Source organism: Cebus imitator, unplaced genomic scaffold (assembly GCF_001604975.1).
Source record: "Cebus imitator isolate Cc_AM_T3 unplaced genomic scaffold, Cebus_imitator-1.0 Scaffold23, whole genome shotgun sequence".
NCBI lineage: Eukaryota > Metazoa > Chordata > Mammalia > Primates > Cebidae > Cebus > Cebus imitator.
The window spans coordinates 4755115-4827203 of NW_016107338.1; the positions used below are offsets into that span (position 1 = coordinate 4755115).

The 72089-nt window shown below is 40.3% G+C and overlaps 3 protein-coding genes across 5 annotated transcripts in view; 1 reads left to right on the forward strand and 2 right to left on the reverse strand.

Moving 5' to 3' along the window:
- The window catches only part of ANTXR1 (ANTXR cell adhesion molecule 1), a 270413-nt gene extending 266507 nt beyond the window's left edge, over positions 1 to 3906 (reverse strand). For all 3 annotated transcript variants that reach the window (XM_017522085.2, XM_017522087.2, XM_037736156.1), the window contains exon 1: positions 3325 to 3906. In XM_017522085.2, coding sequence (XP_017377574.1) covers positions 3325 to 3482 — 158 coding nt within the window. In that variant the 5' untranslated portion in view covers positions 3483 to 3906. The remainder of the gene's footprint in view (positions 1 to 3324) is intronic.
- A 32927-nt stretch (positions 3907 to 36833) lies between these two features.
- Positions 36834 to 43447, reverse strand: GKN1 (gastrokine 1). The gene is made up of 6 exons (XM_017522089.2): positions 43333 to 43447; positions 40681 to 40734; positions 40455 to 40592; positions 38823 to 38933; positions 37744 to 37891; positions 36834 to 37080 (listed from the first exon to the last, which is right to left on the reverse strand). Exons 1-6 carry the CDS (start codon positions 43342 to 43344, stop codon positions 36986 to 36988), a joined length of 558 nt encoding a protein of 185 aa, XP_017377578.1. The 5' UTR covers positions 43345 to 43447; the 3' UTR covers positions 36834 to 36985.
- Positions 43448 to 51344: 7897 nt separating this feature from the next.
- On the forward strand, positions 51345 to 58624 carry GKN2 (gastrokine 2). The gene is made up of 6 exons (XM_017521929.2): positions 51345 to 51465; positions 53466 to 53519; positions 53967 to 54104; positions 56623 to 56733; positions 57412 to 57568; positions 58407 to 58624. Exons 1-6 carry the CDS (start codon positions 51454 to 51456, stop codon positions 58487 to 58489), a joined length of 555 nt encoding a protein of 184 aa, XP_017377418.1. The 5' UTR covers positions 51345 to 51453; the 3' UTR covers positions 58490 to 58624.
- Positions 58625 to 72089: the final 13465 nt, after the last annotated feature.

A 72089-nucleotide genomic window follows, 5' to 3' on the forward strand; every position in this document is an offset into this window, starting at 1 on the left:
ATCCACCTGAATGTCTGTGACGGTCTCTCCACCATTTTTTCCCTGGAGCATTTTTGAGTCCCCAGTGTGCTTCAGAGAATTCTATGGTGCATTTAGAAATTTACTCCAGGATTAAATATAAAAGCAGCAGCATCCCTTATAATAGCAAGGGGCTTGGAAGTCAGCACGCTGGTTAGAGACTCACTTGACATGATTTTTTAAAAATTCAAAATAACTTAGTTTTGTTGAATATAAAAGTAATAAATGTTCATTACAGAAAAGTTTGAAAATTAAGAAAAACATAAACAGAATTTAAAATTCTACCTGCTAGAGACAAATACTACTACCATATTGGTAAATAGAGACATACACGTGTGTGTTTAACTTTTTAAAACAGGTAGAATCATAATGCAGGTGACATTTGGTAATTGCATTTTCATCTAAAAGTATATAGTAAGAATTACATATTTCTCTTAAAATAGCTTACAAGCACATATAGCATGCAATGTATGTTCAATACTATATATATATCATACCTTAGTAAATCCCCTGTTGTTAGACACATATAATCCACAGCTTTTTATTATAAACATCACCTCCATAAACATATAGGTAAGTACTTCTTTGTGACTATTTGGATTTTTTCTTTAGGAAATGAAATTGCTGGATGGAAAGGGAGACCCCTCATTTTTTAAAGGCATTTGATATACATGTGGCCAAATTATCTTCTTGTCTGCACTATCCAGTACAGTAGCCACATGTGGCTATTAAAGTTCAAGTTAGTTAAAGAAAATTAAAAATTAACGTCCTTAATGGGACTAGCTACATTTCAAGGGCTAAAGTTACATACGGCTAGTAGCTACTGTACTGAACTGCACAGACATAGAATTTCACCATCCTAGAAAGTTCTACTGGACAGCGCAAGTCTAGAAAGACTGCACCAATTAACATTTTCCCTAGTAAGAGATGACAGTGCCTACCTCCCGCAAATTGGCCAATACTGATTATTGTAATTCTTTAAAAGTTTTTGTCAACCTAATAAAAATTATATTGTTTGATTTTTTTCATTTTTTTGATTAATAATGACCTTTTTAGTTCATTTATGGACTTTCATATTTTTTCTCTTGTGAATTATGCATTTAGGCTATTTCCTATCAGGAGTTTTCTTTCACTACTTTTTATATATGGAAATCAATCTTTAGAGAGTAATTCATGTGGCAAAATTTACTGTAACTTCTTATATTTTTCATTGCTTATTTTTCATTTATACAAGCGTAAAATTGTAGTATATTCAAATCTCTCTTTATTTTCATTTATGGTTTCTGCCTTGTTATGCTTTAAAAGCTCTAAATCTAAGGTTACAGTAATATTCATCTAAATTGTCTTCTAGTTCTTTCATCATTTCATTTTAAATATTTAGATTTTCAATCTTTCCGAAATTTATTTTTGTGTATGGTGTGTAAAGTATAAATCTAATTTTTTCTTTTCCCATGTTATCCATCACTTGTCCAAGAACCATTTTTTTTTTAAAATGAATCATTATATACTGATTTGAAATTCCACTAAATGTTTACATGTACTTGGATCTACATGTACTTGTCTTTTTAGATTTTCTACTCTATCCACCTATTTGGTCTTTACCATCCTGTTTTTATTAATTTACACAGTAATACATTTTAATATTTGGAGAGATGGAGAGAATGTCTTCATTATTCTTTTCCAAAAATGTTTCAGCCCTTTTTACTTTTTTTTTTTTTGCTAAGATAAGCCTAGAATCATGTTGTAAAATTCTTATCATCAAAACAAACTCTTCCAGAACTTTGATTGAAAAGTTGAATTCAATTTCTAAATTAATTTGGGAAAAACTGGCTATCTCTACAGTATCCATAACTCTATAGTACATGGTGATTCTGTCCATATATATATATATATATATATATATTTTCCTGAATATCATTCTGAATTGCTTTTTAAAAAAGCACAAATGAGGAGCACCTCCGACTGTTTTCAGGCACTGTCTCCGAGTCTGTGAGCTGGCGCTCCTAGCTACTAGAAGTAACAAAAGAAATTCCATTCCTTAGCTCTGGAGCATATTTTCAGTATCCACCTTCTCATAAATCTGCAGAAAAGAAATCTCACTTTTCATCCAAAGAATCTGGAGTTCAAAACAGCCTTTACGGAAAAATCAAACTCCAGGGGCAACTGCAAAGCACATTTGGTGTCTAGCTAGCCAGCTTATTTTGCAGGACTCTTTTTTCCAACTCCTAAATACTTTCCAGTCTGTGAAATCCATCTCCCCACCACTGCAACAGCAAAGCGCCTCTCCTGGCACTGGAGAGCTCACTCAGTTTTAATGAGCACGGATCTTCTATGAGGGGCTTTTATTGTTGAAGTTGGTTTTCAGCAGATAGCATGAAGCTTCCTTGGGTGACTGTGGGTTGGCAAACCTATGGGGATTTGGGAAATGCTTCATTGGTCAGAATTCAGCTCTCCCTTGAACAGATCCTAAAGCCTAACCATCATCCATTTTTTTTTTGCGAGGAAACCAGGGCTCCTGCACCTCCCTGGTAGCCCACCAGTCAAACGGCCAAAACCTTGAATTCACCTACATCTGGGGTTCTCAAGTCGAGGGGGAGGGACATTTGGCAGTGTCTGGAGATATTTTTAGTAGTCACCACTAATAGAAAAGGAGTAGGGGGCGGGAAATGTTACTGGCATCCAGTGGGCATTGACCAAGGATCCTGCTAAACATCCTGCAACGCATGGGACAGCCCCCACCACATGGAATTACTGGGATTCAATCTCAGATGTGCCAAGGTTATGGAACCCTGCCTTTCATTTTCACCCAGTGCCCCGTGAGAAGCATGCATTATATGATTAGGAGCAAAGGTAATGCCTTCCATGGAGCAACGTTTCAAAAAAAAAAAAAAATGCGACGATTAACTTAAACATGCCCAAGCCTCTAACTTTAGGAGTGCCTGCAAGCTCTGTCTTTGGTAAGCAAGCCTTTCCCACCAACACTGGAGGGAGTCACAGAAACTCAGCAAGACAACAGCATCCTCCAAGTCCCTGGCACGCTCCTGGGACACAGAAAGCAAGGCAGAAAAGAAGCCTGTCCCCTTCCGAGCAAGCGGCGTCACCTTGGCTGCGGGCGATGGAGCCGAGGCTGGGCGGAGTGCGCCCCAACAAAGGCGCAGCGCTCCGCCGCCGCCTGCCGCGGTCTCCCTGCGCCCTTGGAGATGCGCGCCTGTCCCCAGGCGACCCTGCCCGCGAGCCCGGGCCGGGCCGGGCGAAAGCATCCTCGCCAGCTTAGCCTGGGGTGGGGGGACGAGTCGCTGCACTTACTTGTCCAAAATGAAGTACAGGTCGAATCCGCCGTAGCAGGCTGGACCCCCATCCTCCCTTCGTCCCCCGTGCCCGTGCCCGGCGCAGATGAGCACCAGAGTGGCCAAAGAGAGCCACTGGACGCCGATGCCTAGGGCTCTCCGCTCCGCCGTGGCCATGGCCCGCAGCCGGGGGAGAGCAGGGTCCGCTCCTTCCCACGCTCCGCGAACTCGCCACGACCCTCAGGGACGCGCCATCTGCGGGCCCCTCGTCGCGGGTCCTTTATTCCCCCTCGCTCCCTCGCAACTCCCCGGAAGCAATTGTCTGGAGGAGTTCAAGATTTTCCCTCTGGTTTCCGCTCCGATGCTGTTTCTGGGTTTCGGGTTTCAAGGATCCCAATCCGGTCCTCCGCTTCTTTAAAGGGGCTGCTCCGGGCGGGGGCCGCCGGGACGCTCCCGAGGCCGCGCCGAGGTTTTGCAATGGAAGGAGTTCCGTCCCGACGGTTCTTTGTCCCAGATTTTAAATATGATGGGATGGGTTTTCAAATTGTTCTTGATGGGGGGAGTGCTTTGCCTTCTCTCCTTCCTCTCTGCCCCCCTTTCTCGTTCCTACAGGGAAGAAAGTTCAAACGCTGCCACCTTGTGGACAAAAGCAGCGAAAGCACGCGTGGAACCCGTGGGAGTGCGGCGGGGGCGGGGGCCTTCCAGGCTTCGGGTATAAATCTCCTGTCCTTATCATTCTCACGTGAGCGGTGCATGTTTTCTTACTCCTTACTTCTTCCCATGAACTTTCCCTTTCTTTTTCCATGACTGCCTCTCCATTCTCTCTAGCCCTTTTATCCCTCCTTTTCCTTTCCCATCCCGCATCTGTTGATACATTCACTGAACATTGGATGAGAACTTGTTTCCTCCAAGAACAGTGGCTCCGGCTCCCCAGGCTAGGACCTTTGCAAACAAAGCCACTGTGCAGATGAAGTAGGGAAAAACGAGGCCTTTGTGTCTGAGTCATCTGAGTGACCTTACATAGTTTTTGCCTGGACCGTAAAAGAGACTGTCGGGGTCCGGTCTGAAAACAGCACAAACAACCCCACAGAGTGTGGTACTCAGGGCTGCTCCCGGCACGGAACAGCTGAGCCTTCTAGACTGCCACCATCTCCATCTTTTAGAGATTCTATGATAATAGTTCTTTTCCGCCTGTGAACTTTGACTTTTTCTCTCTTTAATTTAGGACAGAGGAAGTAAACAGCTTACAAGAGTCTAGACGGTACAAGCAGTTTGGAACTGGCAGGAAAGTTCTGCGCTAGTCTCTAAAATGGAGAATCTTCCTTAGAGCAGCTTTTGATCCCCAGTTCCGAGTGGTGCCCCAGTTCTAGCTTCCTATTGTCTACCACTCTGGGAGCCCTCAGTGCATATGCATGTACCATTTTCCCAGGATTCTTCTTCCAGACACACACCTTCCCCTCTACTTTGGTGCCTTCCAGACCATTACACCCCAATATGACGGTCCATGGTGGTTTTCCCCAACATGTATACCATGGAATCCTAGTGCTTGGAATGGTCCACTGACCAATAATCATGTTGTCAAATCAGCCTTGAAGATTTGTTATGCATTGCACTGACCTGCCTCCAAAATGAACCCAGTGTTTCTTGCCTCCTGGAATTCACACCCCTCCCGCCTTGAGTGAGACTGACCTGTGAGTAATTAATAAGAGGGTGTACGGCTTTTGAGGATAGGCCATGAGAGATATTGCGCTTTTTCCCTTCTCTCTTGCATCACTCATTGTAGGAGAGCCCACTGCCATGTCGGGAGAACACGCAAGCAGTCCCAAGGAGGGGTCCGTGTGGCAAGGAACTGAGATCCCTGCTGGCAGCCGATACCATTTTGCCAGCCATGTGAGTGACCCATCTTGAACATAGGTGCCCCAAGCTCCTGTGAAGCCTTCAGCTGACTGCAGCCCTGGCTGACATCTTGACTGCAACCTCATGAGAGGCCCGGAAACCAGAACCACCCAGCTAAGCCATTCCCTGATTCCTGACCCACAGAAATAAGCTAATTTTTATCAGTTTAAGTCTGTAAGTTTGGGGGCAATTTTAAATGTAATAAAAACAAACGTGTAGTATCGTGTTAAAGCCTTGAGAATTTCTGTAGGAAAAAATTACTTACCTCTCTTTCCCATACTTACTTGACCATGAAACTATTGTTTCATAGATAACATGTATTAAACCCATACTGTAGGAATTATTTCTCTCAGTAAAAAAATAGTTGGGGGGGAGATTAAAATACCCTAACCTTCCAAGTCTTCCTCTTCTGTATCTTCTTTCTCCTCAAAGGGTTGAAAACCCACACTGACCCCACTGCAGCTTGCTGACTTGAAAGACAGTGAGGAAATCTATAGAAGTCAGATGGGTAAGGGAAAGCAGGAACACTGGTGGGAACTGGTAAAGAAGAAGAGGGATATGACAGTGTGATGGAGAGAGTGCTTATGGCATTGGCAAGGAATAGGAAAGGGCTTGAACGTGGAAAGGAGGGCAGGAGGAACCAGGGAAGCATTAACAATGTCTTCTCTCATCCTCATGCCCTCAAGGCCCTCTCAGGTTGTTTAGAGTTTGGGTGACAGAGGAATGTGTTGAGAGCTTTACAGGCAAAATCGTTTAGAAAGTTAGCCCAGAAGGAAGCAGGAGGTGTCCTAATAGAGCTCTTCAAAGTTAGAGACACCCTTATCCAAGATAGATGAGGGCATAGTTCTTCCAGGGCTGAATGGAGAGAGGATATTTCATGGGAAACAAAGTAATGGGGAAGGGGAGAGAGAGCAACAGGCTCCTCTGGGACAAAGATGGTATTTTTGGGAGGGACTTAGATATTTAAATGTCCCAGTGTGTCTGCCTATTTTTTCGAGGATTGTAGAAAAAAGTCCATCTCTAGATTTTAAAAGGGCTCCACGCTTCTCTCCAGCCTGAGGAAATCCATTCCAGGCTGTTTCTTCTATCTAGAGGGCTTTGTGCCAGCCTCACTCACTGTGGGGAAGTGTCCTCCAAACATTCCCATGAAGTGAACTTGAAGTTGAGCTTCAGAGATATGTTATTTGCAGGGAGGGTTTAAAAATGACAAAGATGTCCATAGTCCATAACAGTGGTAACTGAAACCTCTTCTATGATCCTAGCATGTTCGCTCAGTGGGAGACGTTGTCAGGTGTTAGAAATTGGCAACGACTTTTCCCTTTGTTTGTTGGACTGTAGTGGCCTCATAATTAGTGCTCGTAGAGAAGTTGGAGAGTCACTGCAGGCTAGAGGGGGATTTGGGGAGAGTCTTGACGGGTTTCTGCTAGCATTTCCCAGATTGATTTCACAACTGAGAGACATCTAAATTTCAGTATCTTCCTACCCAAATGTTACCATCCTCTTGAGTTAATTCTCAGTGCTCTGACTTGATTGGGAGTGTTCTGGTTCCTAATGCCTTCCAAGGACTCCAGTGTTCTGGAAGAGGTGGATCAGCCTTTTTAAGGTCCATAGAGATAGATATATGAGGTTTGGAAGGGACTCTTCTGCTTCTCTAATTCAAGGCAGTGGAAGAATGATATACATGGTGATGTTCAGCCTATGGATGCATAATTCTGGAGTTGGAAAAGTACAGGAGAAAATTAACCATGCATGTGAGAGTGTTTGAAGGGCAACCTGGAAGCCTAGGCAGGGATGAGTTTCTTATATGAAGAAGTAGTCAACAGAGCCACATGCTACGGAAGTCAGGAGGATAAGCCCTAAGAAAACTCCAGGAGGATTTGGCACAAGTGTCACTGTGTCACCAAGGAGCATCCCAGTAAAGTAGTGCAAAGAATGTTAGATTGCACTGGGTTACCAGGAAGCAGAAGGCTCTTTCAAGAAGATAAGGGGATAAGGGGTAACTTGTAAATGTTCGAATGTTTTATTTGCCACAAGGAAGAATCCCAAGATACTCAAAGTTACCAGGAATTTCAAGGTCCTGCCTTTCAAAAGATTGGAGAGTTTGTCTGACTAGACTGACCATCTCAAGGCTTTAGTCCTGCACTCTGATCCCTCTCCTACCTGACTTTACTAGGCTTCCTTCCTTGAGACAGTAATTATTAAATATGCCCTGCCTATCTATAATATTAGCTTCTTGGTAACTCACTCTCTGTTACTTGCCCTCTACTTTTTTTGAACACATGTGACCGAGCCCTTTCCCCCGGTTGTCAAATACAAAGTTTACTGCCCTAATAATCTATCAAGAACTCATTGGGCACTAAGTATCATTTGTCTGCATTCTTAACAAAGGTTTGGAAAAGGCTCCAGGTAACGCAGACTACCCCCAAAAAATTTGCGTAAAAAGCAATTTTTCCCTAAAAGAGAAATATTTGCCACAATATGGAAAAATCTGATTCTCTCCATAAAGCTTTATGTCAATCAGGTAGGTCCAATGTTTGCCAGGTTCTTGGAGGACTCTCTAGTCCCTGGGACCACCATAGGCAAAAAGTGAAGTGAACATTCCTAGAAGCAATTTATTATCTGGAAAAACAAAGTGTTTTAAGAATCTGAATCAGCTGAGTATTGACTTTTGGTGACAGAGAAAACAAAGATACAGTAATAAAGTTAAGCCCAGTAATAAAGTAATAAAGTTAAGCAGAACCACAGGCTAGAGCAAGATGTCCTGATGGTATCCTACAAAGTCAAGCCAGCCACAACTTTAGCCCAGAAACAGTCAAAGCCTTGTTGAACTCAGCATCCCATTGATACCCTATCCAAAGCTCAACCAAGTCAACCTTAAACATAAATTCAGTCTGATAAGTCCCTTGACTCGTTTAAGGACAAACCAAAACTCATCACAAAGCCCTGCAAACACCTACTCCAATGCAGTGATAAAGCCCATTCTACACAGGCCCAATCAAACCGACCAATCCAGAGTCCTGCACAAAATGAGCCCATTTCCTATATCAGTCAGTATCAGCCCAGAGGCAGATCCTGTTTAATCTGGTTTGCATGCCAGCTCAGCTAAGGCCACACAACATCCCTGTGTATCTTAAGTCACAGCCAAGCCTCTAAACAGTACATTCTTACCAAGGATCCAGTCGAGAATAATCCATAATTTATAAAAACATATCCTAAAATGTTCATCTGAGATGCTCAAAAGTACCCAAAGACTTGCTGAACAAATGGTTCATTTCATTCAGACCAGAGACCAGGCCAATCCAACTCAGAACTCAGATGAGATGAGAGTGGAAATTGGAAGTCAGTATTAAACAAGTCAAAGCCAGCACAAATCTAGACACAAGACCAATTTCCCCCAGTCCTGTCCAGTTCTGCTCAATTCTGGCATAATAAAACATATTTAAGACTAGGGTCTTACTTGGAGACACCAGATCAATTTACAACTGAAGATGCCAGCAATAATCTGCCCAAACCCATCAAGCTTAAAACTCCTTGGATCATTTTGCTAAGGGTCACTATCCAAGTCCCAAGCCAGAGGGACTAGTGGTTCTCAGAATGTGTGAGCATGTGTGTGTTGTGGTTGATGTGGGGAGTGGGTACTGTGAAGGTGTGGACAAAAAGATTTGCTCACTCTGAAATAACCAGTGGAGCTTTTTCAAGGTACCTTCATCTGAAGAATATCAGTAATGAGTATGGGGTTTGAGGAACACATATATTTAAATACAGTTGCCCATTTTGTTTCCTTCTTGCTTTAGGCCCTCTTCTTCCTGATGCAATCTTTTGAAGATTGCATGCAGAATGAACGATCACTCCCATATACTGTTTGAGGCCTAGGCAGGACAACACGCTAATACTGTAACCTCATGTTAGGCTATTTGGAGCAAAGCACAAGTTCATCAGTTTTAACTGGATGACTGTGCAAGGTACTTGACTTGTCTGTACCACAACTTCCTATCCACAAAATGGGGATAATAATATTATGTACCTCATTGGGTTGTTACGCAGTTTCCATGAGATAATGTATGTCATGTGTGGTCCTCAGGAAGCCTGCAGTCAATGCTGGCTTTTATTGTTATTGGGTTCTGGGAAATTGCAGGTGAATTTCTTCTAGATATGAGAAAAAGTTTTAGAAGAACTACTTTTAGAGTGGCTCATCAGTGAACCAAAGCTCTTTCTCTACTGTGGATATTCACATTATCAACTTTGAGAAATGCAAAGATAAATATTCTAGCTCATCCAGGAACTACTGGGAGTTGTTGGTGTCCTAGGATGCATGCAGAAAACAAATAGAAAACATGCTTTGGGGATATCAGTTATCTATTGGCAGCCCTGCTGTTTCTGCTAGCTGAAAGTGCTGGATAGCTAAACTTTAGTGAAATGTCTTGAGTACATTCTCATAACCTATGATGCTTCTTTCTGATATTGGGTTTTGAGATCTAGGGATCCATAAGAAAGAGCTATTATTATTCATTCTCATTAACTCATTCATTCATTTAAAAATAGTTTTTGGATATCTATTACTATATGGCAGACCCTGTGTTTACATTGAAGATACCAAAATAAATATAACCTGGACCTTAACAGAGTTTAGTTAGGAGACAAACACATAAAACAGGTGTTGGTACAATAGCAAGTTTAGTCTATCTTTTAGAGGAAGCTCAACATGTTCCAGTCACTGCACTGTGTCAATCCCAAGAAGTAGTTCTGACATAGTAGAATCCTTAGTGAGGATCTTAATTGTAGTCATAAATATAAGCACTTAAATTGTGAGCTTAACCCAAAGAAATAGTGGGGTCAATTAACAGATAAAGAAGATCAAGGGCCTTTATGGCATAGGGGAATTACGATCTTGGCTTGAAATGGAGGGAAAAAACTCAGTGAAATTATTACAAATCCAAGGGCGAAGAGGAAGGAAGTAAAGGTCCATCCATAGAAAACTGTCCTCTAGAAATCAAATTTGCTCAGAGGCAGAGGCAGAAACCTCAGGTGGTAGACAATAAGGCTTTTTAATTCGCTGTCTGAATAGAAAATTATAAAACAGAAGTATGTCAGGAGGTCATTACAACCTGAGAAGGTAATGGTGTCAGCCTAAAGCAGTGTTTAATCATGTAGTCAGTTCAGGAACTGTGGGAAGAGAAAAGGGGAGAAATCCAAATCCTACAAATAGCAATACTCTATGCACATGTAGTAGACATATTTGGATTTTTTTCCACATTTTGATAGTTACCCATAAATCATATTCTCCTAACAAACGATTAAAACAACTACATTCTCTAGTCTTCATTGCTGCTAGAGTTCAGATTAAGAGCTGCAATCCTACTATGCAAGTTGAATTACTTTCTCCCTCTCTGAGATGTTTCTTTGTATCTTTTCTTTAAAGTTTCCATCATATTCTTCTTCAGCCTTCATTGATCCTGCTGCTTCATATTTAATTGTAAAATTATAATCCTGAAGACACTTATATGAATTTTATACTCAGGAACACTGCCTAGACTAAAGAGCTTTGGAAGTCATGAATATATGAGTTGAAGCTATGAGCATGCTTAAATACCACCTTAGGCTCAGTGAAGAAAGTATAAGAAATGAGGGCAAGGTTGGAGCCTAGGGGAGCACCAACATCTTGACAGAGCTTGACTTTGAAAGAGGAAACAAGAAGGGAAACAGGCATTTCTAGGAGAGAATAGTCGTAAGTATCAATTGGGGTTGGGAGGTCAAGAAGATAAGAACTTAAAGCTGTTCATTAGATTTGGCAGCTAGGGGTTCTTTAGTGATCTTCATGAAAGAAGCTTTGTGGAAATGTGGGAGAAGAACTCATATTTCAATGAACAGAAAAGTTTGTGAAGCATCAAGGTGAAGATGGTGGATGGAACACGCCCATCTAAGTTTGCTCTCTCTCAGAATCTCACCCAAACCAAAGTATGGGAAGTAAACAACATCATCATCATTGTCAACAACAAGCACAATGAGTCCCACAAAGATGGGAAAAAAGAGGAAGAGGGAACAATGTCAATACAAATCTAACAGCTGGAAAGTTGCATCTAACCTGGCAATGGGAAAAGTGATGAGCCCTCCTTATCTGTATTGCAGAATCACTGGTACTGACGGATACAGCAAGGGGCTAAAATAAAGAAGGTGATTGAAGGCTGTTTAAAAAGCAGTTAGATCCCCAGATGCTCTCTGGGTAGTCAGCCTTCCTCAACCTCAGCAGAAGACTGGAATATCATTCTCTGATAAAAATAAAACAGAGGGTTTGGACTGGGGGATGCCTGGCATAGCTGAGGCCATCGTTCTCTACTGAAAATAGGAGAGTTGAGGGACTAGAGGAGCACTGAAGGCTGAAGGCTCAGACCTTCAGCTGTGTTCCCTCACTGATCTCCCTGAGTGCTGGCAGCCAGACCATTACCTTCTAGGTAGGAAATTGAAATGTTTTTTATTGGAAATTTGTCATCCCAAGAGGAAAACTCTAAAGATACTAACATCAGGGCTTTCTCAATGACTGACACAGACCAGTCACTCTGCAAAGAAGCCTTAAGGAGACAAGCTCTACTTACAAACTTTGAGCTTCCAATGATTTCCCACATTTAGACATGAGCAGGTGAACCATAATGACCACACACAGAAAGGATGTGTTATGGTTTGGCACTGTGTCCCCACCCAAATTTCATGTCCAATTTTAATCCCCAGTGTTGGAGGAGGGGCCTGGTGGGAGATGATTGTGTTACTTTACCCTTGCTGTTCTCATGATAGTGAGTTCTCTTGAGGTCTGGTTATTTAAAAGTGAGTAGCCCCTTTCTCTTCTCTCACTTCCTCCTGCTCCCACCATGTAAGATGTGTCTGCTTCCCTTTTGCCTTCTGCCATGATTCTAAGTTTCCTGAGGCCTCCCAAGAAGCAGAAGCTTGTACGCCCACAGAACTGTGAGCTGGTTAAATGTCTTTTCTTTATAAATTACACAGTCTCAGGTATGTCTTCACAGTAGCGTGAGAATGGACTAACATAGACTGTGTTATAAAAGATTGAGACAAACGCACAGATACACACAGAGAAAAGCACTTAGAGGTAACAGAGACTATGTTGAAAGAAGAGCTTCTTCCCCAAACTGCCATTTTCAGAGTGTTGAGAGAAGATATTACATCCATAAAATAAAAAGATAATGCTAGAAAAAGGAACATTCAGATAAAAAAACTTTTATAAATTACTATACAATAGTCTAACTGAAAAACACAACAGAAGAAAAATAAGCTTGAAGACTTTTTTTTGGAAGTAGAGCAAAAAAGGCAATGCAATGAAAAAGAAAAAACATAAATAAAATAATGCACAAGTGCAGAAGTTCCAACATTTGAATATGAATAATAGAATCATGGAATGGGAGACCAGAGAAAATGGAAGAAATGTGGCACATGTACACTAGAGAATGCTACAGAGCTGTAAAAAAAGAATGAGATCATGTCCTTTGCAGCAATATGAATGGAGTTAGAGGCCATTATCCTAAGTGAATCAATGTGGAAACAGAAAACCAAGTACCCACTTATAAGTTGGAATTTTCTAACTTATAAGTGGGAGCTAAATACTGAGTACACATGGACTCAAAGAACGGAACAGTAGACATTGGAGCCTACTTGAGGGTGGAGGGTGGGAGGAGGATGAGGATCAAAAAACGACCTATTGGGTACTATGCTCATTATCTGGGTGACAAAATAATCTGTACACTAAACCACAAGACATGCAATTTACCCATGTAACAAACCTGCACATGTACCCCCTGAATCTAGAATAAAAGTTGGAAGTTTTGGCCAGGGCAATCAGGCAAGAAAAGGAAATAAAGGGTATTCAAATAGGAAGCGAGGAGATCAGATTATCTGTGTTTGCAGATGACATGATCCTATATCTAGAAAACCCCACTGTCTCAGCCCCAGAGCTTCTTAAGCTGATAAGCAACTTCAGCAAACTCTCAGGATACAAAATCTATATGCAAAATTTGCTAGCATTTCTATACACCAATAGGCATACAGAGAGCCAAATCATGAATGAACTCCCATTCACGCATTCTACAAAGAGAATAAAATACCTAGGAATACAGCTAAAAAGAAAGGTGAAGGACCTCTTCAAGGAAGACTACAAATCACTGCGCAAGGAAATCAGAACACTCATGAATGAAAAGATATTCCATGCTCATGGATATTGTAAAAATGGTCATACTGCTCAAAGTAATTTATAGATTCAATGTTATTCCCATTAACATTGACATTCTTCACAGAATTAGAAAAAACTATTTTAAAATTCATATGGAACCAAAAAATAGCCTGTATAGCCAAGATAATCCTAAGCAAAAAGATCAAAGCTGGAGGCATCACACTACCTGACTTCAAACTGTACTATAAGGCTACCATAACCAAACAGCATGGTACTGGCATAAAAACAGACACATAGACCAATGGAACAGAATAGACAACTCAGAAATAAGACTGCACACCCACAACTATGTGATCTTTGATGAACCTCATAACAACAAACAATGGACAACAAATTTCATATTTAATAAATGGTGCTGAGATAACTAGCTAGCCATATGCAGAAAATGGAAACTGGACCACTTCCTTACACCTTCTGCAAAAATTAACTCAAGATGGATTAAAGACTTAAATGTAATACCTCAAACTATAAAAACCCTAGAAAAAAGTCTAGACAGTACCATTCAGGACATAGGCATAGGCAAAGATTTCATGACAAAAGCAACAAAAGCAATTGCAAAAAAAGCAAAAATTGATAAATGGGATTTAATTAAATGAGAGGGCTTCTGTGTAGCAGAGGAAACTATCATCAGAGTGAACAGACAACCTATAGAATAAGAGCAAATTTTTGCAATCTATCAATCTGACAAAGGTCTAATATCCAGGGCCTGCAAGGAACTAAACAAATTTACAAGAAAAAAAAACAAACAAACAACCCCATTAAAAAGTAGGAAAAGAACACGAACAGACACTTCTCAAAAGAAGACAGTGATGCAGCCAACAAACATGAAAAAAGTTCATCACTGATCATTAGAGAAATGCAAATCAAAACCACAATGAGATACTGTTTTACAGCAGTCAGAATGGCAACTATTAAAAAGTTAAGAAACGACAAATGCTGGCAAGATTGTGGAGACACAGGAATGTTTTTACATTATTAGTGGGAATGTACATTAGTTCCATCATTGTGGAAAATAGTGTGGTGATTCCTCAAAGATCTAGAAGCAGAAATACCATTTGACCCAGCAATCCCATTACTGGGTACATACCCAAGGAATATAAATAATTCTATTATAAAGATACATGCATGCATATGTTCATTGCAGCACTATTTTTAACAGCAACAACATGGAATCAATCAAAAAACCCATCAATGGTAGACTAAAGAAAATGTAGTACATACATAACACAGAATAATATGCAGCCATAAAAAGGAATGAGATCATGTCCTTTGCAGGGACATAGATGGAGCTAGAAACTGTTATTCTCAGCAAACTAATACAAGAATAGTAAAACAAACACTGCATGTTCTTACCTGTAAGTGGGAGCTGAATGATGAGAACACATGGACACATGGGGAGGTAGGGAACAACACACTCTGGGGCCATTCAGGGGCTTAGTGGGAAGGAGAGCATCCGAAAGAAAAGCTAATAAATACTGGGCTTAATACCTGGGTGATGGGTTGATCTGTGCAGCAAACCACCCTGGTACACATTTACCTATGTAACAAATCTGTAATTTCTGCATATGTACCCTGGAACTTAAAAGTTGATTTAAAAAAAAAAATATGAAGAAAATTTCCTAGAATAAAGGACATGAGTGTCTCGTTTGAAAGAATTTTCTGAGTTCCCTGAATAAAGTTAAAAATAGACCTGCTCCAAGCTCATTATTACATTCCAGAATATTTGGGACAGAGAGAAGGTTTTGTAAGATTCTAGAGGGAAAAAGGTCTTGTAAGGAGAATTAGGAATTAGAATGACCTTGGGTTCCTCAACAGGAACATTTGAAGCTGGCAGATAAGGGAGGAAAATTATAATCCAGAATATCACACACAGTCAAACTATCAGTGAAATGTTGGGATAGAATAAGACATGTTCCAATATGTGAGATCTCAAGAAATTTACCTGCCATGCATATGTTCTCAAGATGGTGATGGAGGAGATGCACCAAGATGAAAGAGGAAAGCAAGAAAGGAAGACTTGATACCAAGAAAACAGGGAACCCACCTGTGATGGTTCACTTTATGTGTCAACCTGGCTAAGCTATGGTGGCTAGCTGTTTGGACAAATACCAGCTTAGATTTTGCTGTGAAGGTGTTTTCTAGATGGTCTTACTCTTTAAATCATTAGACTTTGAGTAAAGCAGATTATCTATCCTTTGGGTTGGGCTTCATCTAATCAGTTTAAGGCCTTGAGAGAAAAGATTGAGGTCCTGTGAAGAAGGAATTCTGCTTCCAGAGCAGCTGGGACTCAAAACTGTAAGAATTCAACTCTTCCCTTGGTCTCTAGCTTGCTAGCCTGCTCTACAGATTTTTGACTTGCCAGTCTCCACAATTGCAAGAGTCAATTCTTTAAAGTAAATCTCTTTCTTCCTCTTTCCCTTCTCCCACTTCCCTCTCTTTCTCCTAACACATATATACTGTTGGTTCTATTTCTCTGGAGAACCCTGGAGACTAATACACCAACTCAGGAGAAAGTCAAAGGGAATTCTGTGGATGACAGCAAAGGGCCACCCTAGGAGGATGGCTATGCAGATGGCCTGGAGAACAGCTAGTCCAGAGAGAAGGAAAAAGTTCCTGAAAGGATACTGCCAAGCAGCAAAAGAGGAATTATTAATAATAGGTACCTTGACACTGGAGAGCTAAATCTCACGTCTAATAGACAGTCAATAGATAATATCTGAGAATGATGACTCAAAATATATCAGTATATGTATATCATTGAGAAACATGGCAATGTAGAAATGACAAGATTTAGTTAAAATAGTTGAAAAGGTCTAGGAACAGGGAGAATGGTAAGTTAGAAAATGTGAGCATTTTGTTATGTGACTTAAAGACAATTGAATTTTAAACGATGTGTATTTATTATTGGGAGTAAAAATGTACAGTATTTTATATCTTTTTAATTTTTTTTTTTTTTTTTGAGATGGGAGTCTCACTCTGTCACCCAGGCTGGAGTGCAATGGCACAATCTCAGCTCACTGCAACCTCCACCTCCTGGATTGAAGCAATTATCCTGCCTCAGTCTCCTGAGTAGTTGGGATTACAGGCACCTGCCACCATGCTCAGCTGCTTTGTTTTTCTCTTGCATTTTCAGTAGAGACGGGGTTTCACCATGTTGACCAGGCTGCTTTCTAACTCCTAGCCTCAAGTGTTCCCCCCGCCTTGGCTTCCCAAAGTGCTGAGATTACAGGCAGGAGCCACTGTGCTTGGCCAAAAATTTACAGTATTTTAAAAAATGAGGTGCTTCAGATTTTTCTAATGATTATGCTAAGGAATCCTGCTAAGACTGCTTCATCCTAATGTGCTATTAGCACAATGAAATGCTAGGTCATTAAAAGTGACAGTCACAAGAACTAGATACCAATACATGAAGATATTTATAAAACAATGTTGACAAAATGAAAGAAGTTGAAAAAAAACACCGCACTGAGTAATTTATAAACATTGAAAGCAACACTAAAATCATATATATACATAAGTCATATATACATAAACAGTAAAAATCATATATATAATACATTGCCTTCAATGTTTATAAATTACTCTGTGTGTTCTTTGTTTTATGAATACCTGGCTGGAAACAGCCTTCAAAACAAGGCTCCAGAAGAAAAAACAAAAAACAAAAAACAAAAAAACAACCCCCCCAAAAAAAAAATAAATACCCCTCTACCACACACAGACACACACATTCACCCCTCAAGAGTTATTATTAAAATGTAAAATAATGCCCAACATTAGGAGAATGATTTAATAAGTTTTGGATCAGTAACAAAATCGATGTAGCCATCACAAATAAAACACATGAAGCCTGTAAAGCATGAGAAAGTGATATCATTGTGGAGTCTTACAAAAAATAAATGCTGGATATATGTAGCTTATGTTGGCAACTATGAAAAATGTTCATATGGATAAGAGCTCAAAAGTAGAGATCCTGTGCTTACCTCATCCCTCCTGCAGCCCACGGTCCACGGTCCACGAGAACCCTGCCAGACGGTGGGGCGCCGTGGGCAGTTGATACGAATCTGAGCAATTTGAGTAGCAGGCTACTACCAGGTGAGGCAAGTTATCGCAGGGACCTGGACGGGAGTTTAAACTAACGCCAGTGGGACGGACTGTCCCACAGAGGTAAGCAGAGTTGAACGCAAGGAAACAGACCATAAGGCCTGGCAGGCCCCACCTCTGCAGAGCTCAAACTGAAGCCCTTGCTAAAGAGCCTGGCAGCAAATACACCAGCTTGACCCCAACCAGGAAGCCCAAGCTCTGGGAGAGACGCCATTGGGAAGGCGGGGCCAATCTCACCTGCAAACAAACCCCAGGGAAGGACCACCCACCCAACAACCTGATTAAACCCGAGAGAGCCCAGCAACGCCCTCTACAGGCTAAAAAAGATACAGCTACAACCTCAATAGAAAAAAAGTCCACTCAGAGACTCCTCCCAAAATCACCAACTTCAAAGATTAAAGGGAGATAAATCCACAAAGATGGGAAAAAACCAGCACAAAAAGGATGAAACCACCAAAGAACAGAACACCTCTTCTCCCAGGGATCACAACTCCTCACCATCAAGGGAACAAAAAAAGAGAATGAATCTGACAAATTGACGGAAGCAGGCTTCAGAAGTTGGGTAATAACAAACTTTGAACCTTGAAAAAAGGTTAGACGAAATGCTAACTAGAATAACCAGCTTAGTGAAGAATATAAACGACTTGATGGAGCTGAAAAGAGCACGAGAACTTTGCACGGCATACACAAGTTTCAAAAACCGAATTGATCAAGCAGAAGAAAGGATATCAGAGATAGAAGATCAAATCAATGAAATAAAACGAAAAGGCAAGATTAGAGAAAAAAGAGTGAAAAGAAATGAACAAAGCCTCCAAGAAATATGGAATTATGTGAAAAAACCTAATCTATGCTTGATCGGTGTACCTGAATACAATGGGGAGAATGAATCTAAGTTGGAAAACACTCTTCAAGATATTATCCAAGAGAACTTTCTCAAGCTAACACGGTGGGCCAACATTCAAATCCAGGAAATACAGAGAATACCACAAAGATATTCCTCAAGAAGAGCAACTCCAAGGCACATAATTGTCAGATTCACCAGAGTTGAAATGAAGGAAAAAATGCTAAGGGCAGCCAGAGAGAAAGGTTGAGTCACCCACAAAGGAAAGACCATCAGACTCACAGCGGATCTCTAGGCAAAAGCCCTGCAAGCTAAAAGGGAGTGGGGACCAATATTCAATATCCTTAAAGAAAAGAACTTTCAACCCAGAATTTCATATCTGGCCAAACTAAGCTTCATAAGTGAAGGAGAAATAAAATCTTTTATGGACAAGCAATTGCCAAGAGATTTTGTTGCCACAAGACGTGCCTTACAGGAACTACTGAAGGAAGTACTAAACAGGGAAAGGAACAACCAGTACCAGCCACTTCAAATATGTACCAAATGGTAAAGAATAACGATGCAATGAAGGAGCCACATCAATTAATGGGCAAAACAACCAGCCAGTAACAAAATGGCAGAATAAAATTCAAACATAACAATATTAATGTTGAATGTAAATGGCCTTAATGCCCCAATCAAAAGACACAGACTGGCAAACTGTATAAAAAGTCAAGACCCATCAGTGTGCTGTATTCAGGAGCCATATCTCACATGCAAAGACTCACACAGACTCAAAATAAAGGGATGGAAGAAGATTTACCAAGGAAATGGAGAGCACAAAAAAGCAGGGGTAGCAATCCTAGTCTCTGATAAAACAGACTTTAAACCAGCAAAGATCAAAAGAAACAAAGAAAGGCATTATATAATGGTAAAAGGATCAATGCAAAAAGAAGAGCTAACTATCCCAAATATTTATACACCCAATGTAGGAGCACCCATATACATAAAGCAAGTTCTTAAAGACCTACAAAGAGACTTGGACTCCTGCACGATAATAGTGGGAGACTTTAACACTCCACTGACAATATTGGACAGATCAATGAGACAGAAAGTCAACAAGGATATCCAGGACTTGAACGCAGATGTGGACCAAGTGGACCTAATAGACATTTACAGGACACTCCACCCCAAATCCACAGAATACACATTCTTCTCAGCACCACATCACACTTCCAAAATTGACCACATAATTGGAAGTAAATCACTCCTCAGTAAATGCAAAAGAACAGAAATCATAACAAACACTCTCTCAGACGACAGCACAATAAATTAGAACTCAGGATTAAGAAAAGCACTCAAAACAGCACAATCACATGGAAACTGAACAACTTGCTCCTGAATGATGAATGGATAAACAGTGAAATGAAGGCAGATATAAAAATGTTCTTTGAAACCAACAAGAATGAAGACACAACATACCAGATCCTATGGGACACATTTAAAGCAGTGTCTAGAGGGAAATTCATAGCAATAAATGGCCACATGAGAAACAAGGAAAGATCTAAAATTGACACCCTATTGTCAAAATTGAAAGAGCTAGAGGAGCAAGTTCAAAAAAACTCAACAGCAAGCAGAAGACAAGAAATAACTAAGATCAGAGCAGAACTGAAGGAGATAGAGACACAAAAAACCCTTCAAAAAATCAATAAATCCAGGAGCTTGTTTTATGAGATCAACAAAATAGACCACTAGCTAGGCTATTTTGTAATAAATAGCCGTCTCTTTTCTAATAAAAAAGAAAAGAGAGAAGAGTCAAATAGGTCCAATAAAAAACAATAAAGGGGAGATCATCATCAATTACTCAGAAATACAAACTACCATCAGAGATTACCACAAACAACTCTATGTACATAAACCAGTAAATCTGGAAGAAATGGATAAATTGCTGGACACTTGCAGACTCCTAAGACTAAGCCAAGAAGAAGTTGAAACACTGAATAGACCAATAACAAGGTCTGAAGATCAGGCAGCAATTAATGCCCTACCGACCAAAAAAAGTACAGGTCCGGATGGGTTCACAGCTGAATTCTGCCAAACATACAAAGAGGAGCTGGTACCATTCCTGTTGAAACTATTCCAAACAATACAAAAAGAGGGAATCCTCCCTAACTCTTTCTATGAGACCAACATCATCCTGATACCATCTGGCAGAGACACAACTAAAAAAGAAAACTACAGGCCAATATCCGTAATGAACATTGATACAAAAATCTTCAATAAAATACTGGCAAACTGAATCCAACAGCACATCAAAAAGCTTATCCACCATGATCAAGTAGGCTTCATCCTGGGGATGCAAGGCTGGTACAACATACACAAATCTATAAACGTAATTCATCACATAAACAGAACCAAAGACAAAAACCACATGATTATCTCAATAGACGCAGAGAAGGCCTTTGACAAAATTCAGCAGCCCCTTACGCTAAAAACTCTCAATAAACTAGGTATCGATGGAACACATCTCAAAACAATAAAAACTATTTATGACAAACCCACAGCCAATATCATACTGAATGAGCAAAAATTAGAAGCATTCCCTTTAAAAATTGGCACTAAACAAGGATGCCCTCTCTCACCACTCCTATTCAATATAGTATTGGAAGTTCTAGCCAGAGAAATTAGGCAAGAAAAAGAAATAAAGGGTATTCAATTAGTAAAAGAAGAAGTCAAATTGTCCCTATTTGCAGATGGCATGATCATATATTTAGAAAACCCCATCGTCTCAGCCCAAAACCTCCTTAAGCTGATAAGCAACTTTGGCAAAGTCTCAGGATACAAAATCAATGTGCAGAAATCACAAGCATTCCTAAACACCAATAACAGACAAACAGAGAGCCAAATCATGAGTGAACTCACATTTACAATTACTACAAAGAGAATAAAATACCTAGGAATACAACTAACAAAGGAGGTAAAAGATCTCTTCAAGGAGAACTACAAACCACTGATCAAGGAAATAAGAGAGGACACAAAGAGATGGAAAAACATTCCATGCTCATGGTTAGGAAGAATCAATATCATGAAAATGGCCATACTGCTCAAAGTAATTTATAGATTCAAGGCTATCCCCATCAAGCTACCATTGACCTTCTTCACAGAACTGGAAAAAAACACTTTAAACTTCATATGGAACCAAAAGAGAGCCTGCCTAGCCAAGACAATCCTAAGCAAAAAGAACAAAGCTGGAAGTGTCACGCTACCTGACTTCAAACTATACTACAAGGCTACAGTAATCAAAACATCATGGTACTGGTACCAAAACAGAGATATAGACCAATGGAACAGAATAGAGACCTTGGAAACAATGCCACACATCTATAACCATCTGATATTTGAGAAACCAGACAAAAACAAGCAATAGGGAAAATATTCCCTGTTTAATAAATGGTATTAAACTGGCTAGCCATATGCAGGAAGCTGAAACTGGACCCCTTCCTTACACCTTATACAAAAATTAACTCCAGATGGATTAAAGATGTAAACATAAGAACTAATGCCATAAAAACCCTAGAAGAAAACCTAGGCAAAACTATTCAGGACATAGGCACAGGCAAGGACTTCATGAGTAAAACACCAAAAGCAATGGCAACAAAAGCCAAAATAGACAAATGGGACCTAATTAAACTTAACAGGTTCTGCACAGCAAAATAAACAATCATTAGAGTGAATCGGCAACCAACAGAATGGGAAAAAACTTTTGCAATCTACCCATCAGACAAAGGGCCAATATCCAGAATCTTCAAATAACTAAAGAAGATTTACAGGAAACAAACAAAGAAACCCATTCAAAAGTGGGCAAAGGATATGAACAGACACTTTTCAAAAGAAGACAAATATGCAGCCAACAAATATATGAAAAAATGCTCATCATTGGTCATTAGAGAAATGCAAATCAAAACCACACCGAGATACCATCTCACACCAGTTAGAATGGAGATCATTAAAAAATCTGGAGACAACAGATGCTGGAGAGGATGTGGAGAAATAGGAACACTTTTGCACTGTTGGTGGAAGTGTAAATTAGTTCAACCATTGTGGAAGACAGTGTGGTGATTCCTCAAGGACTTAGAAATAGAAATTCCATTTGACCCAGCAATCCTATTACTGGGTATATACCCAAAGGATTATAAATCGTTCTATCATAAAGGCACATGAACACATATGTTCATTGTGGCACTGTTTACGACAGCAAAGACCTGGAGCCAACCCAAATGCCCATCGATGATAGACTGGACAAAAAAAATGTGGCACATATACACCATGGAATACTATGCAGCCACAAAAAATGATGAGTTCGTGTCCTTTGTAGAGACGCGGGTGAACCTAGAAACTATCATTCTCAGCAAACTGACACAAAAATAGAAAACCAAACACTGCATGTTTTCACTCATAGGCGGGTGATGAACAATGAGAACACATGGACACAGGGAAGAGAACAACACTCACAGGGCTTTGTGGGGAGGTAGAGGGGAGGGAAGCAGGGGACAGCTGGAGGCGGGAAGGAGGGAGAGGGATAACACTGGGAGAAATGCCTGATATTGGCAACGAGGGGGGATATGGAGACAGCTAACCACCATGGCCTGTTTGTACTTATGCAACAATCCTGCAGGATGCAGGACATGCACATGTACCCCAGAGCCCAAATACAATAAAAAAAAAGAGCTTAAAAGTATATGTTACAAATCACATAGTGTTAAAAACAAACAATAAATTGAAGGGGAGGCAGTAGATACAATGAGTGTAAAAAGTTAACTGTGAAGTTACAGAATGGCCAATAGTTGGGATAGAGTTGGAGGTAGGAAAGAAATAGGTTGAAGGAGCTTTTGTGTTTGCTTGTTTGTGTGATTTTTTTTTTTTTAAGGTGAGAAGTGTTTAAGTAGATATCCTTGGCTGAAAAGGGAACCAAGGAAACGTAAAGGCTGGTGATGAGAAGAGAGAGAGAGAGAAAAAGAGAAAGAGAGAGAGACAGAGAGAGTTGGACTCAGAGTATAGAAGGAGGGGTTAGTGTTGACCAAAGAAATAAATCATTGTATGACAAGAATTCTGTTAAGTGCTCCCATGGATGCCATAGTTCCTTTAATACTCACAACTGTGATTTTGATATTATTATGCTCCTCATTCCATGAATGAAAATCTGACAGTAAATATCTTTGTTAAAAATCCATGTGCCAGTAAGGGATAGAGCTGGAATGCTCCTTTGTCCATGTCACCCATTGAGACAAAGGAAAGCATGTTGACAAGTCTGTAAATGGGAAGGTGAGGAGTTGAACAAGTTTGGAAAGTTTAGGTTTAAACCTGATAATCCTTTTTTTTTTTTTTGCAATTTTTTCCATGACTAGAACTTCTAGGAACTAGATTTTATGAATTCGATTCATAACATAGTACTTGGCTTTGTTATTTCTTTATTCTACTGCAGGATGTTGATTTTTGTATCACCAACTTGCAATTTATCTAGTTCCTTTGAATCCTTTAAATTACTGTATAACCCTCAAGTTTAGGTAAGTGGACGAAGGGGCGTCTCCCTTTGATTCATATAAGGGCTGAAGGTCCTTGAATTCAAACAAGGGTTTGCTGCTTTATTTACTGTAAAATTACTTTTGCAGAGTAGGTGTATAAAGCAAGTAAACAGAAAAAAATCACTTGAATGAAAGTGTTATAATTGCATTGGGTTTCCAAGAACATTGTGGGGCTCCTGTGGACATCCTCTATGCTCTGATAGTTGGGGGTGTCATGAAGAACTGAGCCCCACAAGATCCAACAGGGCCTTTTCAGTTGCTCTCAGGCATTCTGCAGAGCTTCATGTGTCTTCCTCAGAGCTTGTAAAATAGGACACATCAGTGCAGAATTCTGGGGAATCAGATTCTCAGATGCCTCTTGAATATGGCATTAAGAACATTTAGGGTCAAATGCAAACATCATCTACTAGTCAAAAGTCTGAGTCAATTCAATTCATCTTAAGTCTGAGTCATTCTGAGTCCCCTTGAATGCAGAGCATTAGGGAAATGAACATGCATCAGAACTCTGAACATCCATCCCCTTTTCAGCCCCTGGAAAGGCTTGAACTTGCATGTGTTCACTCTCAGTGAGTTGCTGCCAAACTAATTCTGTTTACCTCTCACACCATGGACACCTTCCCCACTTTGAAGTAAAAGGGGTTGGAGAGGGAGCTGAGCTAATGCCCAAAGCCTTTTTAAAGGGCTCTAACAGCCCTGAAAAGGGGAGACAGGACCGACACCAATAGGGAGCTCTGTGAGTTTGGGGATGAGAAGATTCTCTGGCCATCAGGGTTCTGCATGGCTTTGGTGGCCAGTGGAAATATTAGCATTGGCCAGCCTTCTGCCTATCTGCTGTTGCAAAATAAACTATCCTAAAACATGATGACTTAAAGCAATGATTTATTGTTTGCCATGGTTCTGAGGGCTGACTGGGGTTCAGCTGGGAAGCTCTTATTTGGGCTCTTCCATGTGACGGCAGTAAGATAGCAGCTGGACTCTGGTCATCTGAAGGATCAACTGGGCTGGATGTTTAAGTGGCCCACATGTATAGCTAACAGCTGATGCTGGCTGTTGGCTGGAAGCTCAGCTGGGGTTGAAAATTTTGACATGTATGTATGGCCTTCCCTTGTGGCTTGGGCTTCTTTCAGCTTGGCCACTGGGTTTTAAAGGGAGTGGTCCTAAAGTGAGCATTCCAATGACTCAGGAAGAGGTGACAAGTCTTCTTATGTCTTAACCTTAGGAGTCTCAGACTGTCAATTCTGCTTCTCTATCTTGGTCAAGGGAAGTCACAAAGTTTAGCTTAGATTTGAAGGAAGAGAATTATACTCTCCTTTTTTATTCATGGAAAAGCATGCCAATAGAGTAAGGGAAGAAATCGATGGAAGCTGTATTTGACTGTCTCCCACAGCCTGAATAGACTTCAGCCAGAGCACTATAGTAATGGGTCTGGAGTGTATGTAATGTAATGACATGAACGGTTATTAAATGCTTAATATGGATCACATATCATTGCATTTTATCTTTTCAACAACCCCATGCAGTAATGGGGCAGATTGAATTTTCAGCTCCAATTCTTTACCATCCCCTAGATCCATGCCCTTTGCCATCTAACTGTTGAGTGCCTTTCACATGAGAAATACCCAAAGGGGTTATTTGCACCTTGACTTTTAGCTTGATCATAAAACATACGTTGGCCCATGGGATAAAAGTAAATGTGATGCAAACAGGGATTTATGTGGTAGACCATGCTCTCTGGTACTTCTGCCTTCTCCACAAGAAGGGCTTCTCCCTCGAGGTACTGTTCCTTCCACCTGGAGCCAAGAATGAGGGACATAGGGCAGACTGGAGCCAGATGGACTTACAGCTTGAAGCAGAGATGCTTAGCCGAGTCCAGCCTCAGTCAGCTAGTTTCCAGCTAGCCGACCATAGATGGATGCAAAATGCTTGTTATTGAATGCTACTAAGAATTTGTGGTTGATTGTAATAGTTGACAACAGTAGGCATTATCAGTCCCATTTCCCCCTCTGAGTTCCCTGAGCAGTTAATTAACTTAGCTAGAAACCAGTTTTTGAATCCATCTCTGACTAGTCCATCATCCCACACTGTCTGCCACACGGGTATCATAGGCAGGTGTGGTCAAGGCCTTAGGAAGTTCTTAGAGATTGCTGACAATTTTTATCTTGTGGAGGAGGGGTGCTGTATGTTGGGAAAGAGGCTGCTGTACTGAGTGTCACTGCTTCTTGAGTAATTTCCACTGAAGAGATGAACAGCTGAGTAGGGAGGACCCGTCTCCATTGCTCAAGCATGAAAGAGAGCATTGTTGATTTGACCGCCTTGTACGATTAGCTAAAGAACTCAAAAGGCCTGGGAGGGTGTTGGTCTCACTGAGATTAGCTCTCATGTGTTTGTGTGTGTGTGTGTGTGCGGGTGCCTCAAAGCTCTGGCATTTGATACCCTTGACAATGAGAACAAAGGACTTAGCATTCATCTAAGACTTAGCTTTTGATATTGATGCAAATTAAAGCTCTTTTTTTTTCCATAAGTCATATTTGCTTTCCCACGGAATGATATTTGAATAAATGTCTGAGAGGAAAACACTGGAGTCAGAGAGCCAAATCCAAGGACTGGTCCTGGTTTGGCCTGGGTGGTTCTGAGCGAGTCCCTTTGGCTTGCTAAGGCTCAGTTTCTGCACGGCATTGTGGCATCTGCCTTTACCACCTCACGCCATGAGGGGCAGATGACACCCCCAAGGTGGAAAAATGTACACCTTTATCCAACAGGTGGTAGGTGAGCAAATCTGCATATTTCTGGAAAATAAATTATTAATTCATATCTAAGACCTAGATAGATAATTTTTAATTTTTTTTTTTGCCTTTCTAATAAAAGAAATGCATGAGGGTCTGCCTCTGTTAGAATCTGGCTGCAGTCTTTCCAGGTCACTGCTGAACATGGCCACTATTCACTGCAGCCAAGACAGACCAAAGACAGAGATATCAGCAGCTCATCAACCATCCCTCCTGTTCCTCAGCTTTAGGGTCACCACTGCCCTGTCACAAGTGCCAGTCCTACTGGCCACCAGCCAGCCCCTCAAAGCCTCTTGACAAGGCCATGGGTGGGGTCTGCCATGGACTCATCTCCTTCATTAGCCCCTGGCCAAGGCAGCATTTTAAGCCTATATGTTAACTCCTCTCTCTTCCATATTCCCTTTGAATTGAACAAATAATACAAACATAGAGTAAAAATTTGTCCTAACAGTAGAATAGATGAAGGATGCTATTGAAAAGCCAAAATCTAAGAAGTTTTTGTTACATATAGTGTAATGAAGGACCAGTCTGGGGGAAATACCAATCAACTCATGATTCAATAAAACTATACCTGAACAGTACATTAATGGGACTTAGAGCTAAGCCCCAAGGGGGCTGGATGTAAAAGCAGGACAAGGAGAATCTAGATGCAGTCAAACCTCTGATCTGCAAATGATTCATGGTCCATGCCAGCAGGAGAGTAGGTGACTGAAGCAACAGCCCCAGCTTCCATTTCACTCCAGTAACTTGCAAGACTTCAGCAACACGGTTGTGATGAGAATTGCCATTGTAGGCAAGAAAGGGGCCATTGCCCAAGCCTAACTTCAGCAGCACCACCAAGAACCTGGCAAAGAAAACATTTGGCAAAGTGGGAATGTTTCCAACATTGAGGGTGCCTCTGGCCAGAACTCTGCCCCCAACACAAATGTTCAGAGAAGGAGAAGACAGAACTGAAGACAGTTGCCCCTGGGGAAGGTCTGACTCTGCCCACAACATTAGGATTTTCAAGAGTAATAGGCATGCAGGCTTTGACGCTTGTTGCAAGCAAGTGAAGCATGCTGATGTAGGGAAGACAACACTGGTGTCAGCTGCTTTAATGGTCGCCTAACTAGATGATACTACTAGTTAGAAGATCAAGTTAACTGTAAGCAGTACAACAGAAAAAGAAAATCTTGTGCCCAGTTGGTACATACCCGCTATGTTACAGGGCTCTGTCTTGGGGCTTTCTGCATATTACTCACACATAATATGTATCAAGCAAGGTAAAAAATTCAGAAAATTGCAGGGGAATTTTAGTTGTCAAAATTGATGGAGGAGGGAGACACACTACATACCTGAGTTGTTTGAAGGGATGTTCTGCTAACTTTGTTCGATTGTGTTTACAGCTGCACGCCATGAGAACTTAGCCTATGTTCCATCTGATTGTTTGTGATTTTCTGAGGCAAGATATGAACTTGCTTCAAACATAAAGAAATTCACTTTGTAACTTTTTAGTAGGTAAATTTCCAGAAATGCATGTAAATTTAGGGAAAGCTGTATTTCCTTTGATGAGAACACTATCGGGAATTGTTTGCCGTTTCAGAAAAACCATGTCATCAATGCAACACAGCTCGGGACACTTAAGTTGTTTTTAAACCAGTTTTTTCATTAATGCCCTCTCTCTGCTCCAGGATCCAAGACAGGATTCCACATTACATTCAGTCCTCAGGGCTCCCTAGTTTTCCCCAATTTGTGACAGATCCTCGGTCTCCTTGTCTTTCATGACCTTAGCAGATTGAATTGGGTTCTCCACTAAGACCTGTCCAAGCCCGTCCTCTCATATCCTTGGAAGACCTAGGAAACAGGGTCTTTGTGGATGTAATTAAGTTAAAGATTTCAGGATGAGATCATCTTGGATTTAGAGTAGGCCTTAAATCCAGTGACTTGTGTCCTTATAAGAGAGAGGAGAAGAGGGTTTGAGACAGAGAGAAATGCAGGAGGAAAGGCTGTGTGAAGATGGAGACAGCGATTGGAGTGGTGCTGCCATAAACCAAGTAACACCAGACACCACCAGAAGCTGGAAGAAGCAAGGAGGGACTCCCCCACAATCTCCAGAGGGAGTACAATCTTGCTGATGCCTCAACTTCAGACCAGACACCACCAGAAGCTGGAAGAAGCAAGGAGGGACTCCCCCACAATCTCCAGAGGGAGTACAATCTTGCTGATGCCTCAACTTCAGACTTCTGGCTTCCAGAACTAGGAGAAAAGAAATTTCTGTTATTTTAAGCCACGAGTTTGTAGTAATTAGATATGGCAGCCCTGAGAAGCAAATAAAATAACCTTGACACTTGAAGATTTCTATCAGATCTTTTGTAAAACGTCCCTTGGTTTGTATTGGTCTGAAGTTTTCTCATGATTATACTAGGGTTATGGGTTTGGGGGAATAATATGAGCAAAGTGAAGGTCACATCACATAAGCGGTCACAAGATATCAACCTGATTTAATATCGATGATGTTCACCTTGATCACTTGCTTAAGGTGGTGTCAGCCAGGTTTCTCCTATTTTTTCCTTTCCGTGTTCTGTTTGCTAGAAGCGTGTCATTGAGTCCAACCTATGCTCAAGGGGAGAATTAAACAATCTACTTTGAATCTTGGAGCTGACATACCTTCTTTTTAAATATCCTTGGAATGCTTTCAAAAATTGATCTAGACTTGAGAAAAGCTCTGTAAATTCCAATTGGAGATTCACATGCCACATTCATTAACTATAATGAAATAAAACTATAAAGTAACAATAAAAGAAAAAATGACATAAAAATTCAAAATATAGTCCTATTGTATTTTTTTTGTCATTGAAGAAATAAAACACATAGATATTGGCCTTTTAAATAAATAATAATGATGTCAAGAATATATGTCAAAAATTAAGAAGTGAAGTCAGTTGTACACAGAGGAAATTAATGATGGTAAATGGTTTTATTATTTAATATAAATAGCATGATAAATTAAGCTTAAGGAGAGTAAGAATTTTAAAGATTTGTAAATAATATTTAAAAAACATACACTGATGAATTATAAAACAGAAAAATGAGATAATCGATAAGCAAACCCTAGAACCACTTATTTGGTTTGGAGCAGATCCCAGTGTTAAGATGACACACACTTGGTTGCAGAAATCACCTGGCTGAACTATTGCAGCTTGGTCAGGAATCTGCATCAGGAGCCAAACCTTGGCAATGCAGTGTTCAACTTTAACCTTGTGTCTGGTAATCACAAGTTTCAGGAGGGGCAGCTTTGTTCTGATTCAATTGTGGGCTATAAGAGCAAGCAAACACCTCTCTTTCAAGCATCCAGATTTCAGCATCAGAACCAGACCTTCTGTTTAGGGGATGGCAGCAGCTGCAATTCAGCTTGTTCTGGCAGCCATTGTGGAGTCTTCCAGGCTCAGTGAGACATGTTTTCACGCAGAACTGAGAGTGACCAGGAAGGCCCTTCAGACACAGATATACTCCAATATGGTTGGCAAAGCCCTGTGGAGTCTAGAATCTGGAAAATCTTGGCAAGTGAGTTTCGAGTGTATTACCAGGGAGCTATCATTTGCACCCCAACTGTAAGGCAGGATACTCCAGTTAACTAGAAATAATGTATTAGGAGTTGAAACCCATTTTCTGATTAAGTTAAATGTTTTATCTTGCATTATGAAACTGAACTTTTATTAATGCTGAAATCATAGGAAAGAACATTTTTAAAAAATGAGCAAAGTTCTAGCTTTCTAGTTCATTTAAAATAATCCATTTGAATATAAACATTTAAAAGTTTATCTTAATTTCTTTTTTTTCCAAGTTAAGGTAATCTAACAAATATTAGATAAGTTAGATAAAATAAGTCTTTCAATGTATCTATGACAAGCTGATTGTCAGAATTCTGTACAGAGGTGAAAAAAATGAAAATGTAAGTTGAGGGTATCTGCTGTCACTTTGTATTTTCTTTGTACTTAATGTTTTAGCCAATACAATTAGGCCAAAAAAAGTGAGAGAGAGAAAAAAGAAAGAAAGGAAAGAAGGAAGAAAGGAAGGAAGAAAGAAAGAGAGAGAGAAAGGGAGAGAGAGACAGAAAGGAAGAAAAAACATACCGTACATACTGTAAAAGGGAAGTACATGATCAAATTTGTAGACATTATTATCTCCACAAGAGTACCTTTACTTTGGAAACCAGTTGCACGTCCAAGAGTCACCAGACCACCCTACCCTCTGACCAGCTGGCTACAAATTCAGCCCAGTTTGAATATGTGGGTAGGTATTATTTAAATGTAAGGTCTGGCATATTTTCTCTTATGCCTTAATTTTTTTTTTTTTTTTTTGAGACAGAATCTTGCTCTGTCTCCCAAGTTGAAATTCAGTGGCTCGATCTCCATTTAATGCAACCTCCGCCTCCTGGGTTCAAGCAATTCTTCTGCCTCAGCCTCCCAAGTAGCTGGGATTACAGGCACTTGCCACCACACCTGGCTAACTTTTGTATTTTTAGTAGAGACAGGTTTTCACCATGTTCGTCGGTTTGGTCTTGAACTCCTGACCTCAAGTGGTCCACCTGCCTCAACCTCCCAAAGTGCTAGGATTACAGGCGGGTGCCACCGCACCTGGCCTCTTACGCCTTAATTTGATTGTGCTGATATTCTTGATAGGTCATTTCTAAACTTTTGAATATTTGGGAAATGTAACACTCAGTTAATGAATCTATATGTCTATCAATATAAAAGTTCTTTAGAAAAATTGACTTATAGATTAAAATTTATTAGTGAATGTTCTGGAAGGATCCAATTGCTGGATGTTTGTTTTAAATCATCTAGTTACGTCAGATAAGCTCTTAGATAAGGCTTTGCCCATTATTACAGTATCTACAATTGGGCAGAGACCAGAAAGACACTGTAATAATAGGCAAGGGCTTATCTAAAATATTTTTTGTTAACGTTGCTCTCTGAGAGTCAGGCCTCTAATAGGATATTATCTGCTCCTCTCTGGTGTCTCTTGGGGTCACAAAGTCAGGAACACTTCTGATGACCCTGCAAGCCAGCCAGCTCTGTGTATGCTCTGCATCTCCCGATCCCAATAGGCCAAGTGCAGAAGGTGAGCTGTGGCCTGGTGTTAGTTACTCAGGTCATCCTCAAGGCCAAACAAAACTGCAAATGAAAAGCTGTTGGAAAGCTGTGCACAGCAGGCTTCCCAGTAGTGATTTAGAATCTTGCGGAGAGCAGGGTTTGGCCCTGGCACAGCTCAGGAACAGTGACCTCTCTCTGTAGCTCTCTTGCACCCTGGTGCTGAATGAACTCATTTTCACTTACACCACCCTTCTGGGGATACGGGTCAAAGGCTGAACGTTTGGAACCACTAAACATTGAGTTGAGCCAGCAATGAGAGGCCTCTGCCTCATGTTGGAATGAAAAAGCAGTTTCTTTCCATCTGCACAGGTCTATTCTCTCATTGTGTTCATGACACGATCTTACTTGCCTTTTATATTTAGAGTTTTAATTTTTTAATAAGGTGTGAGATAGAGGTCTATTTCATTTTTTGGTTTGTTTTTATTCCATTTGGCTAATTGTTTTAATACCATTGATTAAAAAGCCCATGTTTCACCCACTGAACCTAGAGTGCAACCTATGTCCTATTCCAGTCGTCTATAGATGTGAGAATTTATTTCTGGGCTTTCCATTTTGTTCCACTGATGAATTTGAATATCCTAATACACGTATCACATCATCTTAATTACCATGTCTCTATCATAATTATGATAGGTCAAGTTCATTCACTTCATTGTTCTGCAGCAGTAACTTGGCTATTTTTGGTCTTTTCAAGAAGAGTCTGAAATTTTATTCTACTTGAAACCTATCGTTTCATGGATGATGACAAAAGACAGGAGGCTTCTGGATCAGAGACAAAGGACTTTATCATGTCACAGCAAGCAGTATGAACATGAGCATGATTGTGTCAGCGCCCCTTGCATATGAGTCTCATAAAAGTGACTCATGTAGACCCAGATTGATGCTTGCACACATAGTGGATTAGATTACTGAGAGAAACCCTGAGCTTTGGGTACTCAAATCATTTATAATAGACAGCATGCTTGCTCTTTCCTCTAAAGAAAGACACTATCTCTATCTTCCAAAGCTATTTGCCATACAAAAAATCTTTGCAAAAATTAGTTGAGAACAAAGGCCAGTCAGTGCTTCTACTCATAAGATAGGTAGAAGTACCAACAAATCATGAACTGTTTCCCAGCTGGCCTGTGATCTTCCATGTATATTCTAAATTTAGTTTGTTACTTACCACAAACACACACACACACACACACACACACACACACACACACAAAACACATGCACACACACGCACACACATGCAATATGTTGAAAATATGTTTTCAATTTGCCTTGAATCTATAGATTGGAGAAGAGCTGACATTCTTGTAACATGAAATTAGTTCTTGTAACACATTCTTGTAATATTAAATCTTTTAATTCTTGGCTATGGTATATCTCTACATTTATTTAGTTTTACCTTAACATCTCAATAAAGTTGCCGTAGAAGTCTAGCACTTCTTTTGCTAGTTATTACTTAGCAAAATGATATCTTATCTCTGCTCAAATTCCTGCAATGTCTTTCTATTTTACTCAGAGTAACACCCAAGGGGGCTCTTCATGATCTAGTTTTCCATTACTCCTCTGCCCTCATCTCCTATTGCTCTCTGCTTTGCTCATTCTGCTTCAGCCTCATTGCCTTCCTTGCTGTATTTTTAATGTACCAGACACACTTCTGTCTTAGGCCTTAGCACTGGCTGTTTCCTCTACTCATGATTCTTTTCTCTCTGAAATATTGGCATGGCTAACAACTTCATCTCAGTCTTTGTTCAAATGTCACCCTCTCATGATGCATGTCCCAAACACCCTGTTAAAAATTGCAAACTGCCTCTTACCTCCTGGCACTCTTGATTCCTCTTACTCTGCTCAGTACTTTTTTTCTTAATACATATTACTTTCTATGCTACTATGTTACAGTATAAATTACTATTCTACCAAATATCCTACTATTAATTAATTATATTTGTCATTATTTCTGTCTCCTCTAACTAAAATGTTAGCTATAAGAGGCAGGGATCTTTGCATTTTTATATACTGATGGATTTCTATAGTGGAATAGTGCTAAGGATGTAGCACTATTAAGGTGTTTAAGAAATATTATTAAACAGCTTTTCCTAGGTATGTCATATTTTTTGCAATTATAAATTTTAATTATGTTTTATTATTTAAAATATACTTTTATTTTAAAATAAATATATATTATTTAAATATACTTAAACTTATTTGATTTTAAGTTTTAATTATAAAAAATTAAAATTTCTGTGTTTGCTGCTGATGCATAAAAGTATAATTCATATTTGGTAGTCATTTTGGTACTTAGGAATCTCTAAATTCTCTGACTCCCATAATTTATATAGGTTTGTTTGAGTTTTTGCACAGAAAATCATGTCATGTGGGCAGAATGATGGCTTTTTTCCTCTTTCTAATCTTTATATCTTTTTATTTATTTTTCTTGCTTCACTAACTTTCAGTACAATGTTTCTAGAAATTGTGATGGTAGGCATCTTGTTTTTCATTTTTTTTTTAATAGGAATGCTTTTATTGTTTTATGTGATACTTACAGTGGATTTTTTGGAGGGTGTGATCTTTGTTTAATGAAGTTTCTTCTGATTCCTAATTTTCTAATAATTACTTCTTTTAAGAATGAATATTCAAATTTACTATGTATTTTTTTGTTACTATTGAGACACATCACAAACTTGTTGTCTTTGAATGCAGCAAATTACATTATTTCCTAAACCAAATCAACCTGAATTGCTTTGAAACATCCAACCTAATCATGCTACCTTATCTTTTGTATACATTGCCCAATTGATTTGCAATTATTTTGTTAAGAAATTTTGCATCTATATTTATGACAGGGATCACTCTTTAATTTCACTTTTTCATATAATCCATGGCAGGTTTTGAAATCAAGTTAATAATATTCTTATGAAACGGGTTGGGAGTACTCCTGGTTTTGTTTCCCCCCTACACATTTGAATAATTTGTAGAAGCTTAGAATAATTTGTAGCTTCAATATTTGTTAGATTGCCTGTAAAAACCATCTTGGTCTGAAGTTTTCTCTTGTGAAGTTTATAAACTTTTGACCCTATTCTTTTTCTACTATTTTATATTGGTTTTCAATTTTATTAATTTCTGAATTGTCAGTATTATTTCTTTCCTCATATGTATTTTGTATACTTTATGCTTTTCTCCCATTTGTGAAATTGAAGGCCTAACTCAATGTTCAGCCTTTCTTCTTCTACTAAATAAAGATTTAAGGCTACCAGTTTTTCACTACACATTGCTATTGCTACTACTCATAAGGTTTTATATGCAATGCTTTAATTATTGCACAGTTCTAAATGTGTTTTACTTTTTTTCATGAATTTTTAAAGCCCTTGTGGTATTTAGAATTAGTATACCTTATTTCAAAACAAATGGGGTAATTTGGTTTTATTTAGAGAAAAATATTTATCTTAATTAAAATTAGGTCAGAAAAATTTCTTCTTTTATGAGACCAAACATTTGAAATTTTTTTGAGATTTTATTTATGTTTCAGCAAGTGACCAATATTTATAAATGTTTCATACATGCTTAATAGGATATATATTCTGCAGTGTTCTGCATATGTTCATTAACATAAGCTTGTTATGTTAATTGTGTGAAACATTTTTTATATCTGTAACTGCTTCATTTATAGGTTATTGAAAGATACGTATTAAAATCTTCAACTAGGATAATGGAATTGTTAAATTCTCCTGCAATTCTTATAATTTTTCTTTTTTATATTTTGGTAGGTATGCATAATATATAATTTTTATATATTCCTAGTGAATTTAATTTTTTATCCTGAAATAGGGGCTAGACAATTCTTCTGAGAAACATGGGATTTACCAGTTCCCAAAAGTCAGGTACATGACATTGTATCCAGTTTATGAGTCACAGTTTTATTTCTTTCTTACTCACTGTAGGGAAGTATTTAAGACCATGAACTTTGATGAGTTTTTGACAAGTTTTTACCTTTCATGTCTTCAGAATATTTTGGAATTTCTACTAACCTCATAGCACACTTCATGTGAACAGTAATGAAATAACATCAGTATGAGGAAAAACATAACAGTTCCCTCCCAATAAAAAATGGTAAATATTAACATTTTTTTCAAATGGTGGGAATTGATGTCTTTAGTGTTATTTGTTAGGATTATTTGTGGCTATTTTACCTGAAGATATGGGAGTGGATCAGATATTCCTCATGGCATTGGGGATTTTAAAAAGATATGGGAGCAACTTTTAAAAATTAACAGTTTTGTATTATAATACACAATATTTGGAGTCTCTGTTTTCTCTGAGACTTTTCATTCTCCTGGCCATCAGTGAATGGAAGTTGTGAACTTTGAGCCAAACAGGATCAAGGAAAATGGAATAGAGATTCAACATGAGGTATTACCTCTTGAACTGGAAAGTCACGTAAACATGGGAGATGAGGCTGAAAATTTGGTTCAGCCATTCTCTACCATGAGCACAAAAAGAGCCATCTGCAAGATGCTAAAAAGAAGGAAGTAAATTTAGAGATGAAGAGAGAAGAGGTAATGTGTGGCTTCAGGGAGAGAAGCAGACTTGGGTCTTGGTGTCAGTAGAGTTCCTGGTTATAGTCTTTTTGATACCCAGCTGCTTTTCTTGCCCTCAGATTGTTTGAGATATGCTTATATCCTTGTAACAAACCACCCTTTCTGGCTTCTGAGACTCTGAGTGAATTTCTGTCCTTGCTGGTCTGAAACGTTACTGTGCACAACAACTATAGAGCAGCCTTCAGAGCAGTCGGAGAGTCTTGGAACCATTCCCAGAGTTGTGGTTAGTAGAGTCTGAAGCACCTGAAGGGGTTCTTTACAGGAGACAGGTCTTGAATATAGGCTAATAGTGAGTCTAACGCACTTCAACAACTTGCCACCACCACATTGCACTTTTGATCCTGTGCATTCCAAGTCATAAGAAATCATAAGAAATGTGAGTATACACTGAATTCAGTGCTAAATGCTTTTATTGAAACTTAAAGAAACCAAACATACCTAGCAGAAACAATTTTCAGAATGACATGGTAAAAACCACTAGAGCCCATATTTTTCTGCATAGCTTATTCAGATGACTAAATCCGTAGTGAATTTAAACAATTGTTTAGTTCTCCACCGTTTTTCCACAGAAGGAAATGTTCACAATCCATAGTATATTGGTTTCAAAGCACTTTCCTGAATAAAAAAACAGGCTTTCCCCTAACAGAAAGAAAAGAAGAAGCCTATATTAATGTCTATTCAAGAACTGTTTTCTTGCAGGGAGTTGAGGGAGTATGGGTTTCCAAACTAGCTATGCACTAATGTTAAGATTTATCTATCTGTTATGATGAAATCAATCAATTCGGAGACCCGGAAAATTGCTGTTAAGTTAGGTCATTAGGTAGACACTTTGTTTTTGTGCAGCTGTTCTTTGAATGTCCAGAAATGGATTGTTTGAGCTACAGAAAGTGAATAGATTCTATTAGCATTCTCCTTTGATTTAGCCATTCATACATTCTTTTGAGTATGACTTGAGTTTACTCTTGATTCACACTTGAAAGGCAGCATTCCATAATATTTAAGAGTGCAGAATCCAGAGCCAAAATGCTTGGAATTGAACCAGGCAAAGACCTCTCTCTGTACCTCTTTGTTTCCTCATCCATAAGTAGGAATAAAATAGAACTTATAAGGTTTCTGTGAAGAAGCAATTGAGTTAACACACTTAAAGCACATAGAACACTGCCTGGCACAGAGCAAGCACTGCACAAATGTTGGCCTTGATGACCATCCCTGAATCACTGGTGTCCACTATGGACACATGCGAGAATAGTCTGACAATTCCACCGGCACTAACTTGGGGTGCACAGTAGGGATGCTACTGACCTTGCATCTCCTCAGCCATGTATGTTGGAATCCCACGGCACATGTTTGCAATGTTTTTTCCTAACTTCCTCAGGTCATCGACTTTGTCTGGGTTGATTGAGTACACCAGGCTTTTGGGGGGTGCTCCTCCTGGTCCCTTACCCTGAAGCTGAATGTGGGAAAGACAGGCAGAAAGGAAGAATGAGAGAGAATGAATGCCAAACCCAGTGGTTTGTTGACTTGAGGAGTATACAAGCCCAACAGTGAGTATTGCTCAGCTAAATTTTTCCATAAGACGAAGAAGAGCCATTTCTAGCTTATTCTGTATATCTTAAAATTTCTAAGTGTCCTAAGAGATTTAGCTGGTTTGAAACCTCACCTTCTCATAAAAACAGAAGTCTTAGGCTAAATTTATTCTGAAACTTGGACCTCATTTGGTCATCATAGATTTCTTGGATTAGATGATGTAATAATCATCTTCTGAGAATGTAGTTTATTTATTTTCTCTACCTTGTCAATGAAAGGTACCCATTTATCAGTTATAGGAATATGAACTCAGGCAAACATTTTAAAGCATTTAAAGCATTATGGACTCCTTCTTTTCACTTACCTGGATTAGTATGGCCAGACAAAATATATAATACACAGTCACATTTGAATTTCAGATAAACAATGGATCCTTTTTCTGTTCCAAATATTGCATAGGATATATCATAATAAAAAGGCCTGCTGCTTACCTGAAATTCAAACTTAACTGGGTATTTTCTATTTTTATTTGCTAAATCTAATAACCCTAACTAACTCTTGTAGAAAAATGTCCTTGGCAAAGTACTGAGGGCTCCTATTGGTGTGACCAGAGCTTTGCTCCTCTAACAGTCAAGGTTTCAAATGTTCTACTCATCAGCTCTAGAGATAGGTGAGTCACAGCATTTGATGTGGCAAAAGCTGCCTTCCCTCAGGCAATCACCAATAACTTCCCCCTTTGTGCTGCACACTACAACATACTGTGGTCAGGAGGGAATGACTGTGATCTTCTCATTATTTACTGGCGATCATAAAACCTCTCCTCTCACCAAAAATCAAAAGCCTTTTATTTTTACCTTCTTTTCCTTGACCAGTGCATCAAGGGACTGAATGGAGGGCACGACCTCCTTGTTCATTTTGTGCACAATGCATGTCTTCTTGTGAAAGAGTCTGGTTGCAGCAAAGCCCTGTTAAAGAGATGGTAAATGGTGAGGCATGTGTTCTCCAAGGAGTTTTTCTTATCAGAAGTCAGTTCCACCAGCAGAGAGAAATGGAATTCCAAGATCATGATGAGCTGGGATAAGAGCACTGGTTGTAGACCTGCTTGGCAATCACATCTATTGCTGACATTTATGAGGACTGACTGCAAGTTCTCTGAGGGCAGAGACTGAACATCTAACTTGTTTGCTTTATTTTCAGGTTCTAGTGTGATAAGAACCCCTCTACATAAATCTGTTTTACTGAAATAGACTTTAAAAGCTATCATGTTTTAGTCTCCTTTGAGCTTCACATTTCAAGGAGACAGCTAAGACAAAAGTTAGTTTTCCAATTGACCAGATAAAATGGAAACAATAAAGAGTTTTCTATTTAAAAGTATAGTTTGTTAAATACATATCTGGTAATTGCAGAGTTGGGTCTTCTTTTTTTTTTTTTTTTTTTTTTTTCTGGCTTACCACTCTATGACTTTTAAGTGGAGTGGTTAGGCCATTTACATTCACGGCTCACCGCAACCTCCGCCTCCTGGGTTCAGGCAATTCTCCCTCCTCAGCCTCCTGAGTAGCTGGGATTTCCGGCCCGGACCCCCTTGCCCCCATTTACTTTTTTATTTTTTTTTTATACAGTTAGAGAAGCTATACAAACATGTAAACCAGAAAAAGGAGCTGATGGAGGATGGGGGTTATGGATGCTGTACATGGACACAAACTGGATTGAGGGGTTGTTGAGACTCTGCAGCCTGCCACACTTTTCCCACGTTTGTGGACGCAGGGGCCAGGTCAGTGCTTTCAAAGGAGGGTACATTCTCAGAGAGGCTCTGGATCCCCCCACCNACGGGGTTTCACCATGTTGACCAGGATGGTCTCGATCTCTTGACCTCGTGATCCACCCGCCTCGGCCTCCCACAGTGCTGGGATTACAGGCTTGAGCCACCGCGCCCGGCCGAGTTGGGTCTTCTAACTAGTGCTAAGTATTTCTTTCTTTGCTCCACTCTTTCTTTGCTTCTCCTTTTCTTTGTTCCTTTCTTTCCTTCCTCCCTTAATATTGTCATTTACATTTCCTTTGGTCCTTTTGAGTTTTGGATGAAATGTCAATTTCAGTCTCTTTAGAAGGAGGTCCTAAAACCTCCTTTGAAAACAAAATGAGATAGGCTAGGCTTTGGAAGCAGTAAAATTGTGCAAGTCTTTCAGCATTATTGAGGGTAACTGCAAGCAGGCAAGAGGAGGTTCGTATTTGTTGTATATACTCTCAATCCTTTGAACATAGTGTTTATTGGTTTGAATTTTAACTGATCATGCAACACTTATTAACAGTAGTTATCTCTAGGGAACAAAATTGGATGAGTAAAATAGGCATCTTTATTTATAACTGTATGCTTATGTGTAATTAAAATTTATTTTTAATTTTTTTATGGTCAGCATACACATTTTTTGTTAAAAAAAAGAAATCTCATTTTAAAATAATAGGGTAAAACTTGCATATTGACTACCTACACTTTCATAATCCCATATGGAATTCCAGGAGTCCCAGCCGTTGTTGTTGTCAATGTTGGCCACGTTGTGTTCATTGTTGACACTCACTGACTGCTGCCCACTTCCAGCATTGTTGTTGTCATCACTGATGTTGATATTCTGAAGTTTATACGGGATCGAGAGTGATTTAATACCATGTTTCTTTGCAAGTGCATTTTGGTAGCAAACTTGAAAAGGTGAGACTTACATAGTCAGCAAGGGCAGGAGCTAAGAAGACTCCGAGAAGTCCAGCGAAGACAATCTGAAATCACAAATAACACTGGTCTCCTGTTACATGGCAAAATGATGTCTTCTTCTGTCTTCCTCTGTCCAAGCTTATAATAAATAGTCGCTAATTTTTCTAATGTGTTGAGTTCTAGTTCAATGTGTTTTCTTCTTCTCTTGCCTTGCATTTTTTAACCATAAAAAGTTTTAATGATAATGTGAAATTGCTGATTAATTATAAGTAATTATATTAATGTGATATATAGTTTTAGAATTTTTAGCGAAGGTCTTATGAAAAACTGGAAAAATTGATGAAGAAGGGAAGTTGAGAACCAGGAAAGCTGCTTTCATCTCACTGCCATCCAGTACTGAGGAAAAAAAATGTAATTTTCAAGTAGTGATAAATCAAATTATTAAATCCCTTTTAAAATAAAACCCAGAATGTACCATCTTGTTTCCTCTCAGTTTAATAAATGGCATCCTAAAGATGACTTTGCTAAGATAATACTTCTGGAAATGTCAGAATAGAGTTTAAAAATTTTTAAGATTCATCAAAATATTAACTTTATAATGAAACATTCACTTGGCAAATGAATTCCTATAAATTATCATTGGTAAGAATGCTATTTTGTTGAATTTTTCATGATTTTTCTATTTCTGATAAACTCAGCTATATTTAATGCCAGAGTATCCTACCTTGAGTAGATATTTGGATTATTAAAATCTAGTAAAAGAAGAAAGTTATACTTCCTGCCAGTATTAAGAGATGGGAGTAGAGATTCACTTTTAAGTTATTGAAAATATGTGCATTCTTCTAAATATTAACAAAAATGATTTAGGGTAACTGACACGGCTTGGTTATTCAGCTTAAATCTGTACTGCAGCCTGCGTTACACAGGTTGTTGATGCTCACCTGCCATTCATTTGTTTCTAATCGTTTTATAAGGTTTCAAATTCTCTCTTTAGTGAAATTCAGAAATTTGCCTGGCACATATTTTGACTTCCTAAGAAGCATATATTTGTATCAGTATTGAATTTTGGTCAGTGTCCCCATATAAGGAAGTTACTGTTTTAAAATAAAGCAAACTGTCTTGTTTTCCTTGAAAAAAAAAAAAAAAAAAGTAAGTTTTACAATGAGTAGTATAGAATAAATGAATACTTTGGTTTGAAATGGCTGTAAGTTCTAAAAATCACATCTGAAAATGATTTCAGTTAATTTTCCTATTTAACATGAGATGCTTTCTTCCTAATAGAAATAATATTTTTATTTGAGAAAAAGCCAACTTTCTAAAGCAATGGATTAGTCGGCAGATTGGATGCCTATGATGAGAAAGCAAGGATAGAGTGTCTGGCTGGCAAGAGTGATCAGGAGAGACGATGTCACTAGCAGTGTCCCAGGATACTTGTTTTAATCATTTATCACAGGCTCCATGATATCGGTTGTCAGAGCAGGAGCTTTATGCAGGGTGCCTCATTCTGGGTACCTAGTCTCATTTCCTTTGCCTGGGACAAAATAGTTTTGAGAACTGCTCTAGAGGTTCAAGGTAATTTAAAAATATATATTTAAATTTTTCTCCCAATAGCTTAAAAAGTAGTTAAAAATTAGTCTCCTAAAAAGTCAGAGGTAGAAGAAATTTTAGAGACCAACTAGTAGAGTGCAATCATTTTACAGATAAGGTAACTGAGCTTTGGGGGTTAAGTGAGTTGGCCAAACTTATACCTCTTGTTCACAGCAGAACTAGGAGAGAAATCAGATCTAACCTGTTTCTGGAGCTCCCTCTGACCCTTTTAAACTTTGCTGATATGAAGAAGACCTAGTTCTAGATAATTATCTTAAGATCCCCCGCACTACTAGTTCCTTTGGCAGGGTTTCTCAGTCCACCTCCTCCTACGCTCTCAGGCTTCTGCCTGGAGCCACAGGAGAGATGCTGTGGTAGCTTCATGCGTTAGATGCTTTCTTAAATAAATGGCCACGCTAGAGCCCAAGGCAAATCTTTCTTCCTTAGAGACCCATTTTACTGTAACAAATGTGACAAGAAGTCTCATTCACCTGCTTACTTTGATAATAAGCTTTTTATCTTGCCTGAACATGTTGAATAATTTTGGTAAAAGGAGGAGTTCAAGAATGAGGATTATCAGGCACTTCCTTGGGCTCAGGGACTGCTTACCCTGCATGGAGCCCTGAGTCAGGTGATGTGAAAAGTCATTTTGTTAAGTATAAGTCAGTGTAAGATGCTCAGACAGCTGTCTAGTCTCAATACGGTTATCTTTCTCTATAGAGATGCTTATGAAGGCCATGATTACATAAATAGAAAATATATTTTTTTCTTTATTTCTTCTTAAATAAACCACAGTATATATGTGCAGAATGTGCAGGTTTGTTACATAGGTATATATGTGCAGTGGTGGTTTTCTGCACCTGTTGACCCATCCTCTAAGATCCCTCCCCTCACCTCCCACTCCCCAACAGGACCTGGTGTGTATTGTTCCCCTCTCTGTGTCCATGTGTTTGAAGACAGAATTTTGTTAAACAAATTTTCCATTACGGTGCCATAAGAAGCAGACCTCCTAAATCTCAGAATATTGACAGTCTCCAGTTATATGGCAATAAATTCAAAAGGAAAAATCTACTCACTGTGAACTTCATCTTGTCTTCACAAAAGCAGTGGAGCAGAGGAGAAGGTAAGTGTGGACCTGAATGAGAAGCTCTCTCATATTTGTACTTAACAAGCTTGACTCAAAGGTGTTATCAGGTGGGGTGTTACCAGGTGGGGTCAAAGGCTTATCTTCCTCCATTTCTCCTATCTGTGACATGTCTCAATGTACCAGGAAACCTTTGAGAATATCTGGCTGCTGAGCAAGCAGCTTTTCATGTGGAGTTAACCTGAGTCATCCCTTGTTGAAGCTGAAGGTATTAAAACAAACTCAATATGATTTATGATAACTTCTCACCCAAGCGAAGCTGTGGGTGTATTTTACACATTAACATTCTCAGACTCAGAAAAAGAGTAATCCCTAAAACCAAACAAAACTACAGATGAAAAACCGTGTGTATACCAGGCCTTCCAGACAGCAGCTCCTGCAGGAATGTGGAAATGGTTTCCCCTTCTTAACTTTTATCTAAGCCACAGCAATGGTTTTGCTTAGGCTAAGCATGTTCTGTGAACAACCCCCAGCAAACTGATCTCTTTTCTCCAATGTTGAGCTCTCTTAATGATAGCACCATACATCTGATACAGCCCTTTCTTGACAGCCTCACATCCAGCTAGTTACTGTCATTTTATCTCTGAAATGCCTCTCAACTCTGACCTTGCCCACAGCTCCCCTCATCTGGACTTTCACAACAGTTGTGCAATTGATCACTCTGGTCACCAGTTTCTTATATTCCAGTGCATTTTCTTCATTAACCCTAAAGTTGTCTTTCTGAAGTACATAGATAGACATGACTCCATCATGCTTGGAAATTTCACTGGCAGCCTACAGAAAGTTCAAACTCATTGGAATGGCAGCCAGGGTCTTTTGTCATAAGGTTTCCAAAGGCTGCCACTTCATGCCGTGTATCTATATTCCAGCTCCACCGGAATTCCCACCATTCCTGGAGAAGTCAAGGTGTGTATGCCTCCATGCCTTTGTACATGCTGTTGTTTTACTGCAGAGGGCCACCCCCTAGCCTTTCTCTTGGTAAACTCCTGTTCATCGTTCAAGGCTCAGCTCAGATATTGCTGCCTCCATCACATCTCCCCCATCTGCTAGATAGAACTTTCCTACTGTTTGTTTTTTTCTTCTGGAAACTATAAAAGAAATCTCTTTTTATTTGCTTCTAGATAATTTAGTTTTCAGAAGTTACATTAAAATAATAAAAAATATTTTCACCAAAAACAGAGAATAGAAACTGCCACTTGGATAAACAAGTAAATGCTCAAAACAGTTTTAGAGGTGAGTTGGTTTTAATTTTTTTCCTGCTACTTCCTATAAGATGAAGCTACTAAATCCAATTTGCTGAAGAGGAAAACTGTATTTCATTAACTACCAATCTATAAATTTTCCCTTTGGAAACTTCCTGCCTATAATTTTCCTCTTGTGTGTGGATTGAAACTACAAGATGGAGTCACATGATTATAAAGCTTGATTTGCTATCAACATCTTTTCAAAAATATTGGTAAGAGGGGATTAGAACAGCTGTGGTAAGATATTACTGGTGTTTTTTAATGTGTCCACTGATTTCTTTCAAATTCACTCTTTATCCACAAAAGGTAATAAGCCTGGGGTAAGGGGAAGACGTGCAAAGAGGTCTTCATCTGCTTTAGGAAACTTTATGTCACTGAGAAGTCAGTGAGTGGGCAGCATGGCCTCTATGTTTAAACTCAGCCACAGGTAGTCATCTTGGTATACAGGTGCAGTGCCCAGCACACATTTTGCACATCATACCAAGGACAAGGGCTTGAAGTTCTGCAGTGGACCTGTGAAATGATGGCCTGTAACATGTTCCATGACAGATAGACACATACATACACTTGCATAGATAGATACATACATACACATACATAGATACATAGGTAGAGTTCCGGGTCCAATAATCCACCACTTAGAGACTGACAACTCACATTCACACATCAAATGGGCTAAGAAATCTATAGGGGAGAAATATATGTCATATTGTTTTATCCAGATTCTTCTCATCTTAGTTGACTACAAAACATGATTGCTTTTCCTTTTTAAAAATTTGTTTGTCCTAACATCTAGTAACATCTCTGGGGACATCTGACTTAATGAAACAATTGTGCCACCTCTAAGGATGCACCCTGGATTTGAAAACCCATTTGGGAAGCTACTGGATGAAGCTAGGAGCCAAGAGGCCTAGTTTCTATTTTCCCTTCTTTCAATGAGTCATTTTTTTTTTCCCTTTAGGCCTTAGGTTTCCTGTGGGTAAAAGAGAATAAATTCCTCCTTTATACAATATTGTTACTTCAGTGGCTGTACAACCAGAGGAACCTCTTTTTCTGTACTTTGTGTGGTGTTGGGGGTTGGCGGAGAGGGAGTATGGGGGTTGGGTTGGGGGTCAACCTTCACTTCAATCCTGGTCTCATCCAAGGCCAAAATGAAGCATGAGCAAGTCTCTTGCCCTGAGAACTTTTATGTTTCATTCTTCTCATGGGAGGAAGACAGAACATGTCAATGTTTAGAATCTAAAATATGCAGACACATACATGGTGCTCAGTAGGCACCTTATAAAATTTGACTTGCATAAAGGAGATGTTAAGCTACAGGTTAAAAAGTACGTTATATTTATTCATTTCTGGTTTTGGTGCCAGCCTGAGAGAGGCAACCCTACACTGGCTGTGATGACACACGAAGGGAGTCTCAGTTGATGGTGTGACCTCTGTGCCTTGGGGTTAGTGTAGAACAAACCAGCCCATGGGTAAATAGAGCCTGCCCTGCCTACAGAGATTGATGCTGGGCCGTGCCAAGAAAGAAGCCCCTATCATCATTTTATCTCACAATGCACACACACCCAAGGCTTCATTCTACTCCACACCCTGTCATGTCGTGCTCAGTGGAAACTCCCTCCGTGTGGAGCAGATGTTGATGCTTCCCATGTGCATTATGCTCATGTGTGCAACTGGAGGGCGGTCTGCAAAGGACTAAACTGCTCATTAAAACATGTCAATCAGATCCCAAATGGTTGGAACCAAAGTGCTTTGTCACAGAAATCAGAGTTTGCAAATTCCTTCTTGTTCTCTGACTGGAAGGAAATGTTTGCCTATAGAGCATATTTTGATCATTAAATATTCTAACTCAAGATTCTGTCTCTGTATGGACCTGTTAACGGGCTGACCTCGTGGTCATTAATACCTGTGAAGCCCTTAGTAACCTTGGCTTCCTTTTCATTCTTGCTCCATTTTCTGTTAGTTAGGACTCAACTGGCCTTAGTCCATTTGCCAGCAAATGATAATTTATTTGTTTGAGTGTGGAAGTCCCTTGATGCAGAGACTCTGTTTCAGTCTCCTTGCCTTTACTGTTGTCTTTCTGAGCAAACTGCACACTAGTCTGATTGTCCTTTTGATGGTCCCAAATCAAGTGGTTCATTGTGAGGTCTGAATACACTTCACTCTGGAGAAATTTCTGCCACTCCCTGGCCTCGGTTTCCCAGCCCGCAGCTAAGACTTTCATGATGGTTCTGGTGACTACAGCCTTGGTGCTTGCAGCAGTGACACATTCTTATCAAAGCCTCCGTATGTACTTATGGCCAGGAATGACACATCTAAAACATAGCCATAGAAACATATAAAATAACATTTTAATAGTTATTGCCAGAGGAGCTTCTAGTTCCAGAAAATCCAAACTTAATACATAATTATTTTTATATAGGGAAGAAATTCTTTTCAAATTACAGCAGAGTGGAGGGAGCACTTTGCTAAGGCATCACTGAGCAGATATTTTTGTTGTTTCCTCTGGGACTCTTGCCTTCCAAAATACATATAACTCTGACTTTCTGTGGCTGCTTGTATGTCTGTTCAATTGCATTTGCCAAACCTTCTGGATCTCCTCAGAGGCAGACAGTGATATATTATGCTTAAGATTAGTTGTTACCTGGAGTGGTAGAGTGATGTAAATGGGGTTTGGAAAAATCTTGCTAAAAGAAGATCTCCTGAGTAATTGCATCAAGAGTCTAAAATACATGAAAGTAAAGATAAAGAAAATGTTGACCAATAACTTCATTTTTTTTGAGACAGAGTTTTGCTCTTGTTACCCAGCCTGGAGTGCAATGGACCAATCTCTGCTCACTGCAACCTCCGCCTCCTGGGTTCAGGCAATTCTCCTGCCTCAGCCTCCTGAGTAGCTGGGATTACAGGCGCGCGCCACCATGCCCAGCTAATTTTTTGTAATTTTTAGTAGAGACGGGGTTTCACCATGTTGACCAGGATGGTCTCGATCTCTTGACCTCGTGATCCACCTGCCTTGGCCTCCCAAAGTGCTGGGATTACAGGCTTGAGCCACCGCGCCCGGCCCCCAATAACTTCATATTTATCATCCTGAAGAATACTCAAGACTGGTTAAGCACATCTGTTCTGAAAAAGATTTAAAGTAAGCCCATATGAGGAATAGAAATCACAAAGTGATAGCAACGTGTTGCTTTATAATTACTTCTTGGCTAATCCAGAAATAATAACACTTTACCTTGTTCAGTGTTCATATTGAAGCGGTTTAGAGATAATGGTGTAAAAGCACTCGTACTGATGATGTGTTCATTAAATAACAGCAGTCAGCCTGGGAAATGACTAAACTGCTCATTGAAAGATGAGAATCAGATCCAAAGTGGTTGGAACCAAAGCGCTAGTGCTGGCAGAGCCACGTCTAGAGCCGGGGCCTTGTGAGGACCCCGGGGCCACCATGCCGTGGCTTCCCTGGCAGAAGAGGCCAAAGGAAAGGACTTGCCCTAAGGCCAGTGAACAATGAAGCAGTTTTGTGAATCATGGAGTTTTCTGTAGAGCGACTGGTCAGAATTGGTTTCCTTTTCTGCATCTTACATAGAACATAATACAAACATCTGCAATCTTTCCACTTCTGAAAGAAGACATCTTCAGATGGTGACATTGGATCCTCAGGGGTGCCTCAGGGAATTTTGAGTTTCCATGTTTATTCAATTATGCTCTCTCCCTACCTACATTCCCAGTGTCTAATGCCTGGAAATGCTTAATAAAGCGTATTCATCAGGATTCATTCTGGAGTGTGCTTTTGCTTCAGAGGTCCCACTGGATTTGAATAAAAGCCAACTCCTCTCATCCAGGCCAGGAAAGTCCATTTGCTTGCTCAGAAATGGGTCACTGGGCCAACAACCCCCTACTCATTTTCTCATGTTGCCCATTAAAAGCAATGCAGCATGCTGCAGCTAATGCCATGTCCCAATTAAACACAACTGCTACAGAAGATTTAAAGATGTAAAACAACCAATGCTCACACTCCAGGATCCTGATATCTATAGGAAAGGCAGGGCTGGCTTTGTCGATATGTGACTAGTGCAGTCGCAGAGGGCCCACACTTGGAAGAGAGCCCCACACTTGGGTTTAGGGCTTCCCAGTTGCAATCTTGAAAATCCTAATATTTTTATTTTTGAATTTGTGTTTTCTAAATGGAGCTAATGGGACAATGGAGCATCTCTTTCATCCTTTGCGTTCTTCCTGCTTGGAGCGTTGGTTCACACGTGGTCCTGCTTGCCTACCTCCCTGGATGGGCTCTTGATCACCACTCCTCTACTTCTCTCTACTGGTGGTACACGGCTGCAGGTATGGGAAGAGTTAAGGTCAGACATATACACCCAGATGCTGAGTTGCAGGGGCCACTTACTTTGCAAAAATCCCTATGCCAAAGGGAGTGTGTGACAATAAATAGCCAATAAAAACACCATCACAAGTTGAGAGAAAGAGAGAACCTATGGATCAAAGAAAAAGACTTTTTTCCTCTGCTCTTTGAACAACAGTTCCCACATTTTCATTTTGCATTGAGCATTCTAAATTGCATAGCTAGTCCTGATGGGAGGCAAGACACACACATAGTATAGACACACCAAAGGAAGATGAGAAGTGAGTGAGGTTCTGAGAGGCTTTGAGCTATCCAAGGTCACATGCAGGTAAGAATGGAGTGATGAATTCACATAACCCTAGAGCCTGCACTCTTTCCTTTATGCCAAATGAGCAGTAGAGACAGACATTCAAAAGAGTGTGCCGTCTCTTAGCTGGAGTGGTTACAGAGGCTTCATGCAGCAGATAGGCCTTGGCTGAATCCTGTGGGTTAGACTGACATAGACAGAGAGGATCAGACCACTCCAGCCTAGAGGAGCAGCAGAGCCAGGTGGTGTGAACTGGGGGTTCAGTAATTGTGAGGAGACTGTCTTATGGCATTCTTAACACTCTCAGCTTAACTTTTAAGGTTGCTAACTATCTCGTTCATTTACAATTAGATAGAGAAAAATTGACTCGGCATTATTCAACCACCAAAAACCTACAATTTGCTGCACACTGAGATCAAGATATTACAGGGATTTAATCTTCACCAATTGCCACTTGAAACTCCCCTTTCTCTTTGGCCCAATACTTCCCTGGATGTCTGAAGGTTCTTTTCTCTTATCCACACCCACATATTTCAACACCACTGAGCTCCTCCCAGTAAATTAATATTTTAAGTGGTGGCCATGGGTGTTTCTCTAAAAACATAGTCACTTAACCTTTTTTATAATTGATACACCTTTCAATTTGATTTACTATTTTCAGAAAGGCACATCAAGCACATATAAAGTGTAAATAAGTATATACATTTTAGAAATGTAAATACACTTTATTATTTAGAATTTCATGACTTACCTTGAAATAGAATGCACATAGAGATGATATATGATGGAATCTTTGGATATCTATTAGGCTGTGAGTTTCTTCCTTTCTTTTCACTCTTTCTTCCTATTTCTTTCTTCCTTTCTATTCCTTTCTTCCTATTTCTTTCTTTCTCTTTCTTTTTCTCTCTCTTTCTCTCTCTCTTTCCTTCTTTCTTTCTCCATTCTTTATTTTCTTTCTTTCTCTTTTTCTCTTTCTTTCCTTTCTTTCTTCTTTCCATCTTTCCTTCTTCATTCTTATTGCCCAGGCTGGAGTGCAATGACGTGATCTTGGCTCACTGCAACCTCTGCCTCCCGAGTTCAAGCAGTTCTCCTGCCTCAGCCTCCTGAGTAGCTGGGACTACAGGTGAGCACCACCACACCTAGCTAATTTTTTTTTTTTGTATTTTTAGTAGAGTTGGGGTTTTATCATGTGGTCCAGGCTTGTCTCAAATTCCTGACCTCAGGTGATCTGCCCGTCTTGGCCTTCCAAAGTGCTGGGATTATAGGCATAAGCCACTGCACCTGGCTGCAATTTGCTGTTTTTTGTTTGTTTGTTTTTTTAATGTCCTCTCATGAGTTTTTGATTATACCCTGACACTAGCTAGCCATTTCTAATTGTCATGTTAAAAAAATTACACAAATGAAACTTTATTCTCTTTCTCTTTTTTTAGTCTGAAAATCTTAACACCCTGCAAGATAACTAGAGCTCTCTAACTTGCAGTTTTGTGCAGTTTTGGGTGAAACTTAATGTAAAAATTTGGTTAACCCTGGTAATTGGGGAGAGTGCTTTCTGAGCCTTGTTCCTCATGGATTTCTGGAAATTGACACTAATTTAAAGGGAAGAACAAAGAAAGTTCTAGGTTGTTTGTTCTCAAAGTAGGCCTCCCCAGCAGATATGACTGGATATGAACCCAGTCTCATATCTGTTTCCTCTGTGGAAGAATTTAGCCAGCAGAACAGTGATGAAAAGACATTGAGTGGGGGCCCAACTCAGGCCTTAAGGAAGCATTCTTGCTTTAGGAGGAGATGTTAGGAATTTGTCCTTGTAGAGCTAGAAAATGTGTGCATAGAACAAGCATCTTGCAATATTTTTAAAGGGTGGAAATTAAAATCTCAAAGGCAGCATAGTGCAGATAGCAGGAAATATTTACAGAGTGACCAAGGGGTGAATTTTCATTACTGACTAATGAACTTCATTGATATCAGGTATGTGGTTGGATCTCAGTTCTGATAAAGGAGTTTGCTGGGGTGTGTCAGAGATATAGACATATGGTTTTTTTCCAAAGTGATCATTTGGAAAAGAGATAGCCACATCTTGAAGCCTATATAAAGAATAGAAGCTGGACGGGGCAGCTTTACACACTTCAGCACCATCTTCCTTCAGGCAGAATGAAAATCCTTGTGAGTATTTGTTTCTGCTTCTTGATACTCTTGTGGTGACTACAGGAAATGCTTGTATCTAATATGACATGGATTTCGGAGGTCTTAGACAGATACTGTGCATGCTTCTAAGCTTATGTGATTGAATTAATGATATCTTTGGCAGAAATAGATGTTTAATAAGTCTTACTTTTTTGTCCTTTGTCTGTTTTGAGATGTTTACTAAAAAAACACAAAGAAATATCTGCAGTACTTTGATTTGGAGGATGTTTAGTAATAATCCCTTAATATGAGCTTTGTAGGGAATGTGGGCTATTTAAAACAACTACATTTGCGATCTAACAGAGAAGTGGTAATTTAAAAATAATATCATAATAGTAGTAATACTACCTCTTATTTCTCGAATGCATACTAAGCCTTACACTAAGCATTTCACATGAATAATTTCATCTATTCATTGCAAAAACCCTATGAGCTGAGTAGTATTCTCTCCATTTTACAGACAAAGAGACTGAGAGGCAGAGGAATGTGATTTTCCCAAGCCCATAAATGTGGGATTTAGAATGTAATTTATCTGTCTTAATCCCCACTTACAGGCACAATCATGGCAAATTTAAGCAGCCACAGTCTTCAATGACCTTCCATTACGACTAAATTCTCCCTTAGAACAGAACATTCCTTCTATGGCCACTCTACTCCTCCATCTGATACCAGCCTCCATAGTTCCACACTACAGTGCCCCATGGACAGTGGGCTGTGTTCTGACCTAGAATGGAACTCGCTCCCCCAATCTCTGTCCTTTATTCTCATTCAGCTGCTAAGGGGAAAGCAAAATGTTAAGTACCTCTTTCTAAAATGTTTAAGACGGTCGGCTTAAAGAGTTTAACAGCTCCCTCTCTTGGGGCTCTCTTGATTTTCCAAATTGAGACCCAAACTTGAAGCACAAAATTATTATATAACCATGGTGTATTAACCACGATGTTGGATGGGAGATCATTTTGGGGTGCAGGACACCCCAAGCTCTCTCTAATCATGCCATTAAGGTGGTTTAGTCCTTGAACTACTTGTTCAAACCACTATGTTAGACTCATTTAATAGAATATACAGGAGTATCATATGCTGCTAGAGCTGGTCTGTGGTAAGAGAAGATGTATCAGGGTGGGATGGAAAGGGAAATAGAAAAGTCCCACTGACAGTTCTTAAAAATATCCCCCTTCCCCAAGACTCCTTTCGTCAGTAGTCTTCAATGAAAGTACAGTAAACCATGTACTGATGTAGTTTTCAGTGATAGTACAGTTCACTGATGTTCAGAAGAGAAGGTACAAAACCTGGGTTAGCATGTTGAAGCAGACTCTTACATAACTACAGCAAAATATCAGAACTGCCTCAGTGTCAGCCTGACGACCTGTGGGCCCAGCACTTGTAGGATAGTATCACTCAGGCATGGGTTGTAGGAGAATATGACAGTTTTGCTTGATGTCAGCCTCAAAAGTTAATTGTGCTCTCAAGCATTCTATTTTCATAGTTTTCCTTAGGAACCTATTGTGTCTTTGTCACCCATGATTCATTTTAAATCTGTATTACCCTCTCAGTCTTAAGGGATTAAAGTGTTTTTATTTTTTTTTTTAATTATTTTTTTAACGAGAGGACACAATTTGACCACTGTTACCCAAAGCCAATATGAATCATACCTAGGTATTTCCATAGTAAAATGAGTCCTTCACTGCTCACCTGCTCCAAGTTTCTCCTACTGTCTAGATGGTTATAATGCTAGAAAGAGTTGGGAATTAGGTGGCAAATGTAGAGCTGTGTGTCTGGCAAATAGAATGAACTCAACAAATGCCTGTTAACTGAGCGAATGTGTGTGCTTCACACTTCGGAAAGGGAGTGCTGACCATCTGTGGCCACTCAGTCTCTTGGTGTACATTTTCTGAGATATCTGTGCTTTTCCTGTCCAGTGTTCCCTCCTGCCCCCACCCTAATGACTACCCTAGAATGGATGTGGTGGGTCTGTTTTTCAGGTGGCATTTCTGGTGGTGCTGACCATCTTTGGGATACAGTCTCATGGATATGAGGTCAGTTGGTTCAGTTGGTTCCTTATGGGCTTTATCTTTCGGAGATGTTGGGAGAGAAAAGGGAAGGTTCAAGAGAGCTTGAAAGACAGTAGAGAGGCCATGTGCCTTATTTGGGATGGAATCTCAGAAATTACCAATAGTGGAAACAATGAGCTTGGCTGTTCCTCTCCAACCACAATACTTTGCAAATGTAAGCCATTGCTTTAAAATGTGGTCAGTCTCATTTTTCCTGTGATGTCACTGCTTCTTCTGTATATAATATAGTAAGCTATAAGAAAAAGCTTTGCAGTCTTATGGCATCACAAGCTTTAGGACTGGGATCCCAGTCGAGAGTTTTAGTTTCTAATCCCTGGGTTATAGCAGGTAGAGGCTTTATTTTGACAGAAGATTTGCCTTTCAAATGTATAAGATTTAAGGAAAAACATTTTGTCTTCCCTTTCAATCTAGGTTTATAACATCATCAGCCCGAACAACAATGGTGGCAATCTTCAAGAGACAGTGACAATTGACAATGAAAAAAATATCGCCATTGTTAACATCCATGCAGGATCATGCTCATCTACCACAATTTTTGACTATAAACATGTAAGCAGCAAATGAATTTTTGTGTTCTTCAGGACTAGTTTTCTAAAGCACAGAGGGATCTATATATATATGGGACATATACACTTGAATTCTTAGATTTAACCTTGTAATTCTTTAAGAATTTCCTCACTTTCATTTTTTTCTTTTAATAATCAAGCAATTGGTTAAAAAATTTTTGAAGAAAAACATATGACAGGAAACATATGCATTTGCTTGACCTTCTCAGGTAGAAATTGGAAGAGTGATGCTATTATCCCACTTACAGGCTCAGAAAGTGCAGAGAAGAGTAACCAAAGCCCAAAGCAAAGCCCAGCATGCAGACCTCATACACATTTGTTGAGTGAATAAATGAATGAATAGGGCTTCTAACACAGAACATCATGCGATAAAGAACAATCGGTTGGGCATGATGGCACACGCTTGTAATCCCAGCACGTTGGGAGGCTGAGGCAGGAGGATCATTTGAGCCTAGAAATTGGAGACTGGCTGGGCAATATGGCAAAACCCCATGTCTACTAAAAATACAAAAATTAACTAGGTGTGTTGGTGCATGCCTGTGGTCCCACCTACTCGGGAGGCTGAGGTGGGAGGATTGCTAGAGCTCAGAAAGTCAAGCCTGCAGTGAACTGACATTGCACCACTACACTCTAGCCTGGGTGACAGAACAAGATCCAGAGTCAAAAAAAAAAAAAAAAAAAAAAAAAAAAAGAATAAAAGAATAAAAAGAACAATCACAATCACAAAGTAATCACAACATAGCAGAAATCTAGAGCAACTATACACATTTAATTATGTACATAGAATAGACAATAAATCATACTTTTTCTGTAAGAAAGAAAGTCTGCTAACTTAAAGCACTAAACTATTTTCAAGTGTTAGATACTGGCATTAAGAATAAGTCACAAAAACTGGCTCAGAAAACTTATCTTTCATCCTTTATTTATTCATTTGTTTTCCATTTGTTCCACCAATGAATTGTGAACCTGCTTCTACCTAGGTTCAGAGCTATGCACTATGGCTAGACTCTCACTAGACTTTTGAACATGCTTTTCTGTCCCTTTTCCTCTAGAAATATCTTTATATTCCTTTTCCCCATTGGTGTTGACAGTTCAATGCCACATTAGAAAGTATACAGTCATTAGAAGATGTGGTTTAAAAGGAAGTGGCACTGAAATTGTTTTTAAGTAACCTTCATGGAAATCTCAAAAGTGTCCTTAAAAAATAAGAGTGGCAAGGATTTGCTTTAAGCTTCTTCCATTGTCACCAGGCTCAGTCTATTTTTGAATTTTAGGAACTGACAATTTGTGAGAATTGAAAAACAGGAAACAGAATGATTTCTATTAGATACAACCTTCTAGAGTGTATCATTACTTGGAACTCTGTAGAGACAATTTTCATTCCAGGTGAAGACTCAGTGGCCTTAGGTCCCTTCTGGCCCCAGGGTCTTTACCCTCCATTGCTCTTTTAATACCACCTTACTCCAACCCATCCCTATCTAGCCAGCGTGGGTTTGAGGTGAAGCGATGGAAAAAACTGGAGAGGAAGAGAAGATGGTAAATGAGGGGAGGATAGTTGAGACGTGTGTGTGTGTCGCGGGGGGGGGGCATGAGTGTGGTTATGAGTATGCTTTTGAGAGTTTCTAAAGCAGCACTGTCTAACAGAACTTTCTGCAGTGGTGGAAGTGTTCTAGATTTGCATTTCCAGTAGGGAAGCCCCCAGCCCCTTGTGGTTACTGAGTACTCAAAATGTGTAACAGAAGAAGTGCATTTTAAATTTTATCTAATTTAAATTTAAATTTGGATAGTAACATATAGCTATTAACTATCATATTGAACAGCATAGTGCTAAAGAATGTTGTATTTACCCTAAACTGGGGAGGAGACAGAATAAAATTAGTGGAAAGAGGCCTGGTGCAGTAGCTCATGCCTGTAATCTTAGCACATTGGGAGCCCAAGGTGGCTGGATCACTTGAGGTCAGGAGTTCCAGAACAGCCTGGCTAACATGGTGAAACTCCATCTCTACTAAAAATACAGAATTAGCTGGGTGTGGTGGTGCACACCTGTAATCCCAGCTACTTGGGAGGCTGAAGCAGGAGAATTGCTTGAATCAGGGAGGTGGAGGCTTCAGTGAGCCGAGATTGCACCACTGCACTGCAGCCTGGGCAACAGAGTGAGACCTCTGGCTCAAAAAAAAAAAAAAAAAATTAATGGAAAGAGATAGAGAACTGCTTGTTCTCAATCTTTCAAACCTCAAACTACAGACTCTCGTTCTATAACACGAAAAGGAGAATACAGTCATGGGTTTGCACAATTTCAAAGGGGTAGAAATGACAAGTGAAAAAATGAAAATGTGTAAAATAAGTCAAGTAGGTAAAATTGATTGCAGATTGGAAAGCAATTCCATCATATATTCACTGTGCATGTTCAAGTCTTTCCTCCGAGGTTTAGGCATCTTCTTCCCCAAGTTCAGATCTCAGGGAACTGGGGAAGATCAGTAACTGTACTCTTGCTGCCTCAGGGCTACATTGCATCCAGGGTGCTCTCCCGAAGAGCCTGCTTCATCCTGAAGATGGACCATCAGAACACCCCTCCTCTGAACAATCTCCAACGGTACATCTACGAGAGACAGGTAATTCTGGGGCACTCTTGAGTATTCTCTGTTCTTAAGCCAGGCAATACTGGTGTTTATGGAGAAATGAAGAGGGTGAGAGAGAAGATCATACTATCATACCTTACCATAAATATGATACTCAAATTACTAAAGTTATTAAAGTGTTTTCACTTTTATTTTATTATTTCTTAAGAGCAGGAGTACATTTCAGCTTGATTTCCACCACATAGTCCTAAATACAAGAACTTATAATAAATTCCATATAACAAGAACTGACCAACTTCTCTTATCAGATCAGGGCTATGGGAAATAGTAATTGAAAGACTAATAAGAGAAATTGTAATATTCAATGACACAAAGATGCAAAGAATAATACAGTATAGTGAACATATATAAACACGGCACTATGGCTAGAGACCCAAGGTCTAAGTCTCCCTCTACAACTTCTCATATGTGCCACTTTTGAAGTGGAACTTACCTTCTTTGGGCTTCATTGCCACCAGAGGTAAAATAACACTGGTAATTACTAATGAGACTACTTCACAGATAGAATACTCAAAAAGAGATGATGCCTTGAGATCCCTAACTTCTTTCTGTTTAATAATCTGAATGAGAAAAATAGTCACAATTTAGAATAAGGTATGCCAAATATTGTCAATTTATTTTATGTCGTTCTTCTCCATTATACTGATCTAGGCTCTGAACAACATGTTCTCCAACAAATACACCTGGGTCAAGTACAACCCTCTGGAGTCTCTGATCACAGATGTGGATTGGTTCCTGTTTGGGTCACCCATTGAGAAACTCTGCAAACATATCCCCTTGTATAAGGGTGAAGTGGTTGAAAAAACACGTGAGTACCAATAAGTCATTCATTTACAAAATGTTTTCTGAAGGCTACTGTATGCTAGGTGCTCTGTTAGGTGCCGTGTGAAACACAAATAAATGGGTACAGTACTCAGTTCAGTTTGCTTTAGGAATTACTTACGTACCATGTGTGTAAATTGTGCTAAATGTTAGGAATACAGAAATAAATTCAACTGTCTCCAGGGAATACATAGACTAGTGAAGAAGCTGACAAGTAAAAAAAGGGATGGAATAAAAGAGTCCTGGGTGCCAGTGAAAAACGACTGGATTCTTGTATACTTTTATATGTAAGAATTTCAAGTAGCACAAAGTCTTCTGGGCCCTTAGAACATCTTTTGAAGATAGTAAGAAGGAAGTCACTAAGAAATGCCCTCAGGATTTAGAATAGAATTGTTACAGGAAAGAAGAGGCACTTACGACAGGGAATAAAAACGCTGATTCATCTGGGTAACATATGCCACTGCAGATATTACTGTCATTTTTATACAAAATTTCTAAATGTGGCAGAGCAGAGTGAAAGAGGTCGGGACAACTGATGATGATGAATACAACAAAGGAAATTTCTCAGAGTATTGGAAGGTAGATAAAGAAGAATTCATATTTATTGTATATCTACTGCCCAGAAAAAATTTTAAATACTCATTCATAAAGTAGATATCTATGTAGGTATGCCATTGACACAGAATGGCATAATATCACTGGGATTGAGCCAACCAGTGCTTTGAAAAATTGTCAGTTTTATTTAAGCAAATGTATTATTATTCTAATAATTCCAATAATATATTTCTTAATGCTCTTTCTTTGAAAAATTTTCCCCTTTCCAGATAATGTTGGTGCTGGAGGTTGTGCAAAGGCTGGGCTCCTGGGCATCTTGGGAATTTCAATCTGTGCAGATTTTCGTGTTTAGGATAATCAGCCCTCTTGTTTTATCTTTTCAAAGAAATACATCCTTGGTTTACACTCAAAAGTCAACTAAATTCTTTCCCAATGCCCCAACTTATTTTGAAATTCAGTCGGAAAACATAAATGTTGTATTTACAGATATTTTTTGTGTTTGTTGTTGTTTGTAAGCAGCAAAGGGAATCCAAGCAATGTCTATGTCAGTATATAGAAGAAAAAAAATTCCCAGGATTTCAAATACGGTGCATAATGTGTGAAAATTCCTAGATGATACCACTGGGTCACATGCGGACTCATCAGCTGGGGTCAAATTTCCATCTCTGCATCTGCCCTCTGGACCAGCTTCCCATCTAATCATCCAAATATATGGGAGCAACCTGGAAAGAGCAGAGGGTCACTGGTGGTGGCCTTGACCTGGCCAGGGGAGGGACATGGGACACCCTTATCAAACAACTTGAATGCTCAGGTGAAGGAAACTCTCTCTCCTGAAAAAGTGTCCAGCTTTTAGGGACATTCTTATGAGTTAAAATGTCTTTTAACTCACCAAAGCAGGAGACTCAACCTGAATGAACATTGTTATATTGTCCTGGAGTGAGGAGGGAGAAAGGAGCACCTGACATCCAGGCCAAGATGGGCCATACTGAAGATCATAACAGAAGTGAAAACCTAACTAGAAATGCCAAGTCAATACATAGCAGGAAAGCAACTTCCAATATTTCAAATAAATTGTACATTGTGTACAAATCTCAGATCGTGAAGCTGGGTCACATGCAAAAGGTGGGCTGAATGCAAATTCAGAGCAAAGAGGAATTCTTTAACAACAATTTATTCTCTTGCCACAGACCTCTGGGATCCTAGCTGCAGAGGACTTCCCGTCTCCCCGGCTGAACTGACATTAGACTCTCTCTAGAGATTAGATGGAGAAAGTGCTTCAGCAGGCACGGAGCTGGAGGCTTTGTCTGTGAGACAGCTCCAGGGGAGCCTGGCCACTGCCCGGGGAGAACATTCATCTCCCAGGGCTCCCTGTTCTCCCTCTGAGAGGTTCTGGCCCCAATAACCCACAGAATGGGAGAAGAAGGGCTTCGCCGTAGGATTAGGGCACATCTGTCCCGCAGGCCCACCTGCCTGCCAGCCTCTCCCAGGGTTCCTGCCAGACCACCCCATAGGAGAGCCGAGGGTCCCCAGGAGGGAGCTGTGAGCAGATCCGGACGTCCCAGGGCTAAGGTCTGTGGCTCCAGAGTGCGGAACTGGGCCCGCTGCTTGAGCAGGAGAGGAGCCCATACTCTCAGAAAACTGTCAGAGAGGGGTGAGTCGCACAGGTTCGTGGGCTGCTGTGGAACCTGGGCGTGCCTCCCTCCACAGGGCTGGTCCGGTAAGGGTGGGGCCTGTCTCCCTGCTGGACCTCTGCCTGAAGGAGCCCCACGACCAGAAATAGCTAACAACAACAAAGTCGCAGCCACAGTGCCAGTGATCAGAGGTCACCCCCCCCAAGACCCAGGAGGGGACCTGGTGAGGGGGGTCACCTCTCTCCCCCTTGCACTACAGAGCACGCCTTCAAAGGCCCGGATACCCAAAGGAGCCGGGTAGCAGAATGAGAGCGTAGCTTCCGCCCATTGCTCTCACGCGCCATCTACTGGATTTCAGCCCCAACTACAACACGAAAAACTTCCAGTTTTCCTTCCGGTGAGGCCCAGGACTAGAATTCAACAGACTCTGTTTAGAGCCTTAGCCCTCTGAAAACTTCAGAAACGAAGCCAACTGACTATATTAGTTTACACCACAGTTAAAGGAACATCAACCCTCCCAGATTAGAAAGAATCAGTGCAAGAACTGTGGTAATTCAAAGAGCCAGAGTGTCCCATTATCTCTAAACGAGTCCACTAGCTTTCCAGCAATGGCTCTTAACCAAGCTGACTGAAATGACGGGCATGGAATGCAGAAACTGGATGGCAAGGAAGCTTATGGAGACCCAGGAGAAAGTTGAAATCCAATCCAAGGAAGTCAAGCAACCCAGTGAAATGATTTAAGAGCTGAAAGGTGAAATAGCAATTTTATAAAAGACCCAAACTGAGCTTGTTGAGTTGAAAAAAGAATTGCATAATACAATCAGAAGTATTAACAGCAGAATAGATCAAGTTGAGGAAAGAATCTCAGAGCTCAAAGCCTGGTTCTTTGAATCAACTTAGTAAAAAATAAAGAAAAAAGAGTTTTAAGAAAATGAACACAACCTACTAGAAATATGAGATTATGTAAAGAGACCAAATCTATGACTAATTGTCATCTCTGAGAGAAGGAGAGAGAATAAGCAACTTGGAAAATGTATTTGGGACATAGCCCACAAAAATTTTTCTAATCTCTCTAGAGAGGTTGACATGTAAATTCAAAAAATACAGAAGACCTTGTCCAGATAATATGCAAGATGACCATCCCCAAGGCACATAGTCATCAGATTCACCATGGTCAATGCAAAAGAAAAAATCTTAAAGGTGGCCAAGGAGAAGATTCAAGTCACATTCAGAACACTCTCATTAGGCTGGCAGTGAACCTCTCAGTAGAAACCTTACAAGCCAGAAGAGATGGCAAGGGTAGGGTCTATTTTTCTCACCCTTAAAGAAAAGAAATTCCAACCAAGAGTCTCAAACACTGTCAAACTAAGCTTCCTAAGTGAAGGAGAAGTAAAACGCTTCCCAGACAAGCAAATGCTAAAGGAATTTATTTCAACTAGTCCAACCTAACAAGAGGTCCTAAGGGAGTGCTGAATATGAACTCAAAGGAATAAAACCTGCGACCATAAATACTCACTTAAACACATGGCCCACAAACACTATAGGCAAATTACACAATAAGTTTACATAACAACACAATGACAGTATCAAAATCTCACACATCAATACTAACCCTGAGTGTAAAGGGGCTAAATGCCCCACTTAAAAGACATACAATGGCAAGCTTGATAAAAAGACAAGACCCAATCATCCTCTGTCTTCAAGAGCTCCATATCACATGTAATGACATCCACAGACTCAAAGTAAAAAGTTGGAGAAATATTTACCGTGCAAATAGAAAACATAAAAGAGCAGGAGTCGCTAGTTTTATATCAGACAAAACAGACTTTGAACAATTAAGAAGGACAAAGAAGAGTATTACCTGGACTGCAAAAGACTTATTGGGAGAAAAGAAGGGCATTACATAATGACAAAGGGTACAGTCCAACAAGAAGGCCCAACTATTCTAAATATATACACACCCCACTTTGGAGCACCGAGATTCGTAAAACAAGCTCTTGTCCTACAAAAAGGCTTAGACAGCCACACAATAATAGTGGGAAACTTTCACACCCTACTTACAGATCACTGAGACAGAAAACTAACAAAGAAACTCTGGACTTAAACTTGATACTTGACTAATTGGACCTAATAGATATCCACAGAAAACTTCAACCAACAAAGACAGAATATACATTCTTCTCATATGCACATGGAACATATACCAAGATCAACCACATTCTAGGTAAGAAATCAAGTCTCAATAAATTCAAAAAATTAAAATAATATAGCTTAATATCAGAAACAATGCAATTAAAAAGAAATATCAAGAAGGCCTCTCAAAACTACATAAATACGTGGAAATTAAACAACTTACTTCTAAATTATTCTAGCATGAACATCAAAATTCAGGCAGAAGTAAAAAATTATTTGAAATTAATAAAATAGGAACATACCTTACCAAAATCTCTGGGGTACAGCTAAAGCAGTGTTAAGAGGTAAGTTTATTGCACTAAACCCCTTAATCAAGAAGTTTGGAAGACCTCAAATTAGCAGTCAAACTTTGCATCTAAAAGAGATAGAGAGAAAAGAACAAACCAAACCCAAACCTAGCAGAAGAAAAGAAATCACTAAAATTAGAGAAGAACTGAATGAAATTGAGATGCAAAATTCTTACAAAATATCACATGAAACCAAGAGTTGTTTCTTTGAAAGAATAAATAAAATTGATAGACCCACCTAGCTAGATGAACAAAAAAGAAAGAGAAGATCCAAATAAACACACTCAGAAATGGCAAAGGTGATGTTACAACTGATCCCATAGAAATACTGATCCTCAAAGACTACTGTGAGCAACTCTACACACACAAATTAGAACATATAGAGAAAATGGATAAATTCTTGGGAGGGCAAAGTCTCCCAAGATTGAGTAGCTGCAAAAATCCTCAACAAAATATTAACAAACCAAGTTCAGCACACATCAAAAAGTGAATACATCATGATCAAGTAGGCTTCATTCCAGATGCACAATCAGAAATGACAAAGGTGATGTTACAACTGATCTCACAGAAATAGTGATCCCCAGAGACTATGAGCAACTCTAACAAACAAATTAGAAAATATAGAGGAAATGGATAAATTCCTGGAAGCATACAGTCTCCCAAGATGGAATAGATGCAAAAATCCTCAACAAAATATTAACAAACCAAATCCAGCAGCACATCAAAAAGTTAATATATCATGATCAAGCAGGCTTCATTTCAGGAACGCAAGGCTGATTCAACATAGACAAATCAATAAATATGATTCATCACATAAACAGAATTGAAAGCAAAACCCACATAGTTATCTCAACAAAGGCAGAAAAAAACTATCAATAAAAATTCAACATCTATCAAAGGAACATACCTCAAAATAATAAGAACCATGTAAGACAAATCCACATCAAATATCATACTGAATGGGCAAAAGCTTGAGTCTTTCCTCTTGAGAACAGGAGAAGGCAAGATACCTACTCTCACCATTCCTATTCAAGGTAGTACTATAAGTATTAGAGAGAAATCAGGCAAGAGAAAGAAAGAAAAGGCATCCAAATAGGAAAAGTAGTCAAACTATCTCTCTTTGCTGATGATATATTTCTTATACCAAGAAAATCCTAAAGACCCTGTCAAAAGATCCTAAAACTGATGAATGACTTTAGTAATGCTTCAGGATACAAAATTAATGTAGAAAAATTAGTAGCATTTCTATTCACCAACGGTGTCCAGGCTGAGAGTAAAATCAAGAACACAAACTCATTTAAATAGCCACAAAGAAAATGAAATATCTAGTAATACAGCTTTCATTAAGGAGGTGAAAGATCTGTACAGGCTTAAGGAAATCATAGATGACACAAACAAATGGAAAAAATTCATGATCATGGATTGGAAAAATTAATATTGCTAAAATGGCCATACCGCCCAAAGCAATATACAGATTCAATGCTATTCTTATCAAACTGCCAATGTTATTCTTCACAGAATTAGAAAAAAGCTATTCTAAAATTAATATAGAACCAAAAAAAGCCCAAACAGCCAAAGCAATCCTAAGCAAACAAAACAAAACAAAACAAATGAACAAACAAACAAAAAACAAAGCTGAAGACATCACGCTACTAGACTTCAAACTACACTATAAAGCTAACAAACTACACTATAAAGTAACCAAAACAGCATGTTACTGGTACAAAAACAGACACATAAACCAATGGAGCAAATTACAGAACCCAGAAATTAAGCCACACACCTACAGCCATCTGATCTCCAACAAGGCTGACAAAAACAAGCAAAGGGGTAAGGATTTCCTTCAATAAATGGTGCTGGGATAACTGGCTAGGCACATGCAGAAGATTGAAGCTGGACCCCTACCTCTCACCACATACAAAAATTAACTCAAAATGGATCAAAGACCTCAAAGACCTCAAGCTAAAAAAATTCTAGAAGACAACATAGGAAATACAACATCAGCCTTGGCAACACCAGCTTTGGCAAAGAATTTTTGGCTAAATCCCCAAAAGTGATTGCAACAAAAACAAAAGTAGACAAGTGGGATCTAATTAAAGAGCTCCTGTACAGTAAAAGAAACTATTAAGACAGTAAACAGACAACCTACAGAATAAGAGAAGATATTCTCAAACTATGCATCTGAGGAAGGCATAATATCTGTCCAGAATCTATAAGGACCTTAAACAAATCAACAAGTGACAAACAAATAACATCATTAAAAAACAGGCAAAGGAGATCAACTGATACTTCCTAAAAGACATACAAGTGGCCAATAAACATATGAAAAAATTCTCAGCATCACTAATCATCAGAGAAATACCAATAAAACCACTATGAGATACCATCTCACACTAGTCAAATGGCTATCATCAAAAAGTAAAAAAACTCACAGATGCTGGTGAGGCTATGGAGAAAGGGGAACACTTATACGCTGTTGGTGGGAATGTAAATTAGTTCAGCCACTGGAAATTAGTCTGGGGAATTCTTAAAGAACTTAAAACACAGCTACCATTTCACCCAGCAATTTCATTACGGAGTATATACCCAATGGAAGATAAATTATTCTACCAAAAAGCAAATATGCACTCATATGTTCATTGCTGCACTATTTACAATAATAAAGACATGAAATCAACCAGGTGCCCATCAATGGTAGATTGGATAATGAAAATATGGTACATATATACCACAGAATACTACACAGCCATGAAAAGGAATGAAATCATGTCCTTTGCAGCAGCATGGATGAAGTTGGGGGCCATAATCCTAAATGAATTAATGCAGAAAGAGCAAACCATGTTGTTTCAGTCTCCTGGATCCCAACACCCCTCCAGGCCTTCCATGTGTGCCCCTAGACCACACCACCCACGTTCACACTCCTATTCCACAACTGAGTCCAATGGCCAGCTTGTTGATACTTCCTTAATTCTCAGCCAGAGCAAGCCCTTGGATGGCCCAGCGGGTATCGCTGCTTCAGATGTGGCCTTGTGGGCATTTCCCAGCACCATTTTCTCTCTGGGTCCTGTAAGCTCCCCAAATGCAGGAGGTCATGGGGTACACCTGTGTGCTCGGCAACATCCAGCGTTGTGTTTGCTGCTTCATCTAGGTGTCCCGTGGCTCCCATTGCCTCTTACAGGGCACCAAGCCTTCCCCAAAGGGAGGCAGCAACCTGTGGTCTGAAGTTGATCTGCCGTTTCAGATCTCTCCAGGGATAGCCTAGACTTCAACTTGCTTTTTAAGGTGTTAGAGCCCTGATCCCTTAGTGCCCAGGGACTTAAAGTTTGGAGTAATCCCAGCCCTGCCAAACAGTAGAGGTGCTGATGGGGAGTGTCTGCTGGCTGTTCATGAACCTCTGGTGTCCTGAGTCTCTCCATTGGACATGGCAGCATCTCTAAGTTACAGATTGCAATGTGCTGCCCTGCATGGTTGAACCACTTCTGACATCTGCTAGGCATCCTGTCCCATGTGTCCTGTCCTCCCTTTGATGCCAGTGAGTCACAATGACCTAGGCTTTTTCACAGCAGTAATACCTAGGAAGTGCCCATGAAGCCCGTTAGTCCTGGTCCCTCGCTCTGCATGGGTCTTCTGGGGAGGCAGCCGCTAAGTGGGTCAGTTCATGAGAACCTGCATTTATGAAGCTCTGGACTGTGTAGGCATCATCCTGAGGTGAAGACAAATGAGAGGCCCAGTGCTTAGAGGAGCTACGACAGGGAGAGTGCCTTCCACCTTGAGGCCACCCCAGACCTGGAAGAGCTGCAGGCCCTGGCTCTGCAAAAGCACCTTTGAGGTGGGTAAGACTGTCTCACAAATGGGCAGCTCCTGGAAAGGATGCACAACCAATGTGTGTGCCCACTGCCTGCTCTGAGTCACCATTGGTCCCTCTGTGCTCCTTTTCACATTCATGCATCTAAAATATACTGATATTTGTATTAAAAAAAAAAAGCTAGCCTGAAGGAGCAGCCTAGCCCAGGATATGAGTGTGCCAATGGAACTTTCGCAGGAAGCTGGGTGAGATGCGTAGATGAGATTATTTCCCATACAATTGTGCTTCTCACAGTAAATGACATGTTACATGTCACACAAACTCCTTTGCTCATCTGAGGTAGAATTAAATACAGCTTGTTCATTCAGAGCTCCCAGGATTAGAATGCATGGACCCAAACAAATACTTTATTATACAAATATCTTTTTGGATAAACTGACTCAATGAATGAATTCAAGCATTTGTTAACTCAAACATAATAAATATAAACTGGTGAATTAATAAAATATTGAGACTTCTAGTTTCTAATAATGATGAAGTAGTTTATATCAGACTAACCTTCCTGCCGTAACAATTGTAAACCTGGAAAAAATATAAATAATAGTCATTTGTAGACAAAAATATTTGAATATCCCAAACAGGCAGAAACCAAAGAGGATACGTGCTTTAAAAGAAATGCTTATTCATCTATTGCTAGTAAGAGTTGTCTAATATTATGTAGCAGAACAGCCCATTGATTACCCAATCTCTATTCCCCACCTCCCTCTTTCCTTCTAACACAGCTCCAATTTGTTTAAGTAGCAAAAATAACAACAACAAAGACCCCTTAATTTTAGAAAATGTATTCCTTTAGTTCCAGGGAATTAATCATGATTGGTCTGAATCAGTAGCTTTCAACTGGGGTGTGATTTTTCTCCCCTCCCCTGGAGACATCTAGTGGTGTTTGGAGACATTTTTGGTTGTTACAGCTGGAGGGTATGCTACTGGGATCTAATGGGCAGACACCAGAGACGTTGCCAAACATCCTACAATACCCAGGGCACTGCCCCACAGCAAAGAATGTTCTGGCTTCAAATGCTTACACTGCTAAGGCTGAGAAAGCCTGGGCTAAATCAGCCTTGGTTTCTTTTAAGAAAATAAAGCAATATTATTTCCTTAGCCAGTGATTGGCCAGTGGGTGGCCATATGATCTCGGTTCCTGCCAATGAGTTGTAAATAGAAATTTGCTAAGTGGGGCTTTCAGGAAAGATTTCTCTTTCCTGATAAGGAAGAAGAGACTCAGCTGGCATGTGACTCTGCCCTTTGTGTGTTCCTATCATCCTTCCCTCGATGAGGATATGAGACTGGGGTCAAGAGATAATTGGCCATTTTAGGACCATGAGGCAACAATACTAGAGAAGGAAGATTCAGGAAAGAAAGAAAGAGCCAGAACGGCTGACTGCATTATTCCAGAGCTGTACCAGCTTGGACTGCCTTCCTCTGTACTCACATGATCTGGATCAGTCTTTACCTGCTTAGGCCACTGGGACTTAGTTCTTTTTTTTCACCGCTGAAAGCATTCCTTACAGATACTCCTGAAAGAGGCTGTATAACTCCAATGAGCACACATGCCTCCAGACCCGGACCCACCTCAGCACTGGTGACTCCAGTTCCTTGACTCCTAAAGCCCCTTTGAAAGTTCCAGGCTCACCACATTCCTGTGCTCATGTGGCAGAAACCCAATACCGGGGCTACTCCTGGGATAACTTCAAGCAAATGTCACTTGAAGCTCACTGCCCAGCTCTGTTTGGCCTGCCTTTCCTTCTTATCAGTCCAGACACTGTCCCTAATTCTCCCTGGGCTCTTGGGGAAATGTCTGATTTTGCAGCGACTCTGATGCAAAGGACTCAGCACACATTCAGGAATGGAATCAAGGGCTTCTTGGGGTTTAGGGTCTAGGTGTACCCCATTTTAAGGTGGTAAGCCCATTTCCTCAGCATGCTTTTAACCACTAGGTAAGATTCCCTGGCTGCAGCATGGCCCTTCCAGCTCATGCAGTAGTGTATAACCCCAAGAAGGGATATCCCAAGAATTCTCCCCTCACTGCCTGTAATGATGCAGCTTACCCCTCAATCTTCCTCTGAAAAGTTACTGTTGCTACACCTGTAAGGGCATAGTTTTAGTGCACAATGCCTGGTCAATGGACAATCATCCTGTCTTCTTGTTCATGACCTTTGGTAGCTTCTCCTTTCTCCTGTTTGACCCAAGCTAATCGCAATAGGGAGAATCCTGGGGCTACCTGCCAACCCCTTACAGTCTGAAGTTGATCCCTACCTCAAGAGACTTGCCAGAGTGTGTTTGGTTTTTGCTGAGAGCTCCTCAGCATATTCCATTATGCTGAGGAGAAATTAAGGGATAATTCCATTTCCACTCCCTTGGGGTTAAGGGTGAGGGTTGGGTATTGCCTGGGAGCGGCATGAGAAAACCTTCTGGGGCATTGGAAATGTTCTACATCTTCCTCTGGTTGATGACGACATTGGATGTATATATGTACACATTCATTGAGCTGTGTACTTAAAATCTGCACTTTATTGCATAGTTCAATAAAAATGTTAATATATTTTAAAAATGTAAAACACAAAATAAAAAGGAGGCCCACCCAGTCTTCAGCAGTCTCAAGATACACCCAAGTTGGCCATGGCTAGAGCTCAACAGCACTGAAAGGCTCAGGTTCCAGCTGCCTAGTGCCTGGAGCCTGCACAGAAGACCCAGTGCTGTGGTCTTCCTTCAGGGATGGGGAGGATGTGAGCCCATGGATAGCTACAGCTCTACCTGATGTGGATGGCTGGGCTACTGCCTGTGTGTAAAGCATCAGCCAAACTAACTCAACCCATTGGAGGGGCTCAACACGAATAACTACTGACATATGGGTTCACTTATGGGGAGGATCTCTCTGCCCCGAGCAGACAGCAGGACAAGGAGAAGCAGCAGATTCTGGGCAGGATAAGGGGCACTGCCTTGGGAAGGAAACAAGAGCACAGAGTGAGCAGGGGGCCAGAAAATGAACACTGGGCAGCTGCCACCCAGGGTTGGTGAACCAGCTTGCCCATACCGATGGTTCTGAGCTTGGGCACAGCTGGCTCTTTCCTGGGCTGCAGAGAAGCAGGAGGGGCAAGGAGAATTAGAAGTGACACCACCTGGGATGGAAAGGACTAGTGAAGGATTTAAGATGTTCCCCCCTAAAGGGAAGTCTGTCAGTGGAGTGCCTTTCTCAAAACAAGGAGGCCAGGAAATTTGACCTCTGTTTTAGATCTCCTCTCCTTTCTGCATTGGGTCCAGAGGGCTCATACTCCTTAAGCTCCCCGAGGCTCCCCAGATCAGTGGCAGAGACAGAAGTGTAGGCCCAAAAGGCAGCACTCCCCTGAGAGGCAGCAGGTGGAGATGGCTCAGCTGAGGGTTCCCTGGCATCTTCTCCTAGCTCTAAGAGACAGCATTGAGTATGTCAACCTATGTCAATGACAGGGGCTGACCCAAGGGAGGAAGAAAAGAAAAGAGATGATTTTCCTGCTTGGAAGATGACTGGGCTCATTCTTAGCTACTTTTAGGCACTCCCAGAGAGACTCAAAAATTATTTCAATGCAGTCAGCAAGAAGCTTAAGCTCCTTAATCACAGGTGGAACATGCAATCTGTTATTAGTGTTCATATGATCCTCTTATTAACAGAAGGCTTGTGGCCTTAATAAACACGGAATATATTTGGGTCAGGGACACCGATTTGTTATTCAAATATGGCAAATTTCACTGAGTGCTGAATTAGATATATTCTGACGATAAGTGTTAACAATGGCTATCAGCAGGATGGCAACATCTTGAATGTTATTTTTTGCCATCACAACCCCAACTCCCAAAGGAACTAAATTCTTGTGCATGGAAGATTCTTTATAAGGACCCAAATCTACCTTGACAAGTCCTTTAAGGTCTAAAGGACTGTCTGGCTTTTTCTCAAGAGGGAGCTATCATAGCCCAGCCAATGACAGCCAAGTGTGACGATGCACATAGAGAGGGCAGCAGGCCTTGAACCTGGCATTTCTGGAAGGAAACCAGTCCCAGCAGCAAAGCAAGTATCTGCAGGGAAGTTACAGATGGAGATAAGCATGCTGTGAGGGTGAGGGGGTCTTGAAGTCCCCTGGAAGTAACAGGTGTGCTATAATAATTGGATGATGTGAGCCGGGCCGGGTGGCTCACGCCTGTAATCCCACCACTTTGGGAGACCAAGGTGGGCTGATTATGCGGTCAAGAGATCGAGACCATCCTGGCCAACATGGTGAAACCCCGTCTCTACTAAATATACAAAAAATTAGCTGGCGTTGGTGGCATGCGCCTGTAGGCCCAGCTACTCGGGAGGCTGAGGCAGGAGAATCACTTGAACCTGGGAGGTGGAGGTTGCAGTTAGCCAAGATCACGCCACTGCACTCCAGCCTTGCTCCTGACGACAGAGCAAGACTCTGTCTCAAAAAAAAAAAATAATAATAATAATAATAATAATTGGATGACGTCTGGAGGTAATGGGAAATTCAGGAATAGCTGAAGCTCAGAAGCCCAGAAGATGGAGATTGGCATCAGAGCGGGCAGTAGGTAGCAGGCCCCCACCATCACAGAGGGGTCAGGAGTGGGGATCTAGCAACTGTAACAGGGACTTAGGCACATACGACAAGACAGGGACTGCTTCCCAGAGCTCAGGTTGAAGGTGGAGGATGGGTGTCAGGGATAAGGTGGCTACGGGATGCACTGACAATCATGGTGATTTGACTCTGGGGATTCACTGGGCTTACCGTTGGGGGCTAGAACCTGCCTCATGGTGCTCTCAGGGCCTTGGGGTGACCGAGCCTTGGTATATTGCATGTAAGATTTCCACATAGAAGGTGGCTGTGTACATATCTCCACTTGCTTTGCCCTCAACATGTCGTATGTGACCAACTCCAACTCCAGAGGCTCAGAGCCTCTGGTCTGCCCAACCACATCCTGTGTGCACCCTCGTAGAAGTTCATCTTGGGCCTTTCTGATGCAGTCGCCTTTCATTCCTGGCTCCAGGCAGCCAGTCTCTGCTCCACCTCCTCGGCGGAACTGACTCCTACAGTGCGGTCATCCCCCAGAGCCCTCCTGCTGCATACACACACGCGCTATGCAACACCTCACCCAGTCCTGCTCTATGTTATAGTCCCCCAAACTCCAGCGTGACCTTCTGTGGACACCTGCGTGTGTGTCCCCAACACTCCTTCCCCATTTATTCTTGTTCCTGAGGTGAGAGGAGCCAGGGATGTCTGTGGTTTGGATCGGCGTGGCTTGGCCCCTCCCAGGTATAGGAATGGACTGTTAAAAAACAAAGTCCAATTTCAACAAGAGAGAAAGAAAAAGAAAGATTTAAAAAGCCTGGGCAACAAGTTGCTCTGCTTTTCGTAGAGCAACTTGGTCTCTACCAAAAAATTTTTTTAAATTAGCCTGGCATGGTGGCTCAGACCTATAGTCATAGCTACTTGGGGGGCCGAGAGAGGAGGATCACTTGAGCCCAGGAGTCCGAGGCTGCATTGAGTGTGATCACACCATTGTACTCCAGCCTGGGTGACACAGCAAGACCCCGTCTCCAAAAAATAAAAATAAATAAATAAAAGGAGTGCTGAAAATCCATGGCCCTTATTCATTTACAACGGAGAGAAATGCCTGGAAGTTACCACTAAAGGGCTTAGGCCAGTTCCAAAGGGAGGTTCACCTGGCTCTCTCTCAGGGATTTTCATGATACAGACTGGGCCACCACAGAGAACAGGCTTCCTTGGAATCTGGAGATTATTAGAAGACTGAGATATAGCCTCAGACCCAACAGCTAAGTCTGTGCTATGGATAGTGTCTTTGTTTATTTTTGATTTGTTTGATTGATTTTTCTTTTTTTTGGCTAAAATTCCCAAGAAATTTCTCAAAAGAGACTCTAGAAAGAAGCCCCTAGAGATGGGGTGTCCTGGGAGAGGGGTGCCAGTTCCTTTGTACCATGCCGCTGTGGGAGGT

What these genes read in the sequence shown, in the direction of transcription:
- GKN1 (XM_017522089.2), bottom strand. An exon ending in CTCCTGCCCTTGCTGACTAT is followed by an intron (nt 40,593 to 40,680) that starts GTAAGTCTCACC and finishes TATAAACTTCAG; the next exon opens with AATATCAACATCAGTGATGA. An exon ending in CACTGGTCAAGGAAAAGAAG is followed by an intron (nt 37,892 to 38,822) that starts GTAAAAATAAAA and finishes TCCCACATTCAG; the next exon opens with CTTCAGGGTAAGGGACCAGG.
- GKN2 (XM_017521929.2), top strand. An exon ending in GGTACATCTACGAGAGACAG is followed by an intron (nt 56,734 to 57,411) that starts GTAATTCTGGGG and finishes ATACTGATCTAG; the next exon opens with GCTCTGAACAACATGTTCTC. An exon ending in TGAAGTGGTTGAAAAAACAC is followed by an intron (nt 57,569 to 58,406) that starts GTGAGTACCAAT and finishes TCCCCTTTCCAG; the next exon opens with ATAATGTTGGTGCTGGAGGT.